Source organism: Emys orbicularis, chromosome 6, assembly GCF_028017835.1.
Source record: "Emys orbicularis isolate rEmyOrb1 chromosome 6, rEmyOrb1.hap1, whole genome shotgun sequence".
NCBI classification, from domain to species: domain Eukaryota; kingdom Metazoa; phylum Chordata; order Testudines; family Emydidae; genus Emys; species Emys orbicularis.
The window spans coordinates 100,695,539-100,767,627 of NC_088688.1; the positions used below are offsets into that span (position 1 = coordinate 100,695,539).

The window sequence follows — 72,089 nt, forward strand, 5'->3', positions numbered from 1 at the left end:
CATTTAAATAGCACTTTTACAGTCATCATTTAATTATACAGTAGGTTGATCATTTACCCTGACTTCACTGATGGGAAAACTGATTATCAGAGGTTATGGAAAAGGTCACAGAACAAGGTTTAGCACCACAAATTAATGTCTAATCTGCTAGATCATGATGGCTTTCAAGCAAATGCCTTTACCTGTTGGTGTTGACAGGGCCAAGTGACTATATCAACACAGGATGAATAATAATGAAATGTCAGCAAGACTATAGTGTGAAGAAAGCAGCTGGTCCTTGATGTATGGATAAACCTTTACAGAAGAATTGGGCTATATCTGGCTTCTGTAAGCGGTCACATTTCCCTAAGAAAAGGTCATGCATACTGTTATGGTTAAAGGGAGACAGATGATGTCTTTGACAACAGGTTCTTAAACATGCTTTGTAGTAGGTAATAAGCAGTATATGACAAAACTGTATAATAGTTTTATCAGATTGTTTAGACCCCGAGTAATACTTAATATTTTCAAATTGTTAATTTTCTGTATCTATCTAATAATTTCATACTGATGTTTCTAGTTAATCAAAAGTGACCTGTAGTAGTTGATTTATTGAAGAAAAAGTCATATGACATTGAAGAGGACATTATCCTGTTTCTCTGGCATACACCAGGTAGAGTGGTATGAGAGACGTGGTAACTGGGTAAAGAGAAGCTACATGCTTGCTTCCAAGAGATGCCACAACTTTTGGCATACAGAGAGTACTGGGGACAAAATAAGCATCAGGTAACAGGATGTGGTACTAGCAGTGTCTCAGTTACATTTATTATTTTTCTTTCAATTCAGAGCAATAAAACACACTTGTATAAACTATCTGTGCACCTTGCCAATTATTCAAATTACAAAAACAAAACACAAATGTCAATCAGCTTGCTCCATCTGAACAGGTCTAAATACCAATACCACCTAGTATTTAGGGAGAACTGAAATGCTGACCAAACTCTCCTCAAAAGCCAGTTGAAACAAATGGGTCCTTCACCATGTCCTGAAAGTCAGCAGATGTAAGCTGTATTGGACCAGGAGTAGGAGGAATGTTCCTGACATCCCAATATCCTTAGTGTGATCCTGGCAACAAGCCACTTCTCATATCAATGGGAATTTAGAATCCGCTCTTCCGCTGACTGCAAGTTTAGCAGTATATTAAGAGGAGAGGTGGTCTTAGGTAGGCTAGTACTAGCACTTTAAGGGTTTGATAGATCAAAGATAGCACCTTGAAATCTATCCAGAAGTTCACAGGTCCTAGGTGTCATGTGCTCTTTATAGCATATCCCATTTATCTAGTGGATGGCTGCTTTTGCACCACTGCCAGCTTCCAAATCTAACATGTAGCCCCACTTAGGCCTGATCTACACTAGGAAATTCTGTTAGAACAGGGATGTGAAAAATCCACACCCCTGAATGATGCCATTAAACTGACCTTACCCCTACTATAGACCGCACTAGATCAACAGAAGAATTCTCCTGGTAACCTAGCTACTGTCTTTTCGGGAGGTGACAAAAGAAGCCCTCCCATCAGCATAGTATCTTCAATGAAACACTATAGCGGTGTAGATGCAGCGTTTTAAGTGTAGACAAGCCCTCAGACTGCATTACAATAGTCTAATCTTGAAGTGATAAAAGCATTTTACTGCATATCTTGATTTAATTTCTCAGTGAGAAACGTCAGCAGGCTCAATAATCTTGCAGAATACGAAACAGATTTGTAGAAATATTTGCATACACGTGACTTTACAGTTAGCAAGAAAGACTTAAGGCATGCCTACATTGGCAGAGTTACAGCGCCACTCAGAGAGCCCTGAAGGGAAACCGCTGTTGTATGTTCACACAGTCAGCTGCCTGCGCAATATCATGTTACTTATAACTTGCAGCACTTGCAGCAGTATTCAGAGCGATGCACTCTGGGCAGCTATCAAACAGAGCACCTTTTTCCCTTCTGCCACTAAGACGTGTGGGAAGGGGGGTTGTGGGGCATCCTGGGTCCTGTCCTAATGACCCGTGATGCATTGCTTTGCATCCCAGCAATCCCTGTGCTTCTGTCCACATTTGGTACCATCTTTCAATGGTTTGTGTACTGTGCGCCCTGCCTCTTTGGGCTGCAGGAATGGATCTTGAACTGTGGACCTGTATGCTGCTCACTCTGACCAACACGTCACAAGTGGCAGTGGAGTTATTCCTTAAACTACAAATGCAAGAGGAGTGCGACATTGATCTCGCCAAGTGTAGTAGCTATGACATGAGATTACTTGTGGCATTCATAGAGGTGCTGACCACAATGGAACACTGCTTTTGGGCTCGGGGAACAAGCACTGAGTGATGGGGGTCACATTGTGATGTACATCTGGGATGACGAACAGTGGCTGCAGAACTTTCGGATGAGGAAAGCCACATTCATGGGACTGATGAGCTTGCCCCAGCCCTGCGGCGCAAGGACACGAGAATGAGACCTTCCCTGACGTTGGAGAAGCATGTGGCAATTGCACTGTGGAAACTGGCTACTCCAGACTGCTACCAATCGCTTGCAAACCAGTTTGGAGTGGGAAAGTTGACCGTTGGACTCGTGTTGACGGAAGTGTGCAGGGCCATTAATCGCATCCTGCTCCAAAAGACTGTGACTCTGGGCAACGTGCGTGACATTGTAGATGGCTTTGCACAAATGAGCTTCCCTAACTGTGGAGGGGCAATAGATGGCACGCATATTCCAATTCTGGCACCAGACCACCTAGCCATTGACTACATTTAATCGTAAGGGGGTATTTCTCAATGGTTCTCCAGGCGCTTGTGGATAACCGTGGGCGTTTCACAGACATTAACACAGGCTGGTCCGGAAAGATGCATGACGCACGCATCTTTCGAAACACTGGCCTGTTCAGGAAGCTGCAAGCAGGGACTTTCTTCTCAGACCAGAAGATCACCGTAGGGGAAGTTGAAATGCCCATTGTGATCTTGGGAGACCCCACCTACCCCTTAATGCCGTGGCTTATGAAGCCATACACGGGGCAACTAGACAGCAGCAAGGAGCGGTTCAACAACAGGCTGAGCAAGTGGAGAATGACTGTTGAGTGTGCTTTTGGCCATTTAAAAACCTGCTGGCGCTGCCTCTACGGGAAGCTGGACCTGGCCGATGACAATATTCCTATGCTTATAGCCACGTGCTGTACGCTCCATAATATTTGTGAAGGGAAGTGTGAAAGCTTCACTCAGGGCTGAACCGCAGAGGCTCAGCACCTGGAGGCTGAGTTTGAACAGCCAGAGACCAAGGCTATTAGAGAGGCACAGCGGGGGGCCCACAAAGATCAGGGATGCCTTGAGGCAGCAATTTGAAGCTGAAAGCCACTAATATTTGTTGATATGCTCTGAAATGCAGTGCTAGGAGGTGATTGGTGCACATGATGCAATATGTGGGTTTAACATAACTGTATGTTGCTTTGCAGGGCTCTTTTTGCTTTCAATTAATAGAATAAAGATTGCTTTCAAACCAACACAATTCTTTTAATAAAAGACAACACCTGGAGGAGAGAGTCAAACAACAAAAACAGCAGCAGTGAGGGAGGGTGGGGGAAGGGAAGGTCGCAGGATGAGGAGGGGTCCCGGAACAGCTAAAGATTTGTGTATGTCCAGGAATCATATCCAACCTTCTTTGGAGTACAATCAGGGCCGGCTCCAGGCACCAGCTTGGCAAGCAGGTGCTTGGGGCGGCCTCTTCGGAGAGGGGCGGCAGGTCCAGCTATTCGGCGGCAATTCGGCGGACGGTCCATCACTCCCGCTCGGAGCGAAGGACCTCCCGCCAAATTGCCGCCGCAGATCGCGATCGCAGCTTTTTTTTTTTTTTGGCTGCTTGGGGCGGCCAAAACCCTGGAGCCGGCCCTGAGTACAATGCAGCAGGTACTGTACCTCAGCAGGGCCAAACTGCAGAGGGATGGGTGCTGTGTGCATTGGGTAGTGGGAGTCCACAGTGCTCAACTGTGAGGAGGGAGGAGTGGAATGCTGCAGGTAGAGACTGGAGCCAGGAGGTTGGTAAGAGTGTGTTGGCGGTGTCTGGGGGGCTCATAGGAAAGAGTTTTCTGACAGCGGCTACAGGGGAGGGCGGGTGCGGAGCTGCTCGGTTTGAAGAGCTAGTATCAGCTAGAGTGTGTCTGCTTAACCTTTAAAAGCTGCTCCGTGGCTTCATTCTGGTGTGCTGCATTCCCCTTTTGGTCCCTCTTCTCGCTGTTCCGCCACTCCTTCAATTCCTGTTTCTTGGCAGCGGAGTGCATCATAACATCACACAGAAAGTCCTCCTTGGTTCTTCTTGACCACTTTCTAATTCTGCGCAGCCGTTCAGCCGTCGATAGCAAAGAGGGAGGCTGGGCTCCCAAGGTCATCTCTGTGAAGTTTAAACACAACATTTTACAGAAGCAGTATTGTTCGCAACACACCCAACACTGATTCAGTGATTTAAAACACCGCCAGTACTCTCACACCTGTCACTAAATGGCTGACCCCAGGCAAGCACACATGAGCCACAAGACCCCCAAAATGGTGAGTAGCCACAGGGACAGGGTAAATCACTCTTCCCAGGCCCTGCTGTACACTGGGCACGTGGCTCTTGGGGAGAGCTAGCACTGTAGGGGGGGCCTGATAATCATTCCTTTCCCCACACTTTCCACAGGATGTGATCATTGTGGAAGATATCTTGCTGCTGAGGGTGAGCAGGGAATCAAGGGAGGGTCTTCTCCAAGACTGCGGCTTCCACTCTGGCCCCTATGTGGCTCGCCTGTGTGCAGCAATGGTCCCTCCACCCCCCACCCTGTGACAGCACAGTGGCGTGGGAAAGTTACTGTTAATGGGGCAAGAAACAAAGCAGCTCTGCCGAAGATAGGGTGACCAGATGTCCCAATTTATAGGGACAGTCCCGATTTTTGGGTCTTTTTCTTATATAGGCTCCTATTACCCCCCACCCCATCCCGATTTTTCACATTTGCTGTCTGGTCACCCTAGCCGAAGAACCTGTGGCAGCGGATTGCCCAGTAACTCCATGAGAGTTTCCTGGAGATCTCTGAGGGAGATTCCCATGAAGCGAGGGAGTCTATCAACAGCCTGTTCCGCCGCTCAGATTAGGCATGCAGTAGGAGACAAGCCTGCTTTCTGCAACCCTCCTGCCCCCAACAAATCGCTTCAGCAATTCCCAAAACCAGATCCACTTACCAGGGGCATCCTTTCCTCTTTGCGCTTCACTGTGACTGGCTAGCCTCCTCTGGGGTAGAAAAGAGCACCTGGTTGCATGCATCTCTGACCTCTGAGTCATCCTCTGCCTCTAGGTCCCCCGCCATATCCTCATTCAAGATTTCCTCCAAATGGCTCGGTCTACTCTCGAGTGGCATGCGAGCCACCGAAATATCCACAGTAGTCTTCACGGTGGAGGTGGGGTTGCTGCCGAGTATCATGTCCAGCTCTTTGTAGAACCAGCAGCTCGTGGGCGCAGCCCCGGAGCAGCGGTTTGCCTCCCGCACCTTGTGGTAGTCATTCCGCAGCTCCTTCACTTTGACCCTGCACTGCAATGTGTCCCGGTCATGGCCCCTTTCTGTCATGCACCGTGAAATCTGTCCATGGGTATCATAATTCCGACAGTTGGAGCGCAGCTGTGGCTGCACCACCTCCTCTCCCGAAATGCTGATGAGGTCCAGCAGTTTGGCATTGCTCCAAGTGGGGGATCACCTGGTGCGTGGATCAGGCATGGCCACCCGGAAAGATGCGCTGAGACATCTGCACGCATCAGCGAGCAAATAGGAAGGGAACTTTCAAAATTCCAAAGGAATTTACAGGGTGGGGTTGATGGTTGGTCACCTGAGGGCAGGGCAGTAGAGTTCAAACCAATGACCAGAGAGATGAGAACGGGCATTGTGGGACACCTCCTGGAGGCCAATCGCAGTGCTGTAATTGACCATGGTGTATACATTGGCACCGCAGTGCTGTAGCCCCAGCACAGAAAGCTCTACGCCTCTCATTGGGGTGTTTTTTTTAGAGCGCTACAAGTGCGCAGTTTCTGCGCACTAAGTGGCTTGGTAGTGTGTACACCTTGGGAGTTACAGCACAGAAAGCTGCTTTACTGTGCAGAAATTTGACAGTGTAGACAGGGCCTTACTTTAAACCTTCCCAATAGCATTTTGTCCCATTGGGCAAAATAGCATAAAACCTCCCTCCAAATCTTACAAGATCTAAGTTCTGTTGCTAAATGTGCTATTACATAGTTAGTTACAGTATGTCATCTATATACATTTTATAATTCTTTCCAAAAATTAAAAGTAAATAATACTTGCTATCTATCTTGAAATGCCAAGGGAATTATCCTGCCATTTTCCCCATATGATGAGAGACTCCTAACAATCAGCTTAGGAAGTACACATATGTGATAGGCTGGTAGAGGTTCTGGCCCAAGGTGTCTCCTAGTTTATTACTTTATCTCATGGTTCAATTAAGGGTGTGATTCCCCCCTTCCCCCTCATGTTGGTATTACTGCAGCAAAAACATTAATTGCAAAGATTATTGCTTCACAGTAAAAGGCATCTTCACTGAGACTCTGGATTCTAATATTAAGAGCTGTGTAGTGGTGGAGAAAATTACTATTTTAAAATGATATTTAGATCTGGGGAACTAAGCTTTCGATTTACTTAACTGCACTATAAGATCTCATTGTGAGGTACCAAAGGTATTGTATATATGTGTGTCTATAACCTGGTGGCACAAATACCCTAGCCTATATCTTACAGTAAGTATTTTGATGTCTTATTTTAAAGTAGTTTGTACATTGCGTCAAAGATCATTAAAACCAAATTGACTAAAAATTATTATAACTTTTTGACCTCTTTCAAAGGTTTATATTTTGTAGAAGGGAGAAGGCGCCTATGGATCCTAGCTCCAGTGATTACTCTGATTCTGTGCACTGACTACTGTCTTGTGACCATCTGTGAGTTGGTGACACCAGCCCAGCTGTGACTGCTAGACCAGCCCATCTACTCCCTGATCCCTTACAACTACAAACACCTTTGCGTTCATTGCTTAACGGCAGCAAGAGCCAGATCCGCATGATCCACCACATGATCTGTAGTCTATATATAATACTCAGCTTTTACATGTGCCTGTGTTATTCTGATCTTTCTGTACTAATAACGCACTCTAAACTCTTTAAATATATTTTAGTCAATAAAGAATTTTAATCTTGCTGAGGCCAGAGCTAAGGTTGTGTGGATGAGTATAATTGTAAGAAACTAGATATGTGTGTTGTTGGGACTGTATGTTGGAACTGTAAAGGAGAAGGTGAGTATAAAGGTGTCTGAGAGGTAAATTAAGTGAATTAGGGATGACTGGGTGTCACAGCTGAGGACAACTGCACCTATATTTCCCCCTCGTGGTCCAGTAAGGGCACCTGATCTAGGTTCCCAGCTCCTCAGCCATCACCTCTCGGGTGGAGACCTGCATCTCTCTCCCTCCTCACTAGGGTGACCAGATGTCCCGATTTTATAGGGACAGTCCTGATATTTGGGGCTTTTTCTTATATAGAGGCCTATTATCCCCCCACCCCCGTCCCAATTTTTCACACTTCCTGTCTGGTCACCCTACTCCTCACTGGGTTGGTTTTTTCCAGGTTGCACAGTTCCCTGCCTATATTGTGAGTTCCCTAATAAGCTAGACGGCCCAAACAGCCAGTGTCTCCATTTTGCTTTCTCTCCCAAAGCTACAAACAGCATAACTGCTCACAGTTATAAGTTACCACACGGCCCATTCTAAGCAAGCACTTTTATTCTTAAGGTGAAAGCCTCACAGAGAAAATATATTAAAAATAATAAAATGATGCATGCTAATAAGCTTTCCAGAGATCACCCCCAACTCCCACAATGGATCTGGTAGGTGGTCAGTCCTTCAAGCCCCACACAGGTTTTTCTTCTGTGGTTCCAAGTTCATAACCACTTTTTGCTCACAACTAGAACCCATATATGTAGATTAGCCTTTCCTTTATACAGATTGGGTCTGGGATCTTCAGAGACCATGAATATGTAATCAGTTAGACAATGGTGCTCTCCTCAGGGCATAGCTTCAAAAGGTTGGATCCAACTGTGGGAATTTGCGTTCCCCTCCTCCCAGGCATTTGCTAGGAAACCCACTGAACTTTGTGAGTTCCTTCTTGTTTGGTTCATTGTTTAAAATGGTCCTTTGAATCTCATAACACTTCTTGGGGTTACATATAATCCCACAATAACACATAAACTTTGCATTTATAGTTCAATGGATTCCCAAAACTATTGAAACTTAATTAAATAAGATCTCTTAAAGATATTGCAGGAAACTGCTGTATCTGTCTCACTGGGTATTAAGGAAATGAGATTTTCAATATTTTTTGGAAAAAGTGTTTAAGAAATGAAGTTTAGAAACCTTAACTTTAAGTTAACAAAGGAGTTTTTTTGTGGGGAGGGTGTATAAAACTATTAATATTGTGAATGTGCATGCAAATTCATTATGCATTTTGGATTTGGGTACAGACTGTCTACTTCAAACTCTTGCTGGTTGTTAATGTTTTACATGTTTGTTTGTAGTTTTCATGTTTGATATGGCAAAAGTCTGAAATCAATACATTGACTTTTTGCCACATATTACTGAACTACTTACATATCAGTCTCTTAAGCCTTTTTGTCTCCTTCATTTGGAATCTGAAGCTCTTATATACATTTCACAACTGTAATACATAATGCTGGAGCCAATAACAGAATATCTGATCAGGAAAGCTCTTTGGGTGAATTCTCTGAATCCTATTTCAAGCACAGGCGACGACTTTCCATTTTGTCAGGGGGGTGCTCGACCAGCATCAGCTGCGCCCCAGGCCCCGCCCCCACTCCATCCCTTCCCTCAAGGCCACACCCCTGCCCTGCCTCCACCCCACCTCTTCCCACCCCTGCTCCAGGAGGAAGGAGGGGCAGGTTCATCCGTAGACTTCCTCATGGAAGTGGCTGTCGTTCCATCTCCAGACTCAGCAGATTCTGTGGTTTCTGCCCCTCCTTCCTCCTGCCCATGAGTGGAAGGCTGTGGGAGAATCTCTGAGGAAGATATTTACAAATTTTTTCCTCTCTTTTAAGAAATGCGAGCTGGGATTCCCCACAGGCATGGCTACTCCTTATGATACGGGTGGTATTGTCAAAGAGCTCAACTGAACACTGCGTTCAGCATTCCCCCTTTTTTATTAAAGGTGTGATGGAATGAAGGGGAACAGTTTTCCCCCAGCACTGAATAGGTTTGGGGTTGTTAGACTTTTTCAGAAGAATTCCATATTTTTCCTGGGTAGTTTCTGACTGACGTATTCCACCAAATGGGGAGCTGCATTTTAGAGGTGACAATGAGAAACTTTGATAATCCTAATACAAAATGGCCTATTCCTGCTCTCATTATTCACATGTAATTTTGTTTGTGGTGTATGCCCAAGAATGAATTTAGCCTGGGCGTGCACAGAAATAATGGGATCAGGCGGTGGGAACACAAACCTGATAAGAGTGCATGTGAGCACAGACTTAATATTGGGGGCAGTGCTAGTAAATGTATTGTAGGTAGGTGCTGGATTAAATACGTACAAACCTGATTTGATTTTGGTGGAGGGAAAAGGTATGTGAATGCACATAAACCTGATTGATGGGATATAGGCAGGCTAATTACCAACTAACAGTTGGTGTGTGTTAAGGGGTGCGTGCAATCTTGCTTACTGGGGGAAAGGGCACCAATCTAGCCTCTTCCAACACAACCGTCTACTACACCAAACATCCAAATTGACAAGTTTTTTGGGGGAAAAGTAACCAGGTAAAAAGTAGAATAGTGAAAGGTGGCAGAGTTCAGGTGTGGTGTGTGGTCTGTTTGAATGGAAACACTAATTATCATTCTGTAATGATTATTTTTAATATGGAATTACTGCGAACTGGGACACTGATTCATCAATGTATTTAAGCATGTTCCTAAATGGAAGCACTGACATCAATGGGATGGCTCACATACTTTAAGTTAGTCATGTGCATAAGTACTCTCTGGAATTGGGGTTTTAAGGCTGAACAATTACAGGTGTTTTTTTTTTAATTCTCCTTTTCTTTCTTTTTGGTTCAATAGGTATTTAATTCAAATCATTACTACTCTAGGTTGCCATTTTATATAAAATAATTATTTATTTATAAGTAACAAATATCTATGGTAAATAAATAAATAAATAATAGACTGACATAAATATCCTGTTACAAATATCGTAAAAAGATCTGAAAATATTTTCACAGTGCATAGATAGAATAAATAGTAACAACAGCTTTTAAAATTCCACTGCATCTCATTTTAAATCATGTATAAAATATTACTTGATTTTGGTTAGTACTTCTAAAAATGTTGGTATTTAAATTTCTAAACTTCATTGTGAGTTTGTCCTATATTTGAAAACCCCATAATTCCACATGGATTCTCCTGCTAGCCCTGAGGCTGAACTGCTAGTCTTTTATGAAATAATTGGTATCTCTTCACTTTCAGCCTGGGAAACTGTAGGTCCTTACCTCCTGGTCAGAGTGTCCCATTTTCCATCACAGCAACCAAATATGTCTCCAGATGCCCAACTTGCTGATGAGTCTATGTTGGAATCTCTGAATGGAACTCCCACCTCAGGTAGTTTCGGAGAGATTTTTGCAAAAGCGGCAGGAAATATGTTGGAAGATTTCCTGGATTGCCACCTTGACATTCCCCTTCAGGGACACTCGAGGCTTGAAAACCTCTTGGGGACATCTGAAATGTCTCTCTTCGTTCTGACATTAGAGGAAAATTATGCACATCTTTTTTGTTTGAAAGTTTTTCCAGTTCACATTTGTTATGCTGTTATACTGTGGTTAAGCTGCATGTTACAGTTCAGAGATGAGATTTAATCAGAGAAGAGTTGAACCACAGAACTATATAGCAAACACATAATGTCAACAATGTTTAAGGTCTAACCCTTTCTTAATTTTCTTGTAACTTTTTTGCATCAATATCCTTCATTTTGCAATTTAAACTTTGAGTAAATCACAGCGTATTATCACATAAATTGTAATATGGGCAGTTGGAATTTCATTATGGAGTGAGCATATTCCATAATAGAAGGTCAAGCATTATGGAGTCTTAGAAGTCACTGTGGGAAGGATCAGTAGAGAGGAGGGAATCCACCGCATGGTACAATTTCATCCAACTGTTTTAACCTCTGTAGTCACTGCATCCTCAGCTGGAATGAAATAATATTTGGTTGAAACACAAAGGGAAAAATAAATTTTCCATTGTATTAATGTCAATTAATTAAATGAAAATATCTTTTCTACACCTCATAATCTCACAAGTCTTACGCTATGTTCATATTTTTAAAAAATGTCTCTAGGAAACTTCTCAAGCTGTGGTATATGATGAGGACAGATTAATAAATAGCAACCCTGGTCTTAACAGAAACACACTACATATGTAGAAGTCAGAGTACTTTGGGGGTGGAGGGGAAGTATCATTATTTGATGACCAAAGTACTGGTGAGGTGGCTAAGGATTCAAAATATATGTGCTTCGTTGCATGGACTGCCAATTATGTAATACATAACAGCACCTGATATGTGGGAGATTATGAAGAATCGCAAACCTAAATAAAAGTAGAAACACAGGAAAAGAAATCCATGTAATTGCAAATCCATTTCCAGCACACAACAGGAAGAGCCGGAAGCTGCTGCCATGGAAATCAGTTGCTATTTGGCCACTGATCCTGTAGAAGAGGATCAGGCCCGATATAAGCAGAGTTATAAAATATCTGCTATCTCTGTTCAGCTGTATGATTGACACTAATATTAATTCATTTACTCCAAGGAAAAGATTTGTACTGTACCTTAGTTACTAAGGCTTCTAGTGAGGTTGTTAATCAGTACAAAACATCTGGGTATTTCCATGCAAATGATCTCCCAGGCACACAGGCTGTATTGCTTTTCTTTCAGGAAAGCATCTATCCCCTGAAAGTATTTTTTCACTCTCCAACTGGTGATCTGGAGGTCCTCACTTTCTGGGTTGGTTAATTCCTTCTCCATCTGTGCTCTCACATGCCTCCAGCCGCTGAATTTGCTGGTAAAGTCCACTTTGGAACCTGACTATGGAAGTCCCATCCCAGGCACTTTGGGTGAGGTTTTTGCTAAAGATGTTGAAGATCTCTTGAAGGATCTCTTGAATTGCCACCTTGGCATTCTCCTTTTGGGACCCTGAAAGTTGGACAACATCCTGGGTGGGCTTGAAAGCTGCACTTTCATTTATGCATTTTGAGGGGAAATTTCTGCTCATTTTCTGCAGAAGCTCCAAGCTCTCTTTGTTCATTTTGCCCTGCTAGAAGTGAAGCACAGTACTGAGCCGAGATGAGATTTCAGTGGAGAAGAGCAGTATGAGGCAAACATGCTGCAATCACCTGGTGGTCATGGTGATGTTTATACACTCCTTTTCTTTGTGTGGAACCTTGACCCTGGAGTTTGTTGAGGGTCCTACATAGACTGCTGTGTCTTTCCTGTATGTCTCTGAATTTAAGTATTTGGTTGGAGAATGTTTCTTTGACCATTTACTATTTACAAGATTTTCCTTCTTGGAGGTTTCAGAGTTTTTCTTTCTGTTTTTCTTGCTGTTTTCTAGTTCTTTTACCACATTTCCTCCTTTATTTGTTTATTTTTTTGTGAAAGTGACCACGCATGACAATACACAACCCTGTTAACTCATGTTGGATCCACATACATACAGGCTTTTTATCATACATTAATTTCTATAATTTAAGAAGATCATCCAAAATTCCAAAGTGGTATGGAAAAGACCTCCAATTTGTCAGTCAGTGCACTTCCCATTCATAACTTCCTTCATTTGAGAGACAGAAATAGTTGAGGAATATTTAAAGTTTGCTAGGCATGGAGGAAGTAAATGTGGGAGGAAAGGGTTAGGCCTCCCAAAAATATTGGCAAATCTCAACTTTAACCATTTCTTCCAATTTAGAAGGCACATTTAAAATGTAGACAGCACAAACCATCAGTATCTTCCTTCTGTGAAACCACAGGAGATAAACAATGAGTTAAGGTTTCATTTTCTCAGAGCATTCTATTTCCAGGTCTTTATATACATACTGTAGCTGAGGAATAGATGCAGTTGAAAGGTGTGAATATCATGTCCTGTTGATCACTCCAAGTAGCTGACAATAGTGAAAAAGTGAGAATAATTCATAAAATAGGATGAGAAATTAGTATAGTAACACATGCTAGAGAGGTACCCACATGGATGACTATGATTTACAATGTGGTCAGAAGGAGTTTATGCAGAGAAGTCACATTATGGTTTTTTGTTTGTTTGTTTGTTTGTTTGTTTTAACCAGTTGTGTCCCTGGAATGAAAGAATTCAAATCATTTAAAAAAAATCAAATTCAATGTTCACCATTTTTGCTGGTTCCTTCTCTTTTAACATTTGCCTTCTCCTCAGCTTGGGCAGGGAAATTCTTCTAGTTTGTTTAATTCTCTTCACTTCCTGTGGTCACGGTTCATTTTCTGGTTTTCAAGCCCTAGCACAGACTGTTGTGCTGGAGTTTCCATCATGGCAGGGAAATTCAACAAGAAAACTATTTTCACTGAAATTAAAAAGGAAAAACTTGGGGTTCCTATACACCTCATACATTGGTTGTCACCTACTGCAGCACAGACTTGTCTAGTGGCTACACCCGCAGCCCTCCATTCTGTTGCAAAGAAAGGCATGACAGCGTCCAAGGGGCATAGAGACTTCCCAGCACACACCCTGCTCTCAGCACAGTACAGCTATTCTTCTTGTATTCTGGTTTTGTATATAAACAGAGGGTAGGGCAGAACGTGTGACTTAATATAGTGGTTGATTAGTTTCTAAAATGTTTGGGAGATTTTCTACTCTAGGAGGTGCCAGCTTTCATTCTTTTACACAGCAAAACTGAGCAAAATTGAAGGACATGTAATCTGATTTTACAAGGTCTTGCCCAAGAAAAGCAAGTATGTCTTAGACCACTTCACCTATTTACATTGTAGAGACAGTCTCCCTTTGTACAGCCGGTCTAGAGTATCTTATATCCTGAGATGCAGAACTTAAGGAGCTAGGCCTGGGAAATACTTCAGTAACTGCAACGCATTTTCAGTGTGTATCTTTTCCTCACATAATGTGCTTGAACAGTTTTAAGCATTTTGCTCAATTTTACATAAGGTGGTTACATCTTTACAAAAGGAAATATGATTTTATGTATAATGTACATGTACAATGTAGCATGTGCAATATAAAGTGATGCTTCCTGGCCAATGCAATGTTATAACAAATATATACATGTGGGACACAGTTATGCCTCTAAGAGTGGGGGGCAGCTGCACTGCCTGAGTGGTGGAGGTACAGAACATCACACCATGAAAATGTTACATTTCTTCTGGGAGGATTAGACCCTCAATAGCTGAACACATCTTTATGAAACTGACGGCCAGAGTCGGTGGCGGCCCTGGCCCAGGGGCCAGAGTTGGCGCCAGCACAATGAGAGTCCATGAAAATGTTACATTTTTGGGGGGAGGATTAGATCATCAATAGCTGAACACATCTTTATGAAACTTGCGGCCATAGTTGGCGCCGGCCCTGGCCTTGTGGCCACCATCAACACCAGCCCTGGCCTTGTGGCCACAGTCGGCAGCAGCCCAATGAGAGTCCATGAAAATGTTACATTTCTTCTGGGAGGATTAGATCCTCAATAGCTGAACACATCTTTAGGAAACTTGTGGCCAGAGGTGGCGCCGGCCCTGGCCTTACGGCCAAGCAAGTCAGTATGTACAGCTTTCCTCTGGGTGTCTTCTTAGGGAAAGGACCCAGAATATCCACAGCTACATGCTGAAATGGAATCTCAATTATGGGGAGTGGCTGGAGAGGGGCCTTGACCTGGTCGTATTGCACCTGGGAGCCATACAAACGCTTCCTCAAGTCTAACTTCTTCATTACCCCTATAATGCAGAGGAGAACTTCCTGACAATCATTCCATCATATTGTTTTTAAGATGTGCTACGTGGAAGAATCTTTTAATTTACTTAAGAGCCATTTGATGTTATCCATCATCTATGACTTTAGGTCTTCCTGTGGGAAAGCCAACCACAGGTAGATAAAAAGGGAGGAAAACACCACTAATATATCCCCACTTAAGCTCACCCTTATCATCTCACTAGCAGGCAGGAGGAAACAGTTTGCCCCGCTTTCATCATAGAAATAGATGACCCGATGGCTTCTGCACGGAACACAAAAACTTTCCACACAGAGCACCTGACGGTCTGCATCACTTCTAGGGCTTTGTCAGACCTGCCTTCTGGTCCCTATCAGCGTGGTTCTATTACAGCCACCCTGCCAGGGCTGCCCCAGTCTGGAACAATGGGTGCTGGGGGTGTGAAACTTCAATAAGAGCAACCAAAAGAATGGTCTCTTTCATATACTGGATTTGCAGTTTTGTTCATTTGCTTTCAATACCCTGCAACATCTTCCCCTGGGATTTCACCCTGGTGTGGAATACAGATGCCCAACACCCCTGGAAAGTCATGGGAGAATGGGGAGCATAGCCCATAACAATCTGAGGGCTCTGGTAAGTCTGCTTTCTTTGCTTTGCAGAGAGTCTTTCAAAATTTTGAAGCAAAAATCTCAGATTTCTTATAAAAAGAAAGACTTGGGAGACTTAAACAAATTAATATGCACAAAAATGTTTTCATAGTTTCTTCATGAAAAGTTAATTTCCCTTGAGAGGCTTTCCAACTTTGGGGAGCTTTTTATCTAAAAGACAAGCTCATCTTGACCTATATTCGTCTGAACTTCTGACAACGTGGCAACCCTTCAGCACAACTCCTTTCACAAAAGAACAATTTCATATCTAGTGGGGTGATTGTTTTCAATTACTAGACTGTGTATTCATGCTGGTGATGGTCAAATGCACAGATGATTGCAGCATGTATGCAACTGACATTTGCAAGATAATGTTAAAGTATCTTCTATATTGAAATGTTATGACTTTCAAAAACACATACTAAATATACAATTCAGAATGCATCAATTCTCCCCATGTATAAATCTGTGTGGTATAAATCTGCTCCTTGAACATCTGTCAGATACTTCTTGTATAATGTATGAGAAAATGTAAGTGCACTGATATGACACACAGGATCACAACACAGACTGACGTACAAGCAGAAGAACATAAATAGACAAGACAGGTGCTACAGTTGTTACCTAAACACAAAAACTTACACAAGGTAAAGAACCTCCACAGGCTATGGCAAAGGTGATTCCAAGTCACAGGAATGATGTTTTTCATGCTCATACTCACAGAGTAAAACATACTCTTCAGTCTAAATTTGTTTTCATTTCAGGTCAAGGAAAAACTTCAAAGAAAGGGCTTAACCCTAAGCCCTGGTCTACACTACAGGGTTAGGCCAAATTTAGCTGCCTTAGGTTGATTTTAAAATGAATGCGTCCCCGTTCCGCTCTTAAAATCGACTTCTGTACTCCTCCCCGGCAAGGGTAGTAGCGCTAAAATCGCTAAAACTTCAAGGATGTTCCAGCATTTTATTTTGTAAAATATATGGGCTCTTCCTGAGCTCCAGCAGAGGGATGCTCCACAGATGAGGGCTCTCAGCTCCAGAGGAAAGTGTAACTTGAGCAGTGAGTGTTGTTTTTTCCCCTCCAAGCTCTGCTAGTCATATTTCTTGTGTGGATTGGTATATTCTTGAAGGGTTGCACAGAGCCCCTGATCTAGCTCACATTATTGGGGCTTTATAGATTAGGGCTAGGACCTCAAAGCAAATCCTGCACTGGGGAGACACTGCAGTGCATTGAGCATGGCATAATAAGCTGTTGCCAAGGTGATGCTGTCAGGAGTTGTTCCAGCATCCTGGACCAGATGAAGCTTCATCTAGATTGGGCTGATTGAGGAAGTTAAGTGGAAGATAAAGGCATGTATTGTTGCAGCCAGGGCTTCATCTGGGATGGGGTTGTTTCCTGTTTCTGTTGTGCATACCTGAAGTATAAAACAAAAATCTGTTTCTTTATCAACTGTTTTCCCCTCAATTTAACATACACATGTGTAGCGGGGGAGTTACCCCGCTCCTGGGCGCTTCCCCTCCCGGGCTCTGGCTGCGCTGGGGAAGCGCCCGGCCGGGGGCACAGCGGGTCTGGAGGTCTGGGGGCTGCCCGGCAAACCGTGAAGCCGGTAGCGCTCGGGCAGCTCGGCTCTTCAGCTGCACAGAGCTGAGGTGTCTGGGGGGAGCAGCAGCAGCCGCCGCTGCAGCGGGGAATCCGCCTGCAGCTCGCAGCCTGCCGGAACTGCTCAGGTAAGCAGGGGACTGGGGCAGGGATGCCGGCATTTTCCCGGACATGTTTGGCTTTGTGGCAATTCCCCCCGGATGGGGATTTGAGGACCAAAAAGCCGGACATGTCCGGGAAAATCCAGACGTATGGTAACCCTAGTTAAAAGGGCTCAGGGAGGAGCTAGGTCAGTCTCACTCCAGCCTTGGAGTGGGAAAGGCCTAGCTGCTTGGGAACAGAGGGTACCTGATGCAGAGCAGGGCTGGGGCAAGGCAAGAGGAGCTGGGGAGCTCCAGCCTGGCAACTCCCCAGGCTGAGGCCTTGTTTAAGGCCTAAAGAGGTACTGGGGCTGGAGAGGTGTAGCCTAGGGATAGGCAGAAGCAGCTGGTCCGACCCCCTTGCCAGTGATGAGTGACTATTACAGACTGCAGTCTGCTCCAGAGAACGGGGGCTAGATAATGACTGGAAGTAGCCACTGAGGCAAGGTGAGCATAGGGGGAGGGGGTTCCCCTGGGAGGGGAGACCCAGAGTGTGGGGACTGCTGGGGACAGAATCCCGAGGTAAGGGGCACCACCGGGGTCCAGGAGGGACGTGGGGGCCTGAGGCAAGCGCGACAGCGGCCAGCAGAGGGCGCTCCGAGCTAATTCCTGGATGACCAGCAGGAGGCGCTGTGCCGGTGAGTCCATGGTCTGCTACAACATGATAACTTCTTGTAGGGAGTTAGGACAACTCACCTTGATGGTGTCCCTTCTTGGCATGCAAATATCTTATTTATAAAAGTGGATATTATGGTTACTGACCTTCTGGGAAGGACTAATGGACAGGCAGTAGATACTGAAGAGGTAGAGCCAATATTTCAAAGCCAATAAATAAATTACCTATCTGCTTTAGAAGTAGGTTTTAGATTCCTGTTTGAGTGCTAGCTAACAGATCTTTTAGGGCCAAACCTCGGCATTTGCACAAAGTCTTATGCAAATCCAGAAACTACATGTAACTGACCGATTTGCCATGCAAATAAATCTGCCTACAAATGTTGAAGAAGCCTTTAAGGAAGTCTGTTAAACATTTGGCCCTGAGAGTCATACAAGAAAGATAGAAATGTAAAAGTTGTTCCACTTATTTGTAGCAGATTGCTTCTCTAACGTCTATGTCCAGCATATGTACATGTGTCTTTATGATGACAGTTAAGGGACTAGGTGAATCTGCTTTAAATTGCAAAATCTGTTGGAAAGAGGGATGGTGTCCCTAGCCTCTGTTTGCCCAAAGCTGGGAATGGGCGATGGGGTGGATCATGTTATGATTACCTGTTCTCTTCATTCCCTCTGAAGCACCTGGCATTGGCCACTGTCGGAAGACAGGGTACTGAGCTAGATGGACCTTTGGTCTGACCCAGTATGGCCATTCTTGCGTTGAATAAGTTTCAAAAAGATGTGTTCAGCTATTGAGGATCTAATCGTCCCAGAAGAAATGTAATCACATCAGCCACGTGATCAGGGGCTCGTTCACCTGCACATCTACCAGTGTGATATATGCCATCATGTGCCAGCAATGCCCCTCTGCCATGTACATTGACCAAACTGGACAGTCTCTACGCAAAAGAATAAATGGACACAAATACATTCAAAAACCAGTAGGAGAACACTTCTACCTCTCTGGCCACTCAGTAACAGACCTAAAGGTGGCAATTTTGCAACAGAAAAGCTTCAAAAACAGACTCCAATGAGAAACTGCTGAACTTGAATTAATATGCAAATTAGACCCTATCAATTTAGGCTTGAATAGAGACTGGGAATGGCTGAGCCATTACACACATTGAATCTATTTCCCCATGTTAGGTATCCTCACACCTCTTGTCAAACCGTCTGTAATGGGCTACCTTGATTATCACTACAAAAGTTTTTTCTCTTAATTAATTAGCCTCTTAGAGTTGGTAAGTAGGACAACTCCCACCTTTTCATGTTCTCTGTATGTGTGTATATATATCTCCTTACTATATGTTCCATTCTATGCATCCGATGAAGTGGGCTGTAGCCCACAAAAGCTTATGCTCAAATAAATTTGTTAGTCTCTAAGGTGCCACAAGTACTCCTGTTCTTTTTGCGGATACAGACTAACACGGCTGCTACTCTGAAACATTTTCATGGACTCTCATTGTGCCAGCACCCAACTCTGGCTGCAAGGGTTTCACTACATTGTTTACCTCATTTAGCTGCTTGGTTACCTTCAAGGGCCCGTCCCAGGCAGCTTGTAGTTTGTTCTTTCTCACGGAAATGAGAACCATCACCTGGTCCCCGGTAGCATAGGAGCGGGCACGCGCTGAGTGGTTGTACCAGACCATTTGCTTCCCTTGGGCCCTGGCTAAATTCTCCGCAGCCAAGTCCATGAGCTCAGCGAGCTTTTCCTGGAAAGTCAGTACATACTCCACCACTGATTTTCCATCAAGGGAGGCTTTCCCCTCCCATTCGTCCCTCATCAAGTCCAGGGGTCCCCTCACTCTCCTCCCATACAGCAACTCAAAAGGAGAGAACCTGGTTGATTTCTGGGGCACTTCCTGGTATGTGAACAGCAGGTGGGGTAAATACTTGTCCCAGTCCTGTGGGTGCTGGTTCATAAATGTTTTCAGCATCATCTTTAGGGTCCCATTAAACCTCTTCACCAGCCCATTGGACTGAGGGTGATACACTGAGGCCCATGTGTGTCGGACCCCATACTTCTCCCACAAACACCGGAGCAGAGTTGACATGAAATTGGAGCCCTGGTCTGTAAAGACCTCCTTCGGGAACCCCACTCTGCTGAAAACTGTCAGGAGGCGTCTGCCACAATGTCTGCCTCAATAGAGGACAAGGCCACTGCCTCGGGATAGCGAGTAGCGAAATCTACCACCAGCAGAATGTATTTTTTTCCCTGTCTGAATTGCCTTACTGAGGGGTCCCACTATGTCCATGGCCACCTTCTGGGTAGGCTCCCCCTATGATAGGCAGGGGCCTTAAAGCTGCTTTCCCCTTGTCCCGGGCCTTCCCCACCCTCTGGCAGGGGTTTCAGGACCTGCAGTACTGCTGGACGGCATCAAAGATCCCGGGCCAATAAAAGTTCTGTAGCAGCCTCTACCTGGTGCGTTGGATTCCCTGGTGTCCCAAGAGAGGGACATCATGGGCCAGGTACGGTAGCCTGCGGCGGTACTTCTGGGGGACCACTAGCTATCTCCTGATCATCAACGGTTCCACTTCCCCTTGGGGAGCCCATTACCGGTACAGGAATCCCTTCTCCCACAGGAATCTTTCCCGGCAGCCTTCCCCCAGGGGTTTCACCGAGCTGAGACCAGCAAGTTCCCTTAGCTTCTCTAAGGAGAGATCCTTCTGCAGCTCAGCCTGGAATTCAGCAGCTGGGGAAGGGATGAGGACCTGCTCCCTCTCAGTGGCTGGGTCCGAGGCTGCAGCCCCACTAAGTCCTGTCCCCAGTGACTCCTTTCCTGCCGGGTTAGGGACCTGCACCCCCTGCAGGGTGCCCTTCACTTGCTCTGGCTCTGGGTGATGACTAGGCCACTCTGGGGGCTGCCCAACCAATCCACCAGGTCACCCCCCCATCAGCACCTCGGTTGGCAACTGATGGTGCACCCCCACATCTTTGGGTCTCTCCTTGGCCCCCCATTTCAGATGTACTCTCACCATGGGTACCTTAAACGGGGGCCTGCACATGCCTGTCAGGGTTAGGTAGGTCTTGGGCATCACCTGGGTTGGGGCCACCACCTCGGGCCGGGCCAGCGTCACCTCAGCACCTGTGTCCCAGTACATAGTGACCTGCTTCCCATCCACCTCCAGGGGAATGAGGCACTCGCTCCTCAGGGGCTGCCCCACACCCACCCTGTAGACTGAGAACTTTGAATCCAGAGCATCAAGCCTCCCCGAGGAGGTGGCCTGGGACACTCCTCCCTCTTGGGCCATTGTTGAACTGCCAGCCCCTCCCACCTGGGGAGCCAACCCTTCCTCTGGCTGGGCTCCCACCCCGTTAATCCTCTGAGGGCTTGGTTTGCTCATCCGGTCCCTGAGCTTTTGGCACCAGGCCCATCTATGGCCCCTCTGCCCACAGTAATTACACCTCAGGTCCTGTTGGTCCCCTGGGGCTGCTCTGGTATTGGCTGTGCCTCTTGGGAGGGATTTATCCGAGACTCCCTTCAGGGAAGCCCCTGGGTGACCCCCTTTCTGCAGTGATGTGGGCCTGTCCCCCTGGGATTCCATTCCATATCCCGACCTGTTGTCTACAAACTCGTCAGCCAGCAGCTCTGCATGGCACAGGTCCTTCAGCCTCTTGTCCACGAACCACATCCTCAGGTCAGGGGGACAGAGTTCATATAGTCGCTCCAGCCCAATTAGTTCAATCACATCCTCCTTGGTCTGGGCCCCGGACCCATCGACCCACTTACGGGTGTATTCCCTCGTCAGCATGACCAGTTCCAGATAGGTCATCGCCTGGGTCTCCTGCACACCCTGGAACCTTTTCCTGTATGCCTCGGGGGTCAGCTCAAACTTGCACAGCAGGGCTTGTTTGAACAGTTCATAGTCCCCTGCTTCCACCTCATCCATCTGGCTGAACATCTCTGTGGCTTTGGGACCCAGTAAGGGGGTGAGATGCCAAAGCCTGTCTGCAGGGTCCACCTGGTGCACATTGCAGGCCTTCTCAAAGGCAGTGAGGAAGGCATCTATATCATCCCCTTCCTTAAACTGAGGCAGCACTTTTATATCAGAGTTCCCTGTGGGCTTAGTCACCCTGGGCCCATCCCTGCTCACCACAGTAGGGGTCTCTCTGCTTCTCAGCTCCGCCATCACCAGTTCATGCTGCCTCTCTCTCTCACAGTCCTGCCATTCCGTCTCATGGTCCTCCAGCTCTTTCAGTTTCAGTCCCATTTCCAACTCCAACCATCTCAGCTCCACCAACGGGGAACTCAGTCGGGAAGATCCCCTGCTGGTCAGGTAGGTGAATCCTGGGGCTACCTGGCTGCTTTCAGCCCCTCCCGCATCCCCGGTTGGGTCAGTGGCTGGGATGACCCCTGGGGCTGCCTGGCTGCTCCCAGCCTCTCTCGTGGCCCCAGCTGGCTCAGGAACCGGCTCCTTAGAGCGATCATTCTCTTCCAACGGGGCAATCAGTTGTGCCTTGGTGAATTTTCCATTGCGCAGCCCTCTCTCTCTCTCTGCACAGCTCTACAATGTCCTTCTTAAGGAGATGGTTATAAGCCATCTCCATGCTGTTCCCAAGGGGTCACAGACTCACAGGCCTGTGCTTTCTCAGCTCCCCACGATCCCTGGGAGGAACCCCTTCAGTGCAACAGCCCTTCTTGGGGGGTCCACTCTCTCTCGGGGATTAAGCCGTAGACTCCTCCACCTCCTGGAACCGCACCTCTCGGAGCCTCCAGCATGCCCATGTCTCGCTAATCCCTCTTTGTTTTACTGCTTCCCAGTCACTTACTGCAGGATGCTCTGTCCATGTGGTGCAGTTTGATCCCACCTCTGCCACCAGTTGTCACGGAATCACCGGGCCATGCTCTGGAACTACTCCATCCGAAGCCAGTCAGGACCAGGGCCGGCTCCAGCTTTTTTGCCACCCCAAGCGGTGAAGAGGAAGGGAAAAAAAGAAAAACCTGATTGAGCTGCCGCCGAAATGCCGGCGAAGAGGAAGAAAGGGAGTGAAGGACCCACTGCCGAATTGCTGCCGAAGACCCGGACGTGCCGCCTCAATAAAGAATGGAGTGCCACCCCCTTCTATTGGCCGCCCCAGGCACCTGCTTCCTTCGCTGGTGCCTGGAGCCGGCCCTGGTCAGAACTCTGGGGGAGCATGCCTCCTTTCTTTGAGCATACTGTCTCCAGGGCAAGAAGCTTACACAGCTTTGACCTTCTTGGGTCTGACCTTAGAGCATTCAGCATCCCCTTTTCACACCGTGCGCTTCCCACAGCAAGTCCGCACAGGCAGGACTTCTGGGGAAGCCAGAGGTCCCTGCACCCGTCTCCGCTAAGACTAGGGTGACCAGATCAGCAGTATAAAATATCGGGATGGGGGGAAGCAAAAAAAAAGGGGGGGGGGCAAAAAAAAAAAAAAGGGGGGAGTTTAAAAGGGACCTGAGGCATTAGCAGGCCCCGGCCGCGCGCGCTGCCCTCCCCGCGGCGCCTCCTGCCAAACATTGGTCGGGACACGGGACAAATAAGCAAATATCGGGACAGTCCCGATAAAATCGGGATGTCTGGTCACCCTAGCTAAGACATGATTCTTAGCCAGCGTAAAACAGAAGGTTTATTCATCGACGGGAATACAGCGTAGAACAGAGCTTGCTATTACAGACATCAGTGACTTTCAGCCAAGTCCATCTTGGGAATCCTGGGCCAGATGCCCTGGATTCCCCTTTTCCAGTCCCCCCACGCAGACTGCTGGCCTCCAGCCACCCAACCTCTGACACCCCCCTGCTGCCCCTCCTCCTTCTCTTTGTCTCGCTTCCCGGGCCAAAGGTGTCACCTGGTCGCACCCCCTGCCTGGGTCTCAAGTTACATAGGTGCAAGTAGCTGGGCAGAAGCAAAATCACACACCCAGTTCCCACTAGCTAAGTATTGGTGTAGTACACTGGGAAACTAAGGTACACGCAATATTAGTACTGTATAGGACAGTAAGACTCACATGCAACATAACAAGATAAATAAAACCCTACTTCATCACATCCACGGAAGAAACTACAGGCTGCCTGGGATGAGCCCTTTAAGGTCATCAAGAAGCAGCTGAATGAGGTAAACTATGTAGTGGAACTGTCTAACTGGGCTCACAGCCAATGGGTACCATTTCAACATGATGAAGCCATACTTTGACAGGGAGAATTTGGTACTGACTGTGTGTGGCCAGTGGGAGGAGCAGAGAGATGACCCCCTCGTGGATCTATTCCCTGAGATGGGGCGGCCCTTCGCCGGAATCAATTCCCCTCTCAGACCAGCTAACCCCTGCCCAGCATTACTTTCTTATTTTAGCTTTTCTTGTTAAGATTCAGATTTTAAAATTTCTCTCTCTTTCATATAAATATTATCTCCTGAAGCTTCAACTTGCCAGGAAATGCACACAGAGAACTCCCACTAGAGTGAATGCAAGATTGGGGTGCAGAGCCTCTGGTATGAGTGGATCCCTTTAAAGTGACACTGCATTCTTTAAAATGACACTTCCAAACAGTTTAGGCAAAACTCTAGATTATGATTAAAGAAAGTGCTTGAGGTGATGGGGCAGAGAGATGTAAAAGAAGTGACATGAACAGATATGTTTGTTTTCTTCTTTTCCTTTTTTTTTAATTAATATGAAAATTCCTTTTCAATTTTTGGGTTGAAAACTGTTCCCCTTCACCGATGGAAACTCCAGACTGACAGCCTAGTGCTATGGTATGACAAACAGAAAGTGAAACTTGCTACAGGATGCACACTTCATTCATCAGACCACTTGAATTTCAATGTCCAAGCTCAGTGAAATGCACATTGAAAAAAGAATAAAGCTTGAATGGTGAAAAGGCAAACACATTTGAAAGGGACATTCATTTATGTCAGTCGCTCTGGCATATTTATTACCAACCACACAATCTCTTTGGACAACTCCCTTCCATGTCACTACACTGCATCACTGGGAACTACTCAGAAGTGCCCGAGAAGACAACATGTTCATACCCTTCGACTGTACCTGTTCCTTGGGCTTTTCACAGCTGGTATCGGGTTCTTAAGTAAACCTCCCAGTTTCTCAGTGCCCTCTGTCCATCCTCTGGTATTCCCTACACACATGGGTTTTCCTCTCCCATATTTCAAATGGCCAGGAAATTGCGTGAGATTAATAGAGACTTGTCTGGCCCCAATCTCTCATAGGAATTTTTTCCATGCTTATCACATTTTAAGAGGTCCCTATAATATTAGGTTGGAAGGAGGAAATGAGGCAGCCAGAGCATAGCAGGGTTTTCTGATTTTGAGTGCGACACCAGAGAGGGAAAGTTTTCCATCTGCTGGCAAAGTGAAGGAACAGCAGCTTTACACATCACTTCACTGCTGTTATCTGCAGAGTCTAGCAAAAAGCTCTGCAGTAATTCCCCCCCCGCCGCCCATCGGCCAAAATTGATTGTTATCACTTAAAAGCATGGATAGTCTTGCTGCCGTAACAGACATTCAGACCTGTCTAGCAGTGCTAACTACAGGAATTTGGGAGTAGACAGACAAGTCCCTACTGTAACCTGTAACTGGATGACACTGTTAATCATCATACTCTTCTTAGTCTTTAAATTTTCTTTATCTAAGAGAGCAGGGGGGACCTAAGGAAAGAAATGTAGGGATTCTTTAATATTAAAAAAGGTAATGACTGTGGTTTTGTTCTTCTAATGACTTGTTCACTTCCACTAAATAAAAAGAAGGAAACTGAAAGTGAAAACCTCAAGCAAAAGAAAAGAAAAATCTTTTCCTATGGAATACTTACATTCAGAGACATGGGTCGAAAACACAAAAGTCTACGAAAGACCTTGAACTTGCTCAAGTTCTACACAAACACAAGGAATCTAAGACATCATCATGATCAGCAGGTGGTTGCTGCAATGTTGCCTCATGCTGCTTTTCTCTAGTGAAATCTCATGTCTGGACTGTAACAGGATTTATGTTCTACAAACCAGAATGAACAGCGAGAGTTTAGAGCATCTGGAGAAAATGGGTGGAAACTTTCCCTTTCAATGTCTAAATGAAAGGACAGCTTTCAAGACCAGAGATATCCTCAAGATCCGACTGTCCCAGCAAGAGAATGCCAAGGTAGCCATCCAGCAGATCCTCCAAGAGCTCTTCCATATCTTTACCAACAATCTCACCCAAGCTGCCTGGAATGGGACTTCCATAAAGGAATTCCAAAACGGTCGTCACCAGCAGATTGAGAACGTGGTGATGTGTTTTAGTGCTGAGAAGGGAAAGGAGATAACCTACCCAGGAGAACCTCCTGCTCACCAGCCTGAAACTGAAAAGATACTTCCAGATGATAGACGATTTCCTGAAAGAAAAGCAATACAGCCGGTGTGCAAAAGCATCTGACTCCATGGCACCTCATCTCACCCGACACACTTCTATATGGCCTAGGTAAGAGTCGCATGCAGAGGGCTCTGTTCCTGCATGCACAGGCATCGACTTTCCATTGTGCCGGGGGGTGCTCGATCAGCACCAGCTGTGCCCCAGGCCCCGCCCCCACTCCACCCCTTCCCTCAAGGCCACACCCCTGCCCTGCCTCCACCCCACCTCTTCCCACCCCTGCTCCATGTTTTCCCACCCCGTTCCAGCTCCTCCCCGAAACGTGCCACATCCTCGCTCCTCCCTCTCCCCTCCCCAGCCTCCTGCATGCTGTGAAACGGCTGATTGTGATGGGAGGGCAGTGCGGGGAGGGGGGGAAGTGCTGATAGGGGGCTGCCGGTGGGTGCTCAGCACCCACCATTTTTTTCCCCTGGGTGCTCCTGTCCTGGAGCACCCACTGAGTCAACACCTATGATTTCAAGTTTCAGCAGAATTTTCCAGATTCAATGGTTTATGGTCCTAATTTCAGATCTTTCTCAACAGTCCCATGAAATAACTGCCAGGGTGCTATGTACTCAACAGTATTTGTCCTTTAATAATAACATTAGTTTGCCCATTATCATTACCTGCCAGATACTCTGCCCACACTGTTTCCTTGGATGGGTTGATTCTTTTCCGGCAATAGTCAATATAAGTCTTCCCTTCCAGGATCGTATTTATCATACTGAGCCTGGTAAAAATTCATTAGAGAGATTTTTGGATACATCTCAAGTAGAAAAAATTGTGTGAAAACATACTTCCTTTTGTTTGTTTAAAACCTGCTGCCTATTAATTTCATTTGGTGACCCCTAGTTCTTGTGTTATAAGGAGTAAATAACACTTCCTTATTTATCGGGGGTAGCCGTGTTAGTTTGTATCCACAAAAACAACAAGGAGTTTGGTGGCACTTTAAAGACTAACAGATTTATTTGGGCATAAACTTTTGTGGGTAAAAAACCTCACTTCTTCAGATGCAAGGAGTGAAACTTCCTTATTTACTTTCTCCACACCACTCATGATTTTATAGAGCTCTATCATATCCCCCCTTAGTTATCTCTTTTCCAAGCTGAAAAGTCCCAGACTTTTTAATCTCTCCTCATTTGGCAGCTGTTCCATACCACTAATCATTCTTGTTGCCCTTTCTGAACCTTTTCCAATTCCAATATACCTTTTTTGAGATGGGAGACCACATCTGCATGCAGTATTCAAGATGTGGGCGCACCATGGATTTATATACAGGGCTGGCTCCAGGCACCAGCTTACCAAGCAGGTGCTTGGGGCGGCCACTTTGGAGAGGGGCGGCACGTCCAGCTGTTCGGCAGCAATTCGGCAGACGGTCCCTCACTCCTGCTCGGAGCGAAGGACCTCCCACTGAATTGCCGCCGCAGATCGCGATCGCGGCTTTTTTTTTGTTTTTGTTTGTTTTTGTTTGGCTGCTTGGGGCAGCCAAAACCCTGGAGCCGGCCCTGTTTATATAGAGGCAATATGATATTTTCTGTCTTATTTATCCCTTAATAATTCCCAACATGATGTTTGCTTTTTTGACTGCAGCTGCACATTAAATACAGTTGATCAATATTTTTTGAATGAACGTATTTTTAATAAAAAGATGGACTTTTACCTAAGCTGAAATTTTTTCACAAAAAAATGTGGTGCTATGTTTTACTCAAAATGTTTATACACGTGGTTGTTAAAATGTCTTGTTTCCTGAAAACAAGAAATTGGACATTTGGATCAAGAACTGGCAGCCCATGGGTAAAGTTCAGCATGGGAGACATACAGGATAATTGTGAAATTGCATGTCAGAAGCATGAGTCTCATCTAAGGCATCTCCTGTAGCCCTGCATTTGGATGCATTCCCTCCATCTTACTGGAGAGGGGGTGTGGCAGGGGAGCAAGGCTAGGGCTAGCACTGACTCGCAGAGCGTCGTCCCAGGCTCCATCCTCGCCTCCTCCAGTTTGCAGCGGCAGAATGTCGCAATCTCGGCTCTACCTTGCATCTGGGGGGGTGGAACGATCACGCTGCGGGCTCGTGGCGACTGGGCCAATGACTGCGCGACTCTCAGCCCAGCGGCCAATCAGAGCGTGGGTATAAACACACCCATGTGACAGGGGCCAATAGGAAACCAGGCCGCTGAGTGTGATTATTGCCCCGTGCTCTAGCTGGGCCCGCAGGCGGCTGGAGCAGTATCTTTCGGCCATGGACGCAAAGAGGCAGGTGGTTAACTTCGGCGCGGGACCCGCTAAGCTACCGCGCTCGGTGAGTACCCGGGAGTCCGCGGCCGCGGGAATTGCGGCAGCCTGGCGGGGGGACCCGGCTTGCTCTGGGAACGGGAGTTTGCGCCGGGGCTTGGCAGGGGGAGGAAAGCAGCTCCCCCCGCCCCGGGAATGGAACAAGACGCTGTTGCAGCGGGAGCGCTCGGGCTTGCACCGGAGATGGGGGGAGATGGACTCAGCGGCGTTTAGCACGGGGGTAAATCCGGCTCGTCTGGAATTGGGTTGGGGTGATTCAGGCTGGCAGACCCCCGCCCCGCCGCCGATCGCTCAGCGCGGGCCGGGGGAGGCGGTGTGCCCTGGGGAGAAAGAGAGGGGTAAGGATTGAAATGGGTAAAGCAGAGGCTGGGTGCTGCTAAAGTCAGCTAAATCTGCGGGCGTGCTGGCACTGGTTGTCTGGCTGCTTCTCCTGTTAAAAGTATTCTCAGCTCGGCACCGCAGATGCAGGCTCGAAGTCCTGCCCGGGGTCAGTGTTACCAGGGTCTGTGACAGGTCAAACTCCAGTTTGAAACCAGGGATCTTTCTCCTGAAGCTCAGACTGTGGTTTAGGTTAACGCCCCTCTCGGGATGCTCGCTCCAGTACCTACGGTTAAAGCAGTGCCTGCATTGCAGGGGACTTGTTTTACTGTTAACCCAAGTAGGTATCTACTAGTCCTCTCCCCTTAACTGCTAAACCTGAAGCATGTTGGTCATCTGTAATTCATTTTGTTCCAAGGCTAGAGACTTAGTGCATTGCTTTCAGGTATAACTCATTGGCATGTTAGGTAATTCTCACTGTCAGTTTTATGTGGCATATTGCCGGTTTGAGAAAAGGCATTTGGCTGAAATGGCATTTTCCCATTTGGCTATTGTCATTGCAGATCTGCAGACTGTGGAAAATATTAAGCTTAAAAAAATCCATACTATTAACACATCAGTGAGTTTTCTTTCTAGAAATAAAACTTGCCCTTACTGCCGGGGAAAATAAAAGGTCAAAGTAATCTAGTTCTCCTAACTGCAAAACCTGATAATTTTGTAATTAATTGTTGGATACTTACACCACTTTCAGTAAGGGAGATATTTCCAGATTCGTTAGTGTAACTACAGCAAATTAAAGCTAGAGCTAAGTGAAGGAGCAATCTTTAATCACTTTTATATGGAAAAAATGATAATGTCTAAAGTATAGACTCAATCCTTTGGAAAGTTGCATCAGCAGCTATCAGTTATCCAATTACATCTGGGTGGAGGAGTGGCTCATGCTTTAATTTAAAGCTTCCAATTTTCCACACAATGGTTATGTACTGTCAGCATTTTTTGTTTTTAGGACTTCTGTGTCTGGGTTTGTTCTAATATATTCTTGTTACGTGGCTGCTGTTCTTTCTCAGTCAGGTGTCTATTGAGCGGCATCCAGCGAATTTTCTGGAAATATTTTGTAGGTTATATTGCAAATAAACTTGTGTTTTCTAACAAAGCATTTAGACAGGAAAGCACTCTTTCATGGGTGCTGCTCTAATGTCTAATCCTGCAATCATTTAATTGCGAAGTATTAGTAGTCATGTGACCTATATGGGATTACTTGTGTGACTAAGGACTATTTTTGTAAGCGAGGGAGGACAGGATCAGGCTCTACAATTCGTTAGTTTGTTTTTGCCCCCCTTGTTTGGAAATTGCAATACTCTTGCAATGGAATGTTTCACTTCAGTTTTAGTAGGGTCTAATCCTGCTTTCCTTGCATTCCCCAAACTCCCATTGAAACAAAGGAATGCCAGGAGCTGTTGACTTTTGCACATTTTGTTTTAAGACTTGGGAGAGGGGGATTGTTAGTGTGTGAGAGGAAGAAGCACATTCTTTTGTAAAAGTAATCTCCTCCTCCCTCCCTTTTTTTAATTACAAATTCCCCTGAAACAATGTTACTAACACATAATACTGTTTTTAATTCAATTCTTAAGAGATCTTTGTATCTTGCTTGTGTTTTGATAATCTTTTCCCTCCTGAGCCAATCTGCATGTGCTGTCCACTAGTCCAAAGTTCACAGTCTGCAGATGTCAAAAGTGACACTCTTTCCAGATCAGTCAGGTGGTGACCACCTGGTTCCCTCAACAGGTCATGCAGATTTCTTATTGGGAAGGCAGTTTACTTACTGTGATGGGGATCCCAGGGGAGCCAGCTGAGGTCACTCAGTTAGGGTGAACTGCAAAGAATGGGGCAGACAATCCCCAAAGCTGGGGGATATTCCAATACTTAGATTTACCAAGTGAGCACAAACAGCTTCTTTTTTACCTCACTGGTTGCCCAGAACCCAACCACACAGTTCCCTTAAAGTAACCCAGCCTCAGTCCTCCACCCAGATACCCAAGTCAAGAATGATGATTTCTGAAAATCTTATTTCATCATATAAAAAAGAAAAGGTTCTACCAACCCCAAAGGATCGAACACATTACCTCCCAGGTTAATGAATGTTCCAGATCGTACCCAAATACACGCTTACAGCAAATTCTTATTAACTAAACTAAAATTTTTTAAAAAAGAAAAGAGAGCGAGAGCATGGTTAAAAGATCAACATTCATAGACATGAGTTCAATTCTTGAGGTTCAGATTCGTAGCAGAGATGGTGAGCTTTGTAGTTGCAAAGAGTTCTTTTAGAATTTAGCCCATAGATTATAGTCCAATGTCCAATATCATATTCAGGGTGTACCAGCTTAACTGGGATCTCAATCTTGTGACTCAAACTTCCCCTAATGAAGCTTAAGCAGATCTGAGATGACAGGATCAGGACCCAAGGGTCTTTTATACAATGTTCTAGCATCCACATGACTATAGAGTCCTGGGTAAACAATAGGCAATCAGGGTGACTTTGAAGTAGGTTTACTTCCTAAGCATCACCCGGTAATCATTCACACAGATTAACACAAGGCAGGGGTGGCCAACCTGTGGCTCCGGAGCCACATGCGGCTCTTCAGAAGTTAATATGTGGCTCCTTGTATAGGCACCGACTCCGGGGCTGGAGCTACAGGTGCCAACTTTCCACTGTGCCGGGGTGTGTGTGTGTGTGTGTGCACTCACGGCTCAACCCCTGGCTCTGCCACAGGCCCTGCCCCCACTCCACCCCTTCCCTCCCCCTCCCCTGAGCCTGCCATGCCCTTGTTCCTCTCCCCTCCCCCCAGAGTCTCCTGCATGTCACGAAACAGCTGATCAAGAGGTGTGGGGAGGGAGGAGGAGGTGCTGACTGGCAGGGCTGCTGGTGGGTGGGAGGTGCTGGGAGCAGGGGGTGGGTGGGGGAGCAGATGGGGGGCTGCTGACTTATTACTGTGGCTCTTTGGCAATGTACATTGGTAAATTCTGGCTCCTTCTCATGCTCAGGTTGGCCATCCCTGACATAAGGTAATTGCCTGTCTTTCCACCATTTGCAGATGATTTGCTATACATTTCAAAGAGAGATGAATACAGACATCCTATGTTTACAGTTCATTTAAATGTTAAGATGTTCTTTTGATCTCTGAATTAACAGAATACAGCATAGACAGGGACTGATTACATTGTTGACCCCTACCGATATATATGTAAATACAAAAACACCAACATTATCTCCCCATATTTCTTTAAGGGTTGAATTTGAGTCATTCATCCTGCAGGATGCTTAACCCTTTCTGGTCACATGTCACACTTAGTTTGTGCAATTCTTCAGAGCATATGATTCCTTGGCAAATCCATAAATGGTGTGCTTATGTTTGCCAAGGAGAGCTCTTTGTTGAGTTCTTCACTCTCCTCGCTCCTTTGAGGGGAGACAGAGAATATTATTTTCATTTTGTGAGCTAAGAATTATTCCAGTTGTGGGCAACATGGTTTAATGGTTAGACCCTGAGTGCAGCTCATTGGTGTATGATAGCAACAGGAGAGGACATGCTGGGGCATCTATTCACTTAGGCCTAGACTTTCAAAAGTGACCAGTGAATTTTTTGGGGGGCACATCATTTTATTTATTTATTTTTGGGAGTCCAACTTGAGACACCTTAAAGAAATCTGATTATCAGGAAGAGTTGAGCACCTGTGCTCTGAAAATCAAACCACTTTAAGTTGCCTCCAGGTAAGCCACTCAGAATTCACAAGTTTGCTTCTGGCCATAACTCTCAGAACCTCAGTTTCCCCATCTGTATACTGTAGCAAATTGGTGATCTACAGATAGAAGGAGCTAATATATGCTCCAAGTTTTGTTGTTGTTAAATCAGCACAAAGGAGGTGGAAAGGTCCAGCAAAACCATGCAAACACTGTAATAGTCCGGACACTGAACCATAGGACTATGACTTGAGATGAAGAATACCCACAGTGGGCACATGATTTGATTATCCTGTCATATGACAAGCTAGTAGATAAGGTGAAGTTGTAGTAGTAGTATCTGAAATTTCAGTAATTTTACAATGGACTGAGAAATGTCACATTGCCACAATATGCAGTAGCTGGGATGTTTATGCTTCAACACTGGCACACAATGATGACAAATTGATTAGTATTATTTTTTTTTTTTTGGGTAGGTATTGCTAGAAGCACAGAAAGAATTGGTGGACTACAAAGGACTTGGTATAAGTGTACTTGGTAAGGCTTTTTTAAAATTATTCTGTGTTTTACGGAGTTTAGAAGTTTAGCTGGATTATGAAATAAGTATAAGAAATTTTGAGCTGTAGATTTCAATCGTCACATTTCCTTTTAAAATTTCTTACCCCTTTAACCTCTGGAAGGCGTCTCTGAGTCCTGAGGATCTGCTTACACATTGTTTTCTTCTCTACACTAATCATCCACTAGAAGGTTATGAAGTGACATGTGGACAGAGATTTTATATTTTTATTTATTTTATATTGATCCTACACTGAGGCCCAGAGGCAAGGAACACAACAAATCATAGCTAGTGCTTCTGGATCTTTGCAAAAGATGTTTGTTCGTTAATTTTGTCAGTGGAGAATAAATGCCTTTTTAATGCCCCTATATTATATTTATCTATATTGTATAAATCTTCCAAATTTATATGAAGCCACATTTACATTTAAGAAGGAAATATGGGGTCCTGTTTGCTGTCTTTTGTGCCACATGCATGTCTGTTTCACTCTTCAGAGCCCAAACTTGCAAAACAAAAAAAGAAAGGAAGAAAAGAAAGTTTATGCAATGCACTTAGCAGTCCTGCTCTACGGGATCAGGGCCTTATTTTGTAATAAGTCATAAACTTCTACAAATAGAGTGAGTAAAGGTCTGATAATGAGGATTAATATTAATGATTCTTAGCTCTTCAACAGGATTATTGAACAAAGAAGCCCCTTAAAAACTACACTTTGGTTACAGAGCAGCTCTATACTGAGATGTTAAAATGATAAAAGGGAAAATATACTTGGATTGTTACCAAAAACAGAATTAAAAGGGAGGGAGTTAGAGCATGGGCCTGGGAGTCTGGCTGGAGACCTGGGTTTTAATCCAAATTCTGCCTCTGTCTGCTTTGAAGTATTAGGCAAATCCCTGGCACCAGATTTCAAACTTAGATGGTTAGTGCCATGTTTAGATATCTTAAAAATTGCTCTGAATTTCAGAGGTGTAGAGCACCCATGTGTGGGATGAAACTTAACTGGAGCTACAGATGTATGTCACATCTGAAAGTCCAGCCCCTTATTCGGCTAAGCTTCCGTGTTTGAAAAATTGGGCCTTAATGTCTCTGTGTCTCAGTTTATTTTTATAAAATGGGAATAATACATACCATCCTTTTTAGTGTGGTTCATGTTCTTCAGCAGAAAGGCACCATGCCCTGATTCAGCAAAGCACTTAAACACATGCATTAGTGCCTTGGAGCCTGATCCAATGCTCATTGAATTCAGTGGGTTTTGGAGCGGCTGCTTGCTGAATTAGGGATGGACTTACGAATGTGATTAAGTGCTTTGCTGAGTTGGGAACTATGTGAGCAAAGTATTATTAAAATATTAAGCATTGTGGTTTATATCAGGGACAGCTGGCTTACAGAAGGCTTTGCCGCTTATCCAGCTGTTTTATAAAGTCAAGTTTGTGCTATGGTTTTCTTTCATATTATCTCTATTTTTTTCCACCCTATAGAAATGAGCCATAGGACATCTGATTTCTCAAAAATTATAAACACAGCTGAAAATCTCTTACGTGAATTGCTGTAAGTTTTGGGTATTTTTAACTAACTCAATGATTAATGTGAAAGCCCTTCACATCAAAGCACCTGTTTTTCAGATACTATAGCGATAATAAAATATATAAATTTGGGACTGAAATTGATCTTCCATTTGCTAGTTTTTGTTTTATCTGAGTATGCCTAAAGTGTTTTTATTAGGTTTTATAAAATCTTATTAACTCAAAATAGTATGTTTTTAAAACTCCAATCTATCATGGATATAGACCTCATAAAGGACAGCAACCCTGTTAGATACAATTGTACATGCAAGTTTTTAAAATTTGGTCTCAAAGTTAAACTCCACTTTTAAGCTCATTAATTGTACACTTTTAGCATACATCTACCGTAACAATAGACCAATCTGTAAATCTTTGCCTTCAGGAGTCCATTCTTTTTTCTAAACAGATTGTTTCTGACATTGAAATTATATATTAAAATAAATGAAAAAATATGATTTTCTGTGGGCTATTCATGAACATTAATTCTGTTGTATGTATACACCATCTTACTTGTGGTTTATACATGCTACAATAGAATTAGTACTAGTGAATGGCTTTGTTTATTGTTAGTGTCAGAAACAAGCAAGGTTTTTTTGTGACATCATCTTAATGTTTTGTATTGACCAATGAAATGGCTCCTCATACCTAGATCAAACCAATACCAAACTGTTAACTTTTTGCTTTAATGTCTTTGAAATGACCCTATCTAAAACTGATATAACTCTCTCAAGACTTTTGCAGCAAGTGTAATAGCAAAGAGTGTACTAAGTCCTGTGCATAATTTTGTTTGAAATAGAAAACTAATTTCCTTCTTTTACACAGAAATATTCCAGAAAACTACAAAGTCATTTTCCTCCAAGGGGGTGGGTCTGGTCAGTTCAGTGCTGTTCCACTTAACCTTATTGGACTAAAAGAAGGAAGATGTGCAGATTATGTGGTTACTGGAGCTTGGTCAGCAAAGGCAGCTAAGGAGGCAGAGAAATATGCCAAAGTGAACATTGTTCATCCTAAACTTGGAAGTTACACAAGTAAGTTGACATTTAGCTTGCTGTGTCTGGAAATCTTGCATGTAGTCACATCTAACAAGATTTTCAAGTTGCTCTAGAACAATTCTCCCACATTTGAATCATTCCAGAAATGATTGTGAGGTTACTGAATAGAACCAGTTAAACAGTTGGGCGCCCAACCTTTTTTGAACTGCCAACATCATCTATGTGTTCTACCTGACAGTGAGAGCCATTAAACTGTTCAATGTTCTCCTTTGAGGAAGGAAGGGAAGCCCCATTCCTCAGGACTTTTAAAACTAGACTGAGCAGACCCTAGAAACTGTATGGTGGGGAACAATGCTGTCTTGACAGGGAGATGGACTGGATGATCCGATAGGTCTTTTACAATTTTAGTTTGTGTGATTTGATGAATAATCTAAAGCATTTAAAAAGGTGTAACCCATTCACAAGGGCACTGCTCTCTGCAAGTGCTGGGGATTCCCGCTTCAGGCAGTTGTCCTAAGAAGGCTGCTTCTGGAACCCTAGCAATTCCCTGTGTTCTGAAACCATTGGGGAAGGGAGCTGGTTTCCAGAAGCAAGTGGGCCTTGAGGGCCAGCCTGCTAAGTTGGGAAAGGAACTGGCCCCTAGGATGGAGGTGGGCTGGTTGGGAAAAGAAGCTTGAGCAAAGGGAACTGCACTGTGACAGTCCAAGAAGACTTCTTGGACAAAATGATGAACTGATTTATGTGCCCTAAACTTCTCCTTCCCCTTGCCATAGCAGCTATGGATATATCAATTGGCTGGATCTAGATGCAGTTCAGTCTTGCATAAATGCCTCTTATACTGTAAAAGGTATATCTTAGGGCTTGGCTACACTTGCAAGTTACAGCGCAATAAAGGAGCTCCGGGCGCCCTAGCTCACTCCCCGTCCACACTGGCAAGGCATGTAGAGCGCTCTGACTCTGCAGCTACAGCGCTGCTGGTACTCCACCTCGGCGAGTGGAATAACGTTTGCTGCGCCCCCGCTGGAGCGCCGTGGCACCAGTGTGGACCAGGTATTGCATTATTGCGCTCTGATCAGCCTCTGGAAACATCCCATAATCCACTTAAGTCAAGTGGCCACTCTTCTCATTGTTTTGAACTCGCTGTAGGAATGTGGATATGCCGTTTGAAAGCTCCATTTCTGACAGCCGGCTGCTTATCTGCTCCGAGACAGATTAGTGTGGAATGCTGTGGGGGGCGGGGGAGGGACTGCTGCTGGCTGAACTTACAAGACAGCATGCTGACATGCTCTCAGCCCCCCAAAACTCCACTCTCTCTCCACACACAACACACTCCCTGTCACACTCCTCCCCATCTCCCCCCCCGCCCCCATTTGAAAAGCACATTGCAGTCACTTGCATGCTGGGATAGCTGCCCATAATGCACCGCTCCCAATGCCACTGCAAGTGCCGCAAATGTGGCCATGCCAGTGCACAAGCAGCTGTCAATGTGGACAAACTGCAGCGCTTTCCCTACTGCGCTCTCTGAAGGCGGGTTTAACTCACAGTGCTCTACATCTGCAAGTGTAGCCATGCCCTTAATGGCTTTAACATCATCTTGCTATTTCCTAATTTTTGCCTATAAGTGGAGTCGCAGGATAGGCGCATTTAACGTACGAGATTTTAACTATACGCTCTCGGCAAAACAACAAAAAAAAAGAGATAACAATTTAAGTACTGTACCTGTAGTGCAGGTGATTCCGCCCACCATTCCACTCAATGAGCGTTTGACTATACGCGATTTTCACCTTGCGTGCTGACTTCAGAACCTAACCCCCGCATAAGATGCGACTCCCCTGTAGTGTTATGAGCTCTATTGGACCCATTAAAGTTAATTGGAGTTTTTCCTTCAGTGGGTGCAGACTAGAGTCTTTAGGGATGGGTACATTCTTTATTCTCAGTGCAGTAGGCTTTTTTTTTGTACCTAGCCTACAGGTGAATTTGATTTGTTGCTGGTAAAAACTTATTACACTAGGCAACAATAAACACTCTCAATAGCAATTTAAAGTTCAGTGCCAAAGTAAAGTTACACCAGTAAAATTAGAGTGCTGATTCTAGCTGTCTTCGGTAACCTTTGTTTCTCCTCTTATTATCTGTCTCAGAAATTCCTGACACAAGCAGCTGGAATCTTAAACCGGATGCCTCTTATGTCTACTACTGTGCTAATGAGACTGTTCATGGTGTGGAGTTTGACTTTGTACCTGATGTCAGAGGAACAGTCTTGGTGTGTGATATGTCATCAAATTTCTTGTCCAGACCAGTAGATGTTTCCAAGGTACAGTATCAAACACGCTCGCTTTACAAAGTGCAGTCCAACCTCTTCAAACTTGGATTAGACAAAAAAGTGGCTGGACTGTGGTGAGCATTCTCCACTCCCACTGAAGCTGTTGGAGCACAGGCCTCCTTTTTTTAGGTACCTTTATAAGGAATTAGGCACTCAAGTCTGAATATTGTGTCTCTAATGTGCTATCTTGTTCACTAAGAATTGGACACGTCAGATTATGTTTACTGCCGTGTGAGTGCTCAGCACTGTACACCACATTAAAAGAGAGACAGTCATGGCCTTACACTAAGAATCCTCTAAGATAGATAGTTGTTTGTGTTGTCTTAAGTGATGCTGAAGTGGCTCTCGAGTATTAGCTTTTCCTTCAAGTGGTTACAGCAGGGGACAAGGTGTCAGGACTTCTGGATTCTACCCTGACTCTGCCATGGACAAGCTGTATGACCATAGTTAAGGCTACGTTTGTCATGGAGGACATGGAAGTCATGGACTCCATGACTTTCAGAGACCTCTATGACATTCTCTGCGTCAGCCTCTGGGGCTGCAGGACTGGAGTTGGCAGCCAGCGGGGCCCTGGCAGGGTTCCAGCGACAGCAGTGACAGGGGCCCCCTTGCAAGGTTCCAGGGACAGGTGACAGACTCCGGAGGGGGCCCACCTCAGGCTTCCAGGGATGGGCGACAGCCTCGCACAGGGGAAAGGGGGACGCCTCAGGCGAATGGCTGGAGGTGTCCCATTTTCTCTTTGGGAAATATGGTCACCCTGTAGCTCCCAGCCACCGTGGGTGCAGGGACCGCCCCCCTGCGGCTTCCAGCTGCTCTGGGCAGAGGGGGAACCCCACAGCTCCCAGCCACCATGGTGGCAGGGGAAAGCATGGAGCTGCAGCAGCAAAAGTCACAGACAGGTCATGGCTTCCATGAATTCTTGTTGATTGCCCTTGACCTGTCCGTGACTTTTACTAAAAATAACCATGACAAAAATCTTAGCCTTTACCATAGTCAAGTCATTTAATCTCTGTGCATCAGTTTGTCTGTCTGTGAAACAGGGATATGACACTTACCAGTATTTCTAAAGTGCTTTGGTATTCTTGCATGAAAGGCACTATGGAAGTATGAAGTGTTATTGATTTGTGTACTTTTTCACTTGTAGTGAAACATAGGCATCTGACTTTCCATAGCAACTTGTGCCAGGGGAAAGTAGGGCCAAATTGGGTTTCATTGAGTCTCCTTTCCTTTACTTCCCTTTGAGTAGTTAGAGATTATAGGGTGCCAGTTCTGGACCAGTGGGGGGTTTGTTGAAAATGCTGCTATTTGTTTTTCAAGCAAATTGTTTTGGGGTACTAACAGATGGAGACAGGCTTCTCTGAGAATAATTTGTGGCTACTGGGTGGACCCTTGGTAAACAAAGTGAGATGGTTCTTGAAGTGAACTGCCTCAGATGAAAGAAGGTATTTAATTTTGACAGTACAGATAAACAAAGGAAAATGTTGATTATCTGAAATTTGGAAGTGACCCCTGAAATCAAAATTGATCCTCCTCCACCCCTCAAAAATTGGGATATGTTTTCTTAGCCATTCAGATAATGCTGTGTAAGTCTTGATATTTATAGAGAGACAGATCTTATAACTATATAATATTTCTGAATAAGTCATTGCTTCTAAGAAAATCATTTTCTTTCTATTAAAGTTTGGTGTCATTTTTGCTGGTGCCCAGAAGAACGCTGGCTGTGCTGGAGTAACTGTGGTAATAGTGCGCGAGGATTTGCTGGGCTTTGCACTTAAAGAATGCCCTATAGTATTGGACTACAAAGTACAAGCAGGAAATGGCTCATTATATAACACTCCTCCATGCTACAGGTAACTTGTTCCTCCAGCAAACTACAAGGCTGGCATCTGCTGCTATTGTCAGAAAAGATTTCAGAAACTGAATGTACATTTTGCTACCAGGTCACAAATAGACTAGAGGATAAAGTACAGTAAATCAAATCATTATGACTTTGAGTGCGGGAACTACTATTGTAAGCCCCAATCCTGTGACTTAAATCAGGGTTGAAGGAGGGAGTTGAAAGAAGTTATTATACAGTATGTACTTTTTAGATGATAATTCCATGCTATAGCAGTTTTAGGGCCAAATTCTGTGCTGACCATAAACTGAAGTAGGTCCAGTGAATTTCAGTGGTGATGCCTCAGTTGATGCAAGGAGAGAATTTGGTCCTTAGTCTTTATCTTCAGTCAGTCAGTCCAGATTGATTTATCTACCATCTTCAGCAGACAAACCTAAGGCCCAAATATCCACACGGGGGAAAAAACCTACATAGGGAATTGGAAACTCCCCAAAGTTCCTTGCATGGAGTTTCCCACAAAACTTTCCCTCAAAGGCCAGGGCTTATTCCACTTTCCCTCCAACTGCCAAAGCAGCCAGCATTTCAGACCCTAAAGCATGCAGATCCCCAGCAACATACTGAAGGCCAGAGCCATGTACACACAGATCTTCTGTCTCCACAGCACATCCAGGGCCCCCTTTCCCTGCCCATGGAATACCTCAAGCAGTGAACCCCCCTGTAGGGTGGAGGGGACAATGTATATCCCGCCTCTACATTGCACCTCCTTCCTTCCTTCCCGTGTAGCGTCTGGGAGTGGGGAATGGTACTGTGGAGGTGGCTGATCCCTTATCTGCATGATGGGTGGAGGAAGAAGGGTAGCTATGTGTGGAGGATCCCTTCAGCAAACACAACTTTGGGCCTTCCTTTCAAAGTGCATCCTGCACAGCTGAATCCCTCTGTATCTTCGTTGCTGGAAAACGTTGATGGCAGAGACTTATTCTTTTAAATAATTTTTCCTAAAACATTTTCTATTGTTGCGACATCATTTACTGCAATAGCTATTAAAGTGAGATTGTAGTCAAGAGTGTGAAAACTGGCATCTTGGTGATTTTGTATTTATCCTCCGTCAGAGCTTTTCATAGTAAGTTTGCGCAGATTACCACTTCAGGATCAATCTGACATCCAAAAATAAAACTCTTCTTTCTGCTTCATAATCATCAACCGCAATCAAGATCATAGAATCTGAATGCATCTGGCAATTTTGTGTATAGATGAGGCACAACAGAATACAGCTTGCTCTTCCACAGCTACTGCATAGTGACACTGAGCTGCTGACAGTAGAGAAAACAGGCTTTGCTAGTGGAAGATTCAAAAGACATGTAGGCCCGATCCTGCCTCATCTATAGTAAAACTTATATTGACTTCAGTGGGATTGGAAGCATTTCCTGTACAGTTTGTGCAATATAAAGGTGATTTAATAAAATACAACCATTGTTCTAATCCAAAACTCATTTTTTAAAAAGTGTATGCCCTGTACCCCAGAATACTGTTTTCTGGCAAACTTTGGAAAGAGTACACTCTGCTTTTTAAGATCAAAATCCTTCGGTGCAAAACTTCCGTTAATACAATTTTATGGCTGGTTTTTTCCCCCACATAAGTCAGGAATTTCAGCATTGTTTCCAGCATAAACTAGGATTGGGCCGTATTGAACATTCAGTGTATATCATAGGCATGATAATCTTTGTATTTGGGGTCTACCTTAATGCCTTAACTTAGTATATCTGTGCAGTGGGTCAAGTTACCAGAGATGTGGGCTCTGTAACTTTGAATTTCCTGACTGTTGCATGTATTAAATGGGACTCACAGTACGGAAATGAAATATGGCTTTTTATATTTATATTTATTAATAGAGCACTAAATCGAGAGACTGTACGTTCATTTCAGACTCTCGCTCTGGAGCTTTGAACGCCAAAGTGCACTGCACCCTATAGAGCACGCACATTTGAAACTGGTGGTACCGGGGCCCAAAGACGGCAGCTCCTGCGGAGTCCCTCCTGAAGTCCTCTTGAAAGTTGGGCAGGCTGTTCAGCGGAGGAGGGGGGTTGACCTTGTCAATAGAAAGGTCTTTGTACATGTATTTACATATTTGCTCTCCCTGTTTACTTAACTGGGTAACAAAGTGCTGTGCATGCTCAGTAGGCTGTTTTTACTGGCTGATAAAAACCTTTATTTTGTAACCACTTATTCTCCTGCTCGCCAACGTACACGTTCTGTGTTGAATACTGTGTATTTGGACATGCCAAGTTTTAAATCCAAACCATTCATGGTTTTTCAAATGCAAAAGTGTTTCCATTTGAAAAACAAAAAACTCACCATACCTTGGAACTCCAACAGCGTAGATTCCACATTTGAGGTGCAAACAAAAATTCATTTCTGGGCTGAAAAGTACACTGAGAAATTTCAGTCATTGGTGATAATTTGTTTCTAATGGAAGTGCTTTTTCAGCTATAACTGCATATCTATTCATATCAACTGGAGTGGGAAATGCAGTCATTTTAAAATAAAGTTATGATCCAAAGTCTCTTCCTTCTTCCCACCCAGTACTTGGCCAGCTTTTACTTCATGCCAGTGAACCACGTTGGAGGATGTTCCAGAATCCGTGTTTAATACTAACCTAAATTTTGGCAGGATACAGATCTGTTTGGCTTGGTTTTAGGATACCTGTTCTATTCTGTAAGGAAATGGCAAAGCTTCTTTCCTTTCCTTCTGCCTCCCCCTATTCTGTTCCAGGGCTAGCTGGCAAATAGGCAGGAAATATTAACCGAATTTGCATGAGCCACTTAGCAGAACATTGAATTAAATTAATGTGATGCTGATAGTCTTAACCTATTGGCACTAAGAGTCTTGACTTTCTGACACTAAGCTCCTCTGCTAAAATTAATAGCAAATTTGCTGGAGAAATCTCATTTCTCAGTTCCAAGGATTTATTTTATATTTAAAGCTTCTCCAAATCCTTTTGACTGGCATGGCAGAAGGGTAGGGGATTTTCTCTTGCTGAGTGGTTTAAGAGTGTCACTTAGGGCTCAGACCTCCAAACCTTACTTGCCTAAGTCGCCCCACAGACTTGGGTAAGTATGGGCTATTTGCAAAATTTACCCCTATGCAGAGGGCCAGTGGAAAGGCTATGCATCACTTAAATCTTCAAAATAGATGCATAGACCTCTGCATAGGGATAAATGACACTCTGCTGTCATGAAGATTGCAGGGGTGAGCCCTCAAAGCCATAAGCTGCTGTGTTAATTTATAACAGGGAGTCCATAACCTCTCTCCTTCCACAATGTGTTTCTGAAGTGTTTAAAGATTTAGCATCCAAGGAGAAATTAAAGGTAGTGATGTTAAAAAAAACCTCTTGCTAGATCTGTATGAGAGAGATTTGTAGGGTAATGTTGTCTAAGAACTTCCTTGGAAACTGTAACAGAAGGATTAATAAAAGCAAACTTTTTGGAATTATGCCATAAAAACTTGTGAACAGTTTGTTATGTAAAGTGGTGTAGTCGTGGGAAATGCCTGAACTTGAACAAGCAGAGTTTTGTAGCCAAAGCAGAAAGGCAAAAGGCTTTGGAGATTTTTACATAATACTGGGTAACTGGCCTTGAGATCACTACAAATCAACAGGCTTCCAGCTCTGTGCTTAGGAATTGAATTGGAATTAATAAATATAAAATATTTATTGTTGCCACAAGGATAATTGTTTAATGTGAAAAATAACTTTAGATGACAATGGGGTCATGGACATATGTTTAATGGTCATGAAAATAAGACTAGATTTCTGGCATAAAGCAGGCAGGTACAATGCAAGATCATCCACAGAGCTTTGTCAGTGTAGTGGCACTGGGTCTATGAAACCATCTGCTGTTCCAGCCCTGGGTCTCCCTGAGATTTCTCTACTAAAATTCCCAGTTACAGTCTCAGTTCTGCAGTCCTTACAGAGGCAAAATACCCAAATGAAGTCTATGGGAGTCATGCCCTGATAAAGACTGCAGCATCTGTCAATAGGTGGTGCAATTATTTTATGGAGAAAACTCCACTAGGAACTAGGTTACATCCAGCAAACTTGTCACTTGTGAAGTAAACAGTTACTCCAGTTAGGCCCAGAAATTTCACCTGCTTTAAAGTTGTCATTATTGGGAATGTAGTCCAGATGCTAAATGTGTAAGTTATTAAAAACAATAATATCTCTCCACTTAATTGTTGAGAAATTTTCAGAATGAAACCTGACTACTACTTTTTTCCATTTTTTAATAATATGATTTCATAATGTTTTCTTTTGTTTCCTCAGTATCTATATCATGAGTTTGGTCCTGGAATGGATAAAGAACAATGGTGGGACTCCAGCTATGGATAAACAGAGTTCAATCAAATCACAAATGATTTATGACATTATTGATGAATCCAATGGATTCTATGTGTAAGTTGCAATAACTTGTCTTGGTTTAATATTTGTTACATTGTGTTCACACTTATAAATTTAAAAAAAACTGTGAAACTAAAGCATTGAGTGCTGCTAAAACTTTTTCCAAATGCTAAAATCACGGGCAGTGGGAGGGGAGTTGATTAGCACAAGCATTACCTTTAAACTCCTTTTCTCTGGTCAGTGTCCAAGGATGAATCTGAATCTGTTGCATTGCAATGGGAAGTTATTTAAATCTTAGCCTGTACAGCTCAATTGTGGAAGCATATTAAGAGCTCTCGTCTAAACATAAAATTCAGTACCTAGGAAAAAGTGGTCCATCTCTGCACCTTAAGGGATGCATGGGCAGAAGCTTTTATACTATAGCCTACATTTGGTGTAGATAGCCGATGTCCTTGGAAGTACTTTGACTGATTCAAAATAGACATGCCAAAATAGGCTTTAATATTCTAACAAGATGCAGTATGTGCTCCCCCACCCCAATCTCTTCTTCACACCATCTCTTTGTACAGTCTAGAAATGGTGTTAAACTCTCCCCTGTCCTTTCATCCAGGGACCGGTGAGTGACATGCTCATACTCACCCATAGTGCTGAATCCTACTTTTTACTGAAATCAATGTCTAGAAACTCCCTTTGGAATGAATGGGAGGAAGATCAGGCCTAAAAATCATTAGTAACTTATGTTCATCAAATACAACTGAAAGTGTTTTTCAAGGAAATTTAACACCAGATCCGCTAAATCAACATCACTGCATCGATCGCAGCAGTGCCGATCTACTGGTAAGTGTAGACATGGTCTAACTCTCAGATTGCTTTGAAAATCCCAGACTAAGGGTGTGTCTGGGCTAGGAAATGTGGCTAAGATTAGGTTGAGGTTAGCTAACACATCATAGTTAACCTCAGTTAACTTTTTCTTCTAGTCTAGATGCAGGGTAGCATCTCTTATCTTGATTTAACTGATCAAGACCAAACCTAGGGTGAACTGTGACCAACTGAATCAAGGTAAAAGATGCCACTCTGTGTAGAGAAGGAAGAAGTTTGAAGTTAGACTAACATTAGTCCAGCTAACCTCGACCTAGCCTTAACCATGTTTTGTAGTCTAAACACCCACTTACATTTTGGCTCCATTCATCTCGCAACTACACTCAACCATGTGCATCATAACTGGGATGATTCAACCTTCACCAGTCCTGTGGCTCCCTGTGTTAAGCAACATCACTCCTTCTCCATGACCATTGTGAGAATGCTAGTCAGAATGGCAGGGAGAGATCAGGGGAAACCCGAGCCTACCACCATATACAGACCTCTTCGACCACCCAAGAGCGCGATTGTTGTCAAGGCACCTGTTATGGGCCTACTGGCCCAGCGCAGATTTCTCTGTGATGTTGATGTGGTATAGAGGATGGTCTGCAGTTGATGTCAAACCCTTATACTTAAACTTAGCTGGCTTTGATTGTCCATGCTGCTTGAGGGCCCTTCTGAACAGATTTTGAATGAGTAGGGTCAATGTTCAGCCAGTCTACACGCCTGGGGCCAACGAAAGAATCCCACATGCTGCTGTGGCCAAAGACCGGCAATGTCACACATCACTGACAGCTGCCCTCTGACTAGATCTGGTGGTGGTCTGAGGGCTCTGCACTTTGCTGACAAGGCTGCTGCAAATTGGCTTGGCAAACTCTGTATCCAATAAGAAGAGTGGAGAATACAACAGAATTTCTACTTTAAAAAGGATTTGTTATGTTTTGGCACTGAAAACCTGTATGGACACAACCTGCACTCCTCAGTGAAAGTTTGTGTGTGCAAGGAAATGCAAGATCAAATCTTCATTTGTTATCACAGCAGCATACTATTATAATACGATTCTTTTTTAAAAATCAACATTCAAGTGACCCCTGGCTGAAACGACAGGGGAGAGTGACTTTTGTGGCTAACCAAATGTGATTACTCAGGCAAATACATCCATTATAACTTCCATAGATGGATTAAAAAAGAACCTAGATTAAGGACAAAATGTAATAATTGCATTTTTCAGATGCCCTGTGGAGAAAAAGAGCCAAAGCAGAATGAATATTCCATTCCGCATTGGCAATATTAAGGGTGATGAAGCGCTGGAAAAGAAATTCCTTGATAAAGCTGTGGAATTGAATATGATCTCTCTGAAAGGACATCGGTAAGTACAAGCCTGGGGTGAATTAATTTGTTATAACTTTTTTAGGTCCCTGTGCAAAATGAGACAAAATGGTTGCCATTCTCCCCCAGTACTATAGCAGCACTATCATCTGAGTGGGAGTATTGGGACTGGCAGTCCCGAGGTTGTAATAGGAGCTGCTACTTCTTTGGGCTTGGAAGGTAGGGAAAACTTCCTCCCTGTTCTCACCATCTAAGTCCTTTGGCAGTTCTTCCCAGTCTGGTTATTCAGGCAGCATGCTGGGCAAAGGGGTTGTATTGGATGTAGAAGTCCAGCAACAGAGTGGGAGCTACCCAGTGTATTGCACCCAATGCAGCATGTATGATTACCTGCCCTATGGGCTGGTGGCATATGTTTGCATTTGGTGCAAGGAGCTCCGGGCCCTCGGAGACAGTGTACGGACTCTGGAGACCAGGGTGGTTGAGCTGGAGGAGCTAAGGGAGACAGAGGGGTACATAGATATGACTTTCCGGGACACAGTAGAACGGTCCCACCCCCAGTCTGACAGCCTCTGTGCTGTTGAGGAGGATGAAAGCCTCCGGCAAGGAGAACATCCAACTGGAGCAGAGGGAAATGATCCCATAGTTGGGACCCTCCTCCCAGATGATGTGGTATCCTCTTGCACTGAGGATACTTCTCCGGGGGAGGGAGCTCCAGTTATTAGGAAGAGACAGGTATTGGTAATGGGCAATTCAATCATTAGAAACATAGATAGCTGGGTTTGCAATGATTGGGAGAACCGCATGGTGACTTGCCTGCCTGGTGCGAAGGTTGCAGATCTCTCAAGACATCTAGATAGGCTTATGTGTAGTGCTGGGGAGGAGCTGCTGGTGGTGGTGGTACATGTAGGTACCAATGACATGGGGAAGGATAGGAGAGAGGTCCTGGAGGCGAAATTTAGGCTGCTAGGTAAGAGATTGAAGTCCAGGACCTCCATGGTAGCATTCTCTGAAATGCTTCCAGTTCCACACACAGGGCCAGTTAGACAGGCAGAACTGCAGGGTCTCAATGCATGGATGAGACGATGGTGTAGGGAGGAGGGGGTTAGATTTAATAGGAACTGGGGAAGCTTTTGGGAGAGGGGGAGCCTATTCAGGAAGGATGGGCTCCACCTAAACCAAAATGGAACCAGATTGCTGGCGCTTAAAATTAAAAAGGCAGTAGAACAGTTTTTAAACTAAGGACTGGGGGAAAGCCAACAGGTGCGGAGGAGCAAGAAGGCGTGAAACCGTTAAGAGGTGTCTGTGGATGGTGTGAGGCTGGTAGTGGCCCCTGGTGTGCCGGGACTGGGTCGTCTTGGAGTTGGGTTGCTTGGGAATGCAGCCCAAAGCTGGTGGTAAACTCCATCTAAGGCTAAATTGTACTATAGAATCTCTATGGATAGTAATTCCATGCTTGAAAAATAAGAATACAGCAGTAGGGCTATATTACAGACCACCTGACCAGGATGGTGTTAGTAACTCTGAAATGTTCAGGGAGATTAGAAAGGCTATTAAAATAAAAAATTTAATAATAATGGGGGAATTCAACTATCCCCATATTGACTGGGTATACGTCAGCTCAGGAAGGGATGCTGAGATAAAGTTTCTTGATACCTTAAATGACTGCTTCTTGGAGCAGCTAGTCCTGGAACCCACAAGAGAGGCAATTCTTGATTTAGTCCTAAGTGGAGCACAGGATCAGGTCCAAGAGGTAAATATAGCTGGACCGCTTGGTAATAGTGATAATATAATTAAATTTAACATCCCCGTGGCGGGGAAAACTCTACAGCAACCCAACACTGTAGCATTTAATTTCAGAAAGGGGAACTACACAAAAATGAGGTTAGTGAAACAGAAATTAAAAGGTACTGTACCAAAAGTAAAATCCCTGCAAGCTGCATGGAAACTTTTTAAAGACACCATAATAGAGGCTCAACTTAAATGTATACCCCAATTTAAAAAACAGTAAGAAAAGTAAAGAAGAGCCACCGTGGTTAAACAACAAAGTAAAAGAAGCCGTGAGAGGCAAAAAGGCATCCTTTAAAAGGTGGAAGATAAATCCTAATGAGGAAAATAGAAACTCTGGCAAATGAAGTGTAAAAATATAATTAGAAAGACCAAAAAAGAACAGCTAACCAAAGACTCCAAAAGTAATAACAATTTTTTTTTTTTAAATACATCAGAAGCAGGAAGCCTGCTATACAACCAGTGAGGCCACTGGACGATCGAGATGCTAAAGGAGCACTCAAAAGACGATAAGGCTATTGCAGAGAAGCTAAATGAATTCTTTGCATCGGTCTTCACTGTTGAGGATGTGAGGGAGATTCCCAAACATGAGCCAGTCTTTTTGGATGACAGATCTGAGGAACTGTCCCAAATTGAGGTGTCATTAGAGGAGGTTTTGGAACAAATTGATAAATTAGACAGTAATAAGTCTCCAGGACCTGATGGTATTCACCCAAGAGTTCTGAAGGAACTCAAATGTGAAATTGCAGAACTACTAACAGTCATCTGTAACCTATCATTTAAATCAGCTTCTGTACCAAATGACTGGAGGATAGCTAATGTGACGCCAATTTTTAAAAAGGGCTCCAGAGGTGACCCTGGCAACTGCAAGCCAGTAAGCCTCACTTCAGTACCAGGCAAATTGGTTGACACTATTGTAAAGAACAAAATTGTCAGACACATAGATGAATATAATTTGGGAAATAGTCAACATGGCTTTTGTAAAGGGAAATCATGTCTCACCAATCTACTAGAATTCTTTTAGGGGGTCAACAAGCGTGCAGACAAAGGAGATCCAGTGGATATAGTGTATTTAGATTTTCAGAAAGCCTTTGACAAGGTCCCTCACCAAAGGCTCTTAAGCAAGATAAGCAGTCCTGGGATAAGAGGGAAGGTTCTCTCATGGATTGGTCAGTTTTCAGAATGGAGAGAGGTAAATAGTGATGTCCCCAAGGATCTGTACTGGGCCCAGTCTTATTTAACATAGTTTATGAATATCTGGAAAAGGGGGTAAACAGTGAGGTGGCAAAATTTGCGGATGATACAAAACTACTCAAGATAGGTAAGTCCCAGGCAGACTGTGAAGAGCTACAAAAGGATCTCACAAAACTGGGTGACTGGGCAACAAAATGGCAGATGAAATTTAATGTTGATAAATGCAAAGTAACGCACACTGGAAAACATAATCCTAACTATACATATACAATGATGGGGTCTAAATTAGCTGTTTCCAAGCTCTTTCTTGAGTGGTGTCATTGTGGATAGTTCGCTGAAATCATCCACTCAATGTGCAGTGGCAGTCAAAAAAGTGAACAGAATGTTGGGAGTCATCAAGAAAGGGATAGATAATAAAACACAAAATATCATATTGCCTCTATATAAATCCATGGTATGCCCATACCTTGAATACTGTGTGCAGATGTGGTCGCCCCATCTCAAAAAAGATATATTGGAATTGGAAAAGGTTCAGAAAGAGTCAACAAAAATGATCAGGGATATCGGACGGCTTCTGTACGAGGAGAGATTAATAAGACTGGGACTTTTCAGCTTGGAAAAGAGGTGACTAAGGGGGGATATGATAGAGGTCTATAAAATCATGAGTGGTATAGAGAAAGTAATCAGGAAGTGTTATTTACTCCTTCTCATAATACAAGAACAAGGGGCTGCCAAATGAAATTAATAGGTAGCAGGTTTAAAACAAACAAAGTATTTTTTTCATGCAACGCACTGTCAACCTCTGGAACTCCTTGCCAGAGGGTGTTGTGAAGGCCAATATTATAACAGGGTTCAAAAGGGAACTAGATCGATTCATGGAAGATAGGTCCATCAGTGGCTATTAACCAGGATGGGCAGGAATGGTGCCCCTAGCCTCTGTTTGCCAGAAGCTGGGATTGGATGACAGGACATGGATCACTTGATGATAACCTGTCTGTTCATTCCCTTTGGGGCACCTGCCATTGGCCACTGTCCGAGGACAGGATACTGGGCTGGATGGACCTTTGGTCTGACCCAGTATGGCTGTTCTTATGTACATGCTTAGGAGAGGAAGATTAAGATGTTAGCCTGGGACTTGGGTGGCCTGTGTTCAATTTCCAGCACCACCAGAGACTTTTCTGTGTGACTTTGAGCAATTCATGTAATCTTTCTGTGTCTTAACCCCATTTTACAGATAGGGAACTAATAGCACTTCTGTATCTCATAGGAGTGTTGTGAGATTAAATACATTAAAGATTGTGAGGTGCTTAGACACTAGGATAATAGAGGCCATATAAGTAGCTAAAATAGATGCTTGGCTCCCGTTGACATCAGGGGAAGCTGTGTGGACATATCAAAAGATGGAATGTTACCTCTCATTACCATGAATGTGAATTATCCCCATATATTGAGGGGAAGATAGCTGTGTGTAATGGTAAGCACACCTTTACTGATATGTACAAAAATAACTATTTTTTGCTCTCAATTCAGATCTGTGGGAGGAATACGTGCTTCTTTATATAATGCTGTGACAATAGAAGATGTTCAGAAGCTTGCAACATTCATGAGAAGCTTCATGCAGATGCATCAGCCATGAATGTGCATGAATTAGTGCAATGTTGCACATAAATGAAATAAAACATAAAGGGTTTGACAGTTATTGTGATGCTGCATAAAATGCACAACTTTAGCAAACAAGAATTTTGTTTTAGTTCATATACCTATTGTAGGTAACTAAATAAGGATGAAGGGCCCAGTCCTACAATATCTTGAGCACCCTCAACTTCCATTTAAGTTGAGGACACTCAGTACCTGACAGGATTGGTCCCTAAATTTGCAAAGCAGATAAGTTTATTGGCAATCTAACAGTGGATAGTATTGTAATCTACTGTAGTTCAGATTCTGATTTTAGTTACACTGCTGCAAATCCACGGACATCAATATGTTACTATGGATTTACACAGATATAATTGTGATCATAAGCTATCCGAGTTGTGTGGGAAAAAAATCTTTGTTTTGTTACTCTTATTTGTAACTGTAAAAATCACTTTTTTCAAATTAATGTCTTGTTCTCACTAAATTTCAGTAGTGTTTGGTACCATGTGGTTGGTTCTATAAACAGAATTTCATAAATACTGTGAACACGCACATGAGGCTAGAACTGATGGTAATTGAAAATACTTGGTTGGTATGTCACATACATTCCAAGAACGCATCTCCATAGTCCTTGGGGAAACTGATGTCTGCATTTCCTGACTTCAGACCTACTCACCAGCATGAGGCTCACTACCCTGAGGAGTCCCACTGACTTTAATATAGTGATAAGCATTATTGTAGTAAGTGTTTGTATGGTTAGGCCTTTTATTTGTGTTGTCATTTATAGATGTAACAAGACGTATACTTGTATGTAGTAAAATCAATGTGTAAGATGTTTGTTTCTCTGTGCATTTTATATTTGAAACCAGTATAGGGTATTTAATTTTGTGTGTGTTTTTCCCCTCCCCACAAGAACTGCCCTCATTTTAATTTAACCCTCTGTTAAACTGGACTCCCGAGTTTTACTCGATGGAACACCTGATTACAGTATCCTCCTCCTTACTGACTGACCACAATCCCATCTTGCTCCCTTGCCTGATGTTTCCTCTTTAGTTGCTTCACTAGCTTCCTTCATCTTCTGCATCACGTCAGCCTTCTCATCTTGCATGTGGGGCTCTGAACAAATCCAGCTGGTGTAAATCTTAGCTCCCGTCTTGTTTCCTTCACGCTGCCAGAGAGAACTGTACCCCTCCCCCACTCACCTACATGCCTTTAATCCATGCTTTCCTGGACACCTAAAACTCCCTCCCTAGCCCAGGTTTCAGGGTTCTTCTTTCCACACATAACTTTTCCTTGAAACTCATTTGTTCTGCATAGCCCACAGTCACTAGTCAATGCCAATAAAAATGCCAGCAGCCTTTTGTTGAAACAAAAACAACAAAGGAACAAATGATTCTGTTAACACTCATCTGGGACTTCTAATGTAATTGTGTTAGATTTTTTTCTGTCTTGTTGAGACTGTAAGCTCTTTGGGGCAGGAATATGTCTTTTGCTTCTTATACAGTGCCAAGAACAGTGTTTAAAGCTTTAATAATCTTAATGATGGACCACTTCATCCCTGTGTAACTTCACTGAAGTCAATGGAGTTACATCACGGGTGAATTAAATTCCAATTGATAGGTAGTAGTTTTATGACTGCTGTTTTAAGAACTCATTGCCAATTTATTTGTTTAATTTGTGTAGAAAATAAAGTCTTATAACAGAACACTGAGTGAACAATGCATCTGTTTTCTTTTGAGGGCTTTCAAACTATATTTTTCCCTTCTTATTGAGGGAATAAGAAGTAAATACACTTGGATAGTATTTTAGTCCCGATCCTGCTTATTGAACAGTTTGAACCTTTCCATTCAGATTGGCATTTGCTGTTGACAGGAGTATTTGCCCATGCCACTCACCAAGTTCCTCTTCAGACTTCCTTTTCCAAAAGTCCCAGCATCATCCTCACTCTTGTGCAAACTTCCTTCAATAAGTATGCACTTTCCATCCCTCCCCAGCTCAGCAGCCCTTCTCTGCTAGCATAGACGCCCCTCCTGTGCCATAAAATAAACTAGTATTGGTGGGCTGTTGCTGATGGATTTGCCCACCATTAGGTCCCTCTAGCTCCCCTCCAGATTCATTCAGCACATACTGCTATCTAGGACTCTTGACTCATGGGAGAGGATTTAGAAAGGACAATACAAGTTGGAGGCAGTCAGGGAGGTCAGTTGAAAAGGCAGCTAGGTGAAGGATTTTTTTTGATCATAGGTGATGGGACTGTGGGGAGAGGGGAAGTGGAGGCAGCAGGCCAAGAGGCAGGCAGTAGGGATAGAACACCTGTGAAGGGATAGATGGATTAGAGACTATTAGCTGTCATTTGTTGCAATCTGGTAGATAAAAATTTGCTTTTCCTAAAAGATGAGGTTTGGGGTTTTTTTTTAAATGATACTCCTAGGTATCATCAATGGCAGGGATAATTTAACAGTAGCTAGAGAGTTGTGATGGTCAGAGGTAGGGAAATTACCTCAATCCTGCCTTGAGTTTTTGGTGGGGAGGAGGGGGTGGAATTTTAAGAAGGGGCTTTGGGAAGCGCTGACAATCCCTCTTCCACATATCACTTGCCACAAACCAGCATTTTCAACACTAAAATGTCATTTCAATAAGTTGCAGCTCTCTGAGGTGATGTGTGAGAGAGACTGACGTGGGGCGTTCTCAGCTGTTGAGAAGGGAAGCAAGGGATCCATGGGGTCTGAGTCTGGCCAGGGAGGTCTAGGAATTTTTCTGAACTCTTTGCTGCCTCTCCTCTGTGAAGGAATTCTCCCACCCCCCACCCCGGCTCCTCCTTATGTCTGAGGGTCTCCTTCCCCTTTGTGATTATCTTTGGTGATTTTTTGTGAGTTCTATGCTATGCTGGAACTTGAAAAGGCTGTGGTTAAAAAACATTTACTTTTAGACTTTTTTCCCTCAGTGTAAAATCACCGGTCACTGTTTTTGCCATGCACAGGCAGCCAGCTGAGGAGGCTATACACTAGCTGCCCACCCACAGATCACATGGAGAACATGTTGGCCAGTCTCAGAAAGGGTCAAGACTAGAAAGGGGCCTTGCTGTGGCGGTTTTGTGCTTCCTTCCACGTTTTTACAAATTGGGTGTATAACTAAATCCACAGTTTTAAAAATGCAACATCAAATAAAAGCATTTTTTTACTTACTCAGCATGTCTCATATGAAATCTGAGGTCATTAACTTGGGGCCAGCCTGTATTGTGAGGGCTGTCCCTCTCCTTGGCATTGGGCCTTTTCAGGGCATAGTTGTGGTGGTCTTTCTGAGTTTGGAGACACAAGGATTTAGTAGTTATGAGCACACCCTTACTCACGCAAGTAGCCCTGTTGGAATCAGTGGGGCAATTCTGTAGCAAATGATTTGAAGGATCATGTTCAGTGTTTCAGCTGAAACTGAATTTTCTTCTTTTTCTGGCTTAAAGAGATTTGCTCCTAATTTTTCCTTTTCTTCAGCTGGTACTTTTTAAAAGTTTTTTTAAAAAGTAATAGGGATCAGTTCTTAAATGGATTATTTGCTATATTCAATTTTATATCCCCTCCCCTATCCTGGAGTAAATGTTAGCCGAGAAAAGCAGGAATAACCATAAAAAATGGACAGAGTACTTTGAGAGATTAGATATTGTCAAATTATGGTGCAAGTATTATTAGGTCTGGCATTATATCAGCATATGATTAATGTTTGTTGTATTACATTTTCTGAATGGAAAATAAAATCAGAATGAACCTCTTCACATTTGATAAGAATGTGCATAATTAAAAAGCGAAATGTTACTAGGTTTTATATGAAATCAATCACTTTAATTGGCAAGAGGTATCTTTTATTCCTGTTGGTAATTGGGCTCTTGATAATTTTAAATCAGAATTCATGACAGTTTGAGATAAATAGGCTCCTTTTAGGCTAAGGAAGCTAAGAAGTTATAATTACCCATGGATTACTCCTGAATGGTTGGAAGGGTTTGATCAAAGAGATGCAGGGAGATATATAGAAAAGCTGGTAGCATGTGAACATTTATTATTATTATTTTTTTTTAAAAGCAGCTAAGGAATAAAAGTGTATTTGATGTGACAGAAACAAAAGCTGCACAGTATTTGAAATCCCACAAAATAAAATGGATCTTCTAGGAGTGCACAGTGCATGGAAAGAGAAAATTGGGTATTTCAGTAAATGAATTAACCTACCAAAAATAGAGTTGAGAGAATTGTGAGATGGATTGAAATTTGCTGAAATTGTAGGAGAAATTGCCATTAGGATGATTAGAAATTGTAATTTATAAATATAATTAAGAAATCTGGTCACAAATATTTTGGCATGTGATTTTTTTCCTTTGAATCTGAAAGTCATTAGTAGATAACTAAAACTGAGGGGCTTTATAGATGTACTTAAGTCAGTTTATAAATGTTCATTGTATATGTGAGAGAACTGTTTGTATTGAAAACAAAATATTTTAAATAGGTGAATTCTGAGGCCAGATGCTACTTTTGTACTTGGACAAACCAAAATTCAAATTCAGAACAATCCTGAACTTTTAGAAAATTTTGGTCTATCCTCAAACTTTGCATTTTGGGGTCCTTCTCTAATTTATATTTCAGACTAGCTCAATACCTCACTTGTAGAGTACCCATTATATATTAACTATATTCTCCACAGTTGTGATGCAGTAAAGAGTTAAAAAAAATCCATATAGGGGTTATTTAGGAGCCTATTCTGGCTTTGATATTTTGCTTCCTGGTTGACTACTTTGTATGCTGTACAGAGAAGTGATATCTCTCTAAAAACCTCATTAAACCGAACCTATTTTAGTGTGCAGTCCTCCCTTCAGATTTACTGTATAGCCACTGCTAGGTAGACAGCAAAATCTGCTAATAGTCCCATTGCCCATGACCCAGAAGGCTGGGGAAGCAAGGAAATCATTGTGGACAGGAAGGGGCTATGCAGTAACTTCTAATCTTACAGGGTAGCCACTACAACCCCTCTGTGCCACTTACACAAAGGAGCCACTATGTGGGACAAATAGATGTGTGGCCTGGCTGCTGGAGAGAGTACATGAGAAATAACTAACTATTTAGTATATTCCACTCCCCAGTATGAATGACTGATGGGGTGGAATGCAATGAAAGTTACTGCTGATAGTTATGCTTACAAATTAAATGATTTTCTTTCAACAACACTGAGTTCCCAGTGAATGGGATGTCAGACAAAGCACAGCCGTCAAGGACTTCCGGTGTACAAAAAAATGTTTTTGGGGAAAAAAAATTCTGATATTGTTCAAGGTACTTACCCTGCACTATTCATAGACTATTGTGCCAATGGCATCAGAAGGAAATATTCCTTTGTTAATAACCTTTGCATTATACCATATATCGGAAGAATGGCTTCCAGCTGAGCAAAGTTAGCACAGCTGTTAGTGGCTTGGCCAATGAGTGGGTTCATTTTTACTCAAATGTAGATTTTTCTGCCTGAGAATCACCCAGTTCTTGCTTCCTGTTTCAGCTGTGGTGGGTTATGGGTTTCACATAGACGGCTACAAGCTATCTGGACTTAAGCCGTACAACGTCCATGGGAAACTGAGACAAATTCAGTGGTGATGTAAGCAGTACTGTAAGTTACATGTTGCATGCATGTTGGTTAGAAAATGGGTATACTGGGCAGTATAAAACATGCATGGATTTGACATTTATTGCTTGTGTAAAAACAAAGGAACAGACCAGAGGTATATGAGGAAAAGCAACTGACAAGAGGAGTAAAATAAAGGTGCTATGTCATTTTGCCTCTGGATGTGAAAGTTACACTTACTTTGCCTGCATGCTGAATGTCGAGTCTATGCAGTTTATTTCCAGCATGTATTTTACATAATGTATAAAGTAGTAATATGTACAAATGAGGCCAAGTTCTCAACTCAGTTAGTTCTTTTCTCTCTGTTAAATGAGAAAAGCAATCCCATTGTGTTCTGGGGATACCCTCAAATGGTAGTTAAAATTATAGTATTCTTTAGTATAGGGAATTGCTTGTTTGACGACACTACCTTAATAGGAAGTCATTTGTGTGTGTGTTCTAAGTCAGTGTTTCCTAAACTTGGGATGCTGCTTGTGTAGGGAAAGCCCCTGGCAGGCCGGGCTGGTTTGTTTACCTGCTGCGTTCGCAGGTTCGGCTGATCATGGCTCCCACTGGCCACAGTTCGCTGCTCCAGGCCAATGGGGGCTGCTGGAAGCGGCGGCCAGTACGTCCCTTGGCCTGTGCCGCTTCCAGCAGCTCCCATTGGCCTGGAGCAGCGAACCGCGGCCAGTGGGAGCTGCGATTGGCCGGACCTGCGGACGCGGCAGGTAAACAAACCGGCCCGGCCCACCAGGGGCTTTTCCTACACAAGCGGCGTCCCAAGTTTGGGAAACGCTGTTCTAAGTGATTGAAAATTAAGCATTATGGACTGTTAGCAGGAAATCTAAAGACCTTTGTCTTTACATACAAAAAGGTAAACCGGTGTGTACGCTATACCACAGCACTATTTTAATCACTACTGAATTTGGCACAGGGAATTCCAATTTGGGATTCTGGTAGATGGCTAATTCTCCTGTGAATATTCTCTAATTTGCTAATTATCCTCCTTCTGGCCATTGGCTGATAGACCCGTTGAGTCACATCTGAAAATACAAGTATGCATTTTCAGTCTTGGGAAGTGTGACATCTTTTATGACTACTATGTGTGACTCAGTTTCCCCTGTTCAGTTTTGTATGCTGCCTGACTGAATGCACAAAACTAAATCAAAGGAAGCTGTAGAGAGGTTATAGAACCCAGCCTGAAAGGTAAAACAGTGACAGAGATAAGTCAGCCTCACGTACATAGCTTCATAACAGTTAAGATAACAATGGCTGGACACATCAATTGGTGGGAGAATTTACCTAGCTGGTTTCATCCAGGCTAAACCTGGGGAAGACCCTAGAAAAGGGATGCGTGGTGGTTTTTTTTGGTGAGCTGAAAAAGGCTGCCAAGGATGTGTCAGTGGAAAGGCTGACAATCTGACTGAAACGTGGGGTATTTTCTACACTGCAGCTAGGAGAGTGCTTTCCAGCTCAGGTAGACAGACACACGCTAGCATGTAAAAATAACAGTGTAGCTGGGAGTAGCATAGGTGGTGGCTCAGGAGAGCTACTCAAGTATGTACCTAAGGGAGCCAGGAGGGTCTGTATTCAGGGAGCTAGCTTGAGCTGCCACCTCTGCTATCCCTGGCTACCCTGCTATTTTTAGCATGCTAGCGTGAGCAGAGCTAGTTCGTCTCTCTACCTGAGCTGCAAAGTATGTTCACAGCTTCAGTGGAGACATACCCTCCAAGACAGAATGACCAGGAGAGGGAATAAGCTGGACCTCTCTGAACTATAGATATAGGTAGGGGAATATGCATGTTTATTTAGGTACATCTACACTGCAGCTGGGAGTGACCTACACTACTCTAAAATAACAATTTGGAAATGGTGGTGTGGGCTGGAGCTCAGGCTGTCAAGCCTGGGGGTGGGGTGGGTGGACTTGAGGTCCTGATTTCCAGAACACCTGCTCAACTATTGTTAATGTGCTAGCTTGGGCCTCGCTACCATGAGTCTGTCTACCCAGGGAAGCTCACTCCCAGCTACAGAGTAGATGTATCCTTGGTTGTTTTAAATTTACTTTTCTGATTGCTGTATACCTTTTGGGCAAAATAAATCACGCTTTGTTTTGAAGGTGCTATTTCTGTACATATGCTGTCACAGGCTCCCAAAGAGAAACCCTTGCAGGGACTAGCCCTGGCTGCGCCTCCTGAATTAGTCACGGTTGGTACTCAGAGGGCTATAACCCAGGTCCTGGTCTGAGTGGGTGAATTCTGGAATTCCCCTCCAAGAGAGGCAAAGTCCCTAGGCCTGACTCCTATGGGGTGCACTCAGAGAGACTCCCAGAAGGGGCAGTTGTAGCTGTGACAGGAGGATGCCTCTAAAAGTTCAATGAGAGGACTTTAGTTACATTTTAACAAGTTTTCATTAATTGTTAAATGTCTAAAGCCCCGATTCTTGTGAAATGTTAGTTTGTGGTCTGGTCACGTTGATTCCATGTGATTTTTGCATGTGAGTTTGAGATATGCGTTCTCTGGTCAGTATAAGAACAGATAAACAATTTATAGCATAGCTCTGGATTTAAGAATTTTAAAACTTTGAGCAAGACTTCTGGAACGGATGGTGCAGTAGGTTACTAAACAGTCCCTTCACTTTAGGGAGTCAATGTACAAATCCTAGCTCAGGTCACAAGTGAATCCCTACTTTGCATATTGAAAAATTACCAAATAGTTTAGCATGATTGGTAGCCACTGCTCAGGAAGGGCCTAGGACGGGAATAACAAAGGCAGGTTGGAGATCAGAATTGATTGGTATCGCCAAGGCCTGTGTGGAAAAGCTTACATAGCACCTGCTGATATTTATTAGTACAATTCCTCTGGAGAAAAAAGATGCTTCACCAGTTTACACTAGCAGAGAATTTGGCCCACAGCATTTAGCTCAAGATAATGCTAATTGTCCTGAAGTGTCATAAGAATTACACTCAATTTAGCTATAGTTTTATTTAACTTTTGGACACTGACTCTTTCTGCACCATAATATAGACCAGGAGTGGGCAAACTTTTTGGCCTGAGTGCCACATCGGGGTTCTGAAACTGCATAGAGGGCCAGGTAGGGAAGGCTGTGCCTCTCCAAGCAGCCTGGCCTTTGCCCCCTCCCAGTTCCCGCCCCCTGACTGCCCCCCTCAGAGCCCCTGACCCCCTCTGCTCCTTGTCCCCTGACCGTCCCCTGACCACCCCCTCCTGGGACCCCCTGCTCCTAACCGCCCCCCCGGGACTCCACCCCCTATCCAACCACCCCCTGTCCCCTGACTGACCCCTGGGATCCCCTGCCCCTTATCCAATCCTCCTCCCCCCTACTCTCCGCCCCCTTACCATGCCGCTCAGATCACCAGGACTGGCAGCCGCGCTGCCTGGCCAGAGCCAGGTATGCCGCCGCACAGTCTAGAGCATTGGGGCAGGCCGGCGGCTCTCGTAGCCGTGCTGCCTGGCAGGAACTCGCAGCCCAGAGCACTGGCGGCACGGCGAGCTGAGGCTGCGGGGGAGGGGGGACAGTAGGGGAGGGGCTGGGGGCTGGCCTCCACAGCCAGGAGGTCAAGGGCTGGGCAGGACAGTCCCACGGGCCGGATGTGGCCCACGGGCCGTAGTTTGCCCACCTCTGATATAGAATATGTGATTGTGAAGGTTGCTTTATAGACAAAGCAGAAGACAAGGTCTTTGCTGTAAGGAGTTTGTAATTATAGGGTCAGAGGCTTGGGATTGAGCCTTCTTCCCTGATTGAGGGTAGGGAGCATTCTGCATCATAGGCATTTGGTTCCAAGATGTAGCACTGGAATCAGCATAATTATGAATTAAGAGTCAACATGATGGGTTATGACCCAATGTACAGAGGATAACAAAGCCAAATTTAAATAACATGGTGATCCAAATAGGGCATAAACAATCTGGAGTGGTGACATTCATTAAGCTTTGTATTAATCCTCAAAGAATGTAAAAGGCTCCTTGTTATGTCTTTTACACATGAAGGGTAGCCTTATATTTAAGTCAGATGACTTTTATTTCAGATTAAGGCAAACCATTTAGAAAATACTAAATGCTAGGTAGTCCTCTCTGTCTCAGTTAGTGGAGGAGATCCAGATCCAGGATATATTAACTGAAAAGAGGTGCAAAAGGAAGAGGGGTATCTGCAGATTTACAGCATCTCCCCTCCTTCCCTAGAAACTGATGGTGCTGTGTGTGTATGGAGCGGCAGGACAGGCTGGAGTCAAGAGTTTGGCACCACTTCCCATGGTATGTAACAGAGCAGGACAAGATAATAGTTACCCAGACAGCATTATCTTGCAGAGCATGTTGGCTGCTGAACAGTGACCCTCGCATCCCTACCCTCTGAGATGGAATTTGGGACTGCCTGAAACAAGTGACTTCACAGGAACACGGTTGCCATGAGAATTGTGCTGTTGTGGGGGCCTAGGGGATCAGGGCCGGCTCCAGGCACCAGCTTAACAAGCAGGTGCTTGGGGCGGCCAAGGGAGAGGGGCGGCACCTGCGGCAATTCGGGGGCGGCAGGTCCCTCACTCCCTCTAGGAGCGAAGGACCTGCCGCTGAACTGCTGCCGCCGATCGTGGCTTTTTTTGTTTCCCCAATTCCCGCCGCCGATCGCGATTGCGGCTTTTTTGCTTGGGGCGGCAGAAATGCTGGAGCCGGCCCTGCAGGGGATGGTGAGATAGTGCAAAAACACCAGTCTCCTCAGGAATTGCCTCCTCTATTGAGATCTTTGGGTGTAAAAGGTTGAACCCTCATCTTGGGGATAAACTCTTGCTAACAAGTATGCAGCTCAGCCTATTGAATATTAATGCACTCATCCCAAAGTGGGAAACAACAGGCAAACACCCAGCCTCTCAGTCACAGCAGCAAAGTACAGAGTTGTAGTAATTAATCTGGAAAGTCCTTGAGACAATGTGCCTGCAGACTGTGTCTAATATTGAAAGTATGTTCCAACAGCCAGGCTGGAGCTGCTGAGCTTTCTGAATGTCTCTGTATTCAAAACTGCAATAGGCCTAATTAGCCATTCCCCCATAACACAATACTGTATCAAATGCAGGTCTGATTACTCACTATATTGTAGCTCAGGGGTCGGCAACCTCTGGCACACGGCTCGCCAGGGTAAGCACCCTGGCGGGCCGGGCCAGTTTGTTTACCTGCTGCGTCCGCAGGTTTGGCCGATCGCAGCTTCCACTGGCCGTGGTTCGCCGCTCCAGGCCAATGGGGGTGGCGGGAAGCCGCGGCCAGCACATTCCTCGGCCTGCGCCGCTTCCTGCAGCCCCCATTGGCCTGGAGCAGCGAACCGCGGCCAGTGGGAGCCACGATCGGCCGAACCTGCGGACATGGCAGGTAAACAAACTGGCCGTGTGCCAGAGGCTGCCGACCCCTGTTGTAGCTGATTACAGGTATGATAATGCTCTCACAAAGTCTGCAGCAGCTCTGGTACTATTGATGCTGGTCTCTTATCAGTTGGTCCAACTCATAGGGGTTAACAAAAGGACTGATACTCAAAAACCCAGTCTTGGCTGGCCAGCCAGTGCTATGCCATACATCAGGGTAAAGGAGAGGGACAGTTAATATGGAACACACTATAAATTCTAGCTCTTGGGCCTCCATATTGTTTATAGTAAAATATACTGATGTGTTCTCATATTACCTAAGTATCACTGAATAAGACATATCTGTACATGAATCTGATCTTAGTTACATGACTCCAGCATTACTGCGTAAGTATTACTGTATAAGTAATACTGGAGTCATGTAACTGAGATCAGATTCTGGGCCAGAGATGTTTGGGGAGTCAGTGACAGAGCTGGGAATAATACCAGAGATAAGTGGCACAAAAGAATAAAAAATGATCAGCCGTATGATTCCCAGTCTCAATTGTTTGTAGATGTTGGCAGCTAGGAATGCTGAAAAATGTGGGCATTCGTGTCCTAGGGGAGAGCATGTCTCACATCACTTAACAGATGCTGTACCTTGTTTGTAATGTCGTTTTAAGAAACACAGACTCCCATTGTTATGAAAAGGACAGACGAACCATTCATTCCATAGCGGCTGGGTGTTTCTATAAGAATACTTGTTGTAATCTGTTGTAAGAAACTGTTCAGTGAATGGGATTGTTCTAACATTTTTTATAAACCAATATTTACCATTAAGCATCTTAGTATAGAAACAATTGTTCATAACTTCTCTTAACACATTCCCACTGTTATATTAATTCCAATGGAATATCTGGGCCCAAAGAGTCAAAGGTATTAACATGACCCTGTAACTGTTCCCCATTACAGTTTTAAATGGGTTTTTTTGGAAAGGGATCTCAGCCTGCTTCGTACCATGGCAAATATCCCTTGAGAATTCTTTAAAAACTTTTATTAAAGATTTGGAAAAACAATTAAAACATTTAAAATATGCAGGATTAAATAAGGCCTTAATTTCAGCCATATCCCTGGATCCCTTTTCCTTTAGTCGGAGAGAGCTTTTAGAAAGAACCACCCCTTGTTTGACAGTCTCTTAGATGGTATTAAAGATGGTAAAACCCATCCTTTTGGGGAAAAGAGAAAGAAGTTAGTTGAAATGGGCTGAAGCTATTGTTGTTAAACTCCTGTCCACCCCCCCCCCCCCCCGCACATGCCCCCCAGCAAAGATAGAAAATGCAGCTTCTGTCTTTGGTGCTGACTTTCATTTGCAGCCTCCCTGCTGGAGAAACATAGGGATTACACATCATTTTATTAGCCATGTCAGGATCTGATAAACTTGTATCACCATTGGGCTGTGTATGACTTGGCTTTTATCTGCCCTTTCTGATCACTGGCTTATAGCAGTGTTGTAAAATATATCGTCTTGGCTGGCTAAGGCAGACTCTTACTAGACAAAAGGAGATGGCTAAAAAAAAGAAGAAATAAGGTAGGGAAGCAAAAGACACACGGGAGGTGAGGCAGTGACAAAGTCTCACGTCCCAGGTGGTGGTTGTGATTTAATCAAAGTAAGTGGAAGTGGCAATGTCATCTGGGTCTCTTTCTCTGGCCTGGTCTGATCAGGACTTCTCTCAGGATCAGGCTGATGAAGGCCCAACAATATTACGATAGATCCCAGGAAACAGTAGGAATGGCAGCCATGGTGGTAAAGCTTGCTGCAGAGGTTGTTGTAAGACAGAAGCTGCTTCTGCTAATTTTCCCTCAAAAGTCTTTCTTTTTAAATTTTTTTTATAAGAACACAAAAGGAAGTGGTGGCTGGAATAGCCCATCCCCTCATTATTCACTAATTAGGCCTAATTTTTGACACACCAATTTTGGTCCATTCATTTCCTGACCTACACTTCTCTTGTTTATCAAGCATGATCTTTACACAATCCTTGTATTATATCAGAAGGCCTTTTTGTTTGTACTAATTCAGTCTTTCAGTCTCCCTTTTGCACCTTTTCCCATCAACATTTATTGTTATAGGTGATTGTGACATTTTAAGAACTTTCACTCACTTTTCACAGTAGAGCTCAAAATTTGGGTAAATTTGTAGGCTAATTATCACAACCTTTCCCTCCACCTCTCCTTTCCTCACTCCATAAATAATACTGGAAACTATGTTATGGATGGGGCTGGTAACACTGCCTGTTACAGGTTGCTTGACACTTCCCATTATAAGATCCTGTATTCAGTTGCTTATAACTTTGCCAAACTTTAAATGTTTGAGCTGAAATTTTCCATGCCAGATGTGTGCCTCAGGCTGAATGTTTTGGAAAAAATGTCAGCCAAACAGTTGAGCCATTTTTGAGAATGAGGCTTGGGAAAAATAATTGTCTTTTAATGTTAAATTTTGGTAATCTTATCTCTGAACGGTTCGAGAGCCCCCATGCTTTGGAGCAGGGACATGAAATTTGGTGGGGAGGGAAAGAGAAGGCATGTGTGTCAATTCCTGGATGTGCCTCTTGCCAGCCGCATGAAAATCTGCCCAGATTTGCCCAAGTTATAGACCTTTGAAAATCAGTTTGCACATGCTCAGTCGAGATTTGTGATTTGCAAAACTAAAATCTCATGATTCCATCTTCACTGAACATGTCTGAGCCTCTCACAGCTCCTAGTGCTGACCAGACTGCACATGCACCATCCCATGGAGTGACTGAGTGTGCTGCAGCTAAGGGCTATGGGAATGAATCCAGACTTTCTCTGCAGTGGCCCCTCTTGGCTGTGGTGGAGCTGGGTGCCAGAACTTAGAACAGGGAGCCTGTCTTTCCAGTGCTCTCCGTGAACCCCACAGCTGGGCTCACGCAGTGTGGAGAGAAAGCCATCTTATTCAAATGCATAGGGGACAATGCAGGAGGGAAAGGAGTAGAGTGGGACAAGGAGTTGGTGGGACTGAAATGGGAGAGGTAGGGGAGAGAAACTGGGACTGGCTGGGCAAGGAGACTGGGGCTGGGAGCTGGAGAAGGAGGGGTGGCGAGGCTAGCTTGATGGCTTTTGTGATCCCATTCTTAGGCACCTAACTTTCCCCAGGCATTGTGTGGAGAGCCTGGGCACCTAACTCAGACACCGCAATGCTGAGCCTATTGATCTAGCTCTTGGTGACTTGTCCAAGGTCACACATGGAGTCTGTGGCAGAGCTAAGTACTGGCTGCAGATCCCCAGAGTTCCAACCCATCACTTTAATCCGGAGGTGGGCAAACTACAGCCCGTGGGCCACATCCGGCCCGCGGGACCGTCCTGCCCGGCCCTTGAGCTCCCGGCCGGGGAGGCTAGCCCCCGGCCCCTCCCCCGCTGTCTCCCCTCCCCCGCAGCCTCAGCTCACCGTGCCGTCAGCGCTCTGGGCAGCGGGGCTGTGAACTCCTGCCGGGCAGCACGGCTCGTGAGCCGCCAGCCTGCCCCGGTGCTCTAGACTGCGCGGTGGTGTGCCTGGCTCCGACTTCAATAGAAGTTAGGTACCTAAATACCTTCCATGGTAAGGGGATGGGGAGCGGGGGGGTTGGATAAGGGGTAGGAGGTCCTGTGGGGCAGTCAGGGGACAGGGAGCAGGGGGCGGTTGGATAGGGGGTAGGGTTCCGGGGGGTGGTTGGGGCGGGGGGTCCCGGGAGGGAGCGATCAGGGGACAAGAACGGGGGGGTTGGATGGGTCGGGGATTCTGAGGGGGGCAGTCAGGGGATGGGAAGTGGGAGGGGGCGGGGGCCAGGCTGTTTGGGGAGGCACAGCCTTCCCTACCTGGCCTTCCATACAGTTTCGGAACCCCGATGTGTCCCTCAGGCCAAAAAGTTTGCCTACCCCTGCTTTAATCAATAACCATAATCTTCTGGGATATTATCACCTCTTACAGATGGGGAGCTTTGGCACAAATTTGTTAAGTTACACAGGAAGTCTATGGCATAGAGGGAACTAGAACCTGTGGTGTTCAGTGTTCACTCAGGCCCAGATCCTCCAAGACATTTAGGTGCTTAACTCCCATTGAAATCAATAGAAGTTAGGTACGTAAATACCTTCCAGGATTAAGCAGCATGCAAGAGCTATGCTTCATTCAGTGTCCAATTCCAATTGGCTGCACATAACATCAAAAGCTTCACAGCACCCTGCTCAGACTGTGTCTGGGAAGCTCAGTCCTTAAAGGCCCATTTTCCACTACCACAAAGCCCAAGCGTTCTGTCTCCGGGTCATCCACCTTAATCACAAGACTCGCCTTCCTGTCTGGGGACATTAGATACACATTAACATACAGCAAGTCTTTCCTAACATTATTTTTCTAGGTAAGCAATTGCTGTAGATGTCACAGGGACAATATACAATCACAAATGGAATTATGATCAGTAGGTGAGGAGGATGAGACCCTGTACTGAAGGACAAAAAGTTAAAAATCTCTCTCTGAGCAGTGGAAGGCCCTCAGCTGTCTCCTATCACTTAAGAGATTACAGCAGAGAATGAATCAGACTCCAGCTGTGCATGGTGCCTCATCAAGAGGATATAAGAAGTTAGGTTAGCAGACACCAGGCTTTTTAATCTTTTGAGCAGGGGTAGATATCAGGCAGTATGTGCTGGATTTCCCTGAGTGTAGGAGAGAAATCTAGACTACAGAAACCTATATCCCCAAGTGGGAGACAGTCTCTAGTAGCTGGTGAAAAGGGGACTGAGCTCATGATTGTTCCTCTCTGGCTTTTAAAAGGGATTGAACTATTTATTTTTCCCTTGCTCCCTCTAGTCTCTACCTTTTGTGGTCCTTGAAAATGGGGTTTAGACTTCTTAACTGCCCAGGTGAAAGGGTTGTTTAACTCACCATTAAAGAGACCCCTTTTTATTACCTGTGGCTTGTTCGGGAGCCATTGCTTTTGGGAATGCAGAGGTGGCTAAATCCAAAAACCCCTTACACTGCTCTCCCATCTCAATTGCATAATAGCTGCCACTACACCTATTAGAGTGACCAAAACCCTTGAAAATGAAACTAAAGGTGCTGGTATATGAAAGTCATAGTTATTTAGGTCTCTGTCATTGTAGATACCTCTCCTGGCAAAACTATGAAAACAGCTTTTAAGATAGTTTTATCCAAAGCTGTATCACTTTTATTATTTGCTTTAAAGAAGGTGTTTAATTCTCCAGAAATGGTTTTCTTTGGGTGTTGCTGAGAACAGTGCAAAGTGTAGTCAAGGAAAATCATTGCTAGTTTTACTATCTTACTATTGCCAGAAATCTTTCTACTGCACAATATTTTTTTCTGCAGTATGCTGTTGGCCATACTAAACAATTTAAAATTTTCTATAAAAAGAACTTTTAAAAAAATATAACTCCACCAGCAATGAGCCAATTCAAGGAATTCTTTAATTGCCCATTAATGTAATCCTTGGGTGGCAGAAGCCACTTGGCCTTCAGCTCTGTACCATACAGTTTCATGGCATGCATTAATAGCCGATTAAAGCACACTTTGTAATATCTTATTTCTTAACTCATATTGCCTACTTTTAGGTCTAGGGAAATGAGGATATAAATTGGATTTATCTATTCGTCAGCAGTCTGAATTTTTAAAAAGTTATCTCCTATCGATCACACATTAACTATGAGACGGAGGGATCTCAATAATCTGCTTTGATTTTGCTTCATTTAAAAACAGTTGGTTCTAATTAGTAAGCATGGAGCAATTCTACAATGCTGTTGTTTCAGTGTAGAGTCAGTTGTTCAGGAACCCATATTTCCCAGCAGGGCTTGCCCTAATTTCTGTGGGGCTCTATGTGAAGTCATATGTGGGGCCCTCATTTTACTACATTTCTCAACTACTACCGTGTTTCCCATCTCAAAGTACACATGATAGCCCTCTTGTCTTCCATCTGTGATCCAAATACAACTCCTCTAGTGACTCTCCCACCACTCATCCACACACGTGGACCACGAAGTCTAGAGATGGAATTAAAACACAGTTTTCTAAATAAGGAGAGGAAATGAAGAGATTTATTCTTTGCTGTGGTACAATTACACTGGTGCCAAGCTGAAATGCAGAGGAAGACTAGAGATGGCACTCTGGCTGGCAGAGAAAATGTGTGCAGGTGGTGCAGGTCCCTACCCAACTGCAAGTGTTTCATAAAAAGCCACAAGACACAGACAAGATGTGTGCAGAACCACCACAGCAAGCATATGACCTTGTAATTGTAACCCATATCCTCCACTGTGTGACCTGATCCCTCTATTTCACTCCTCATTTGTCATGTCTCTTTTTAGAGTATAAACTCTGCAGGACACAGACCGTGTCTTTTATTTGTCTTTAAAGTGCCTAGCACACTTCGGATTCTAAGTCAATCTTGACTGCATTGGATGAAGAATGCCCATCACTTTATTTTCCAGAAGACAAAACAGGCATGAATTTTGCCTTTATTCCTATTCAGGAGATGTCTGTTTGCTCTTCTTTAAGGAGGCTGCTAATCCCTTTTGTACACTGTCATCAGGGAGTGATGGCACTTGGTTGCTGAAGACGGAGCCACAAATATTATCATGCAGAATGGCTATCATCAAGTGAGAGCTTCCTTGTAAGTTGCTCACTGTAGGCTAGTTGCAAGTACTTATTTTCTCTTATAAATTGCTACATATGACTTGTTTTTATTTGTACTGTGGTAGCAGCTAGAGGCCCCGATCAAGGTCCTGTCATGTTAAGTGCTGTGGATACGGGTAACAAAAAGACCCCCTGCCCCAAAGAGCTTAAAGTCTATTTCATGTAGCCAGTCACCTACTGTGCAGTCTAATGCTTATGCCTTTTGCAAAAGGATCTCTCAGCAGTTGTAGTACATAGCATTATTACTCTGCATCTGACTTTGATTGTACCAAAATACTCAATACCTAAGCAAAGGAGAACGCCAACATAATAAAATGAAAACAAAACAAGGTTGAAAGTTGCTTGAACAAAATTCCACTAGTGCCCCAAAACACTATATGTTCTTTTCAAAAGTTCTACCCAGCAAAACTGCCAAAGACTTAGATTATCTGGAAATGAACAATAGTTAAGGAATCCACTTTGTTTTCCACAGCCATATAATCCTACGTCATTCACTGCTGTCTAATCCAACTCATCCCTACAGCACATTCAAGCCAAGGTTCTCATGGTGCTTAACAAACATTAATGAAATAAACTTTTAAACACTCCTGTATGAAACATCTTGGTGGATTTTATTTTTTATTATCACGGTCTTCAATGAGCAGTTGTAAAAGATACGTAACCAAGCAAAAAAACCAGACAATAAGAGTGACTATTAAATGGGGATTATTTTTTGCTTTCTTTTCTCCGTCTAAATACTTTAAAAAGTCTTCTATTTGATCAACAAGGAAAAATAGAAGACATAATATATTCCTAATTTTATATATCCACGTGTAAAATATCCAGCAGTGTAGCATAAAAATTAATATGTGATCATAGCAGAAATACTGGGCCTTTAGTATTACAAAACTCAATTGCACAACAATAAATGTATTTGAAAAGAGAATCAATGTGTTATCCTTAGTTGCAGCAAAAAAGAGGTCAGATTCATTAGAATTAGATCTATTCAAATACCACTGAGTTTTGAGCAGTGACAGGTACAATAAAAAAGTTGGTGGAAAAGAATCTGTGAGTTTCTCTCACTTCTGAAGGGTTTGGGCATCCTGGTGTTTTCAAATTGCTGCAAAATTTTGGAAAGCAGCTGACGAATAGTAACAATGGCATTTGGAGTAGATGGTTAAGATTCTGTCAAGTTTTAAACATGGGTTCCCAAGGGAGTAAGGAAATTGCTGTATAATAATGTAATTTATTGGTTGAGCTTATATAGTAGGCTTACTGATTCATCTATCCTGGAAAGACTCTGGCATTGACAATTCTGGCCCCTGTGTCTGAATCTGGGCTAGTCTCTCCTCCCCACATATACATTTAGGAAATGTGTGTGATTAGGAGTGGAGTAGTTATGGAGATCAATCCCCTATATGTTATGTGCAGTATGTTGGAGCTTTTTGGAGTATTCGCTTTCCAGATCCCAGTTTCTTTTCTGTGAACCATTCTCTGTTTGTATTAAACTGCTACATAATCAGACACAACAGTGGCTCCTTTTACTCCATCGTAAAGCCCCTTTAAACCTGTTCTGTGAAGCATTCCAATCATAATGCCAACTCTGTTTGTTCATTATGTTAAACCTGTTCATTCTATTAGATTCTCAGGACATTAGAGCTATCTTCAATATTTTTAACCCTACAGCATTTGCAAAATGTGTATGTGCTGCCTAATGGGAGGCACTCAGATACTACATTGATGAGGGCAATATAAGTCCATGTGTTCAGACTCTAAAAATAAAATATGATTTATTTCATATACTACAGTAGAACCTCAGAGGTACAAACACCTCGGGAATGGAGGTTGTTCGTAACTCTGAAATATTCATAACTGAACAAAAAGTTATGGTTGTTCTTACAAAAGTTTACAACTGAACATTGACTTAATACAGCTTTGAAACTTTACTATGCAGAAGAAAAATGCTGCTTTCCCTTTATTTTTTTAGTAGCTTACATTTAACACAATATTATACTGTATTTGCTGATGCCAGATTGTGTACTTCTGGCTCTAAATGAGGTATGTGGTTGACTGGTCAGTTCGTAACTCTGGTGTTCATAACTTTGAGGTTCTACTGTAGTGTACAGTTTTTGCTGCCTTCCCATCTACCATTGTTGCTGAGAAGCTCTTTGGCTAGTCTAGGAGATGCAGCATGAGTTTATCAAATCAATGTATATTACAGTCTGCTTAAGAATTTACAGCAATAGATTATGGACCACTGTAGTGAAAGCACATGCATTATTTGAATGACAGAAAAAAATGACAATAAAATGTCCTTGTCAGCTGCAAAGGAATTCAAAAAAATCAACTAATTCAAATAGAACAGTCTGAAGGGAGAGGGCTGATTAGAAACTGGATTGTAATTTGGATAGTAAATCCTTCTTATGATAGTCCAATGGTCATTAACTATCTCTGCTGCAAGAGAAAACTGGACTATTAACTTCCTCAGACTGAACCAGAGGGGAAAACCAATCATTTCTTTTACAAGCAAAAGGAAAGGCTCTGCTCAATAAAGATCAATTAAACATTTCTCATAAAAAAGAAGGCTTGGTAGCTAATGCCAATGTAAATGGATATGTGACCATCATAACCTTTCTTAGTGATTTTTAAAGGTCATTACTTACTATTTGCCTTTTAAATTTCTTAAACTACAGATTCAGTAAACTTGTCTGATTTGGCTGTGGTTAATAATTCTGTTGGGCACTGAGTGGTCTTACCGGAACACAGGATTTGTTATACTGGATGAGACTGGTGACCCATCCAGCCTAGTACTTTGTATCTGGCTGTGGCCAGGATCAGACGTTTCTGAGGAATATGTAACCCTCCCTTAGAACCCATTAATCAAAGCACACAATCACATTCTTCAGTAGAACTTAAACATGTGCTTGACAGTAAGCATGTGATTAAGTGGTTTGCTCCATCAGGGCTATAAAGGACAAATGTACATTAACATTCCTGTACAGGACGTTTCCTCCTAAACCCAGGCAGCCATGTCTTGAAGCATGTGGGTTGGTCTTCCTTATAAATATTTGTCCTGGCTAGTAGGATGACATTCTAATGATCTAATTGTTCTCGTTTTTTTTTCTTTTTTGTATTTCAGTAAGATCTTTATCTCATTGTTATATTGTGTCAGTGAGTTCCACAGGTTTATTATACATTATAAAATAAATGACATAATTTTATCATTTTGAAATATCTTT

The 72,089-nt window shown here is 43.9% G+C and overlaps 1 protein-coding gene and 2 pseudogenes across 1 annotated transcript; 2 read left to right on the forward strand and 1 right to left on the reverse strand.

Annotated features, from left to right (window-relative positions):
- Window positions 1-11,917: 11,917 nt before the first annotated feature.
- On the reverse strand, window positions 11,918-15,367 carry LOC135879877 (interferon tau-2-like; annotated as a pseudogene).
- Window positions 15,368-25,936: 10,569 nt separating this feature from the next.
- LOC135879878 (interferon beta-like) lies at window positions 25,937-26,489 on the forward strand (annotated as a pseudogene).
- Window positions 26,490-28,652: 2,163 nt separating this feature from the next.
- On the forward strand, window positions 28,653-51,218 carry PSAT1 (phosphoserine aminotransferase 1). Its single transcript, XM_065406717.1, has 9 exons — window positions 28,653-28,712; window positions 33,236-33,296; window positions 34,791-34,860; window positions 35,697-35,902; window positions 38,005-38,177; window positions 39,867-40,036; window positions 44,342-44,470; window positions 46,506-46,643; window positions 51,113-51,218. Exons 1-9 carry the CDS (start codon window positions 28,653-28,655, stop codon window positions 51,216-51,218), a joined length of 1,113 nt encoding a protein of 370 aa, XP_065262789.1.
- The last annotated feature ends 20,871 nt before the right edge of the window (window positions 51,219-72,089 follow it).

What these genes read in the sequence shown, in the direction of transcription:
- PSAT1 (XM_065406717.1), top strand. Translation starts at nt 28,653, where the DNA reads ATGGACGCAAAGAGGCAGGTGGTTAACTTCGGCGCGGGACCCGCTAAG. An exon ending in GAATCCAATGGATTCTATGT is followed by an intron (nt 44,471 to 46,505) that starts GTAAGTTGCAAT and finishes TGCATTTTTCAG; the next exon opens with ATGCCCTGTGGAGAAAAAGA. An exon ending in ATCTCTCTGAAAGGACATCG is followed by an intron (nt 46,644 to 51,112) that starts GTAAGTACAAGC and finishes CTCTCAATTCAG; the next exon opens with ATCTGTGGGAGGAATACGTG.